Source organism: Ovis canadensis, chromosome 13, assembly GCF_042477335.2.
Source record: "Ovis canadensis isolate MfBH-ARS-UI-01 breed Bighorn chromosome 13, ARS-UI_OviCan_v2, whole genome shotgun sequence".
NCBI classification, from domain to species: Eukaryota; Metazoa; Chordata; class Mammalia; order Artiodactyla; family Bovidae; genus Ovis; species Ovis canadensis.
Window position 1 is genome coordinate 65,960,020 of NC_091257.1, and position 67,108 is coordinate 66,027,127.

General features: G+C 44.0%; 1 protein-coding gene across 1 annotated transcript; it reads left to right on the forward strand.

Annotated features, from left to right (window-relative positions):
• The first annotated feature begins 35,801 nt into the window (after positions 1 to 35,801).
• On the forward strand, positions 35,802 to 60,706 carry ADRA1D (adrenoceptor alpha 1D). Its single transcript, XM_069546576.1, has 2 exons — positions 35,802 to 37,903; positions 59,011 to 60,706. The coding sequence occupies exons 1-2, from the start codon at positions 36,799 to 36,801 to the stop codon at positions 59,598 to 59,600; spliced, it is 1,695 nt and encodes a 564-aa protein (XP_069402677.1). The 5' UTR covers positions 35,802 to 36,798; the 3' UTR covers positions 59,601 to 60,706.
• The last annotated feature ends 6,402 nt before the right edge of the window (positions 60,707 to 67,108 follow it).

Below are 67,108 nucleotides of genomic sequence, written 5' to 3' on the forward strand. Positions count from 1 at the left end.
AGCTCTTTGTGACCCCAAGAAACATAGCCCATCAGGCTCCTCTGTCCATGGGATTTTCCCAGCAAGAATACTGGAGAGGATTACCATGCCCCCTCCTCCAGGGTATCTTCCTGACCCAGGATCAAGCCCACATCTCCTGTATCTCCCGCATTGCAGGCAGATTCTTTACTGTTGAGGAATGGGGAAGCTCCCAACTCTAGACTTTGGCATCACACAAATAATTTCTGATAACTACTTATCTTTTAAAAGCTCTCTTATTTGACAATATCTCAGAAAATTCACATATGTGAACTTTTTGATGCAGCAATCTCAATTCTAGGAATCTATCCCAATGCTGAACTAGCAAAAATATAAAAATGTGTATGAATTAAGCTGGTAGCATTCTTTTATACAGTGAAAGACTAGAAACAATCTGCTGCTGCTAAGTCGCTTCAGTCATGTCTGACTCTATGCAACTCTATGGACAGCAGCCCACCAGGCTCCTCTGTCCACGGGATTCTCTAGGCAAGAATACTGGAGTGGGTTGCCATTTCCTTCTCCAAGAAACAATCTAAATATTAAAAAATACAGAAGTGGCTAAATTAGTTACAGCTAATCTATACAATGAATTAAAATGTCACTATAAAAGGCAACAAGCAAATCTCTATACACAATTAAAAAGTGATTTCCAAATACTTTCCATCCAAAAAAGAATCAAGGTATAACACAATGTACACAGTTTGCTGTGTATAAGAAAGGGAAGAGAAAGAAAGAGTGTACGTGTATGTGTATGTGTCTTAAAGGTAGGTTCTTAGTCAGTTTGAGTTGTTGTAATACCAAAACCATAGAATAGGTGGCTTAAGCTACAAACATGTATTTCTCATAGCTTTGGAGGCTGGGACATCTAAGATTAAGACACTGGCAAAGCTAGGGCTGGTGTGAGCCCACTTCCTGATTTGTAGACAGCTGCTTTCTTGCCTCTATTCTCACATGACTGAATGAGAGAGAAGAAGCAAGCTCTCTCATGTCTTTTCTTATAAGAACACTAATCCAAATGACCTTCTAAAGTTCTACCACCAACTATCACCACACTGGGGATTAGGGTTTTTCAACATATGAATTTTGGAGTAACAAAGCAAGAAAACAAGCCAAAAACTAATTTTAATGGCTAGTAACATAGGAAAAGAGAGAACTTGGGAAATGAAATTTTGAAATCATATAAATATTTCATTTTTAAATAAGTTATTAATTCAAAAAGAAAATATGCATTTCTATAAGCCAAAAGTAAACAAGTAAAAGTGAATGTTCACAGTGGCTTTATTTATTTTTTTAGGTCATAGGATTATAATTTTATTTTTTTATTTTACTTATATTTTGTGTTGAGGTATATCCTATTAACAATGTCATGATAATATCAGGTGAACAGTGAAGGGATTCAATCATTCATGTCCATGTATCAATTTCCTACCCCTCTCCCAAAACTCATGTTCCATCCAGACTGACACACAACACTGAGCAGTTTCTTGTGCTATACAGTGGGTCCTTGTTGGTTAAGAAACATAGTATTTTGATGATATAGACCTAGTAAGTGACATTCTAAAGACAAAATGAACCACAAAGAAATCTTAAACTATACACAGTGGTCTTTTTGTTGGCAGTAAAGTTGGTATCTTCATTTCTTATTGCTGCTTTAACAAATAACCACAGATTTAATTTTTAAAACAACACAAGTATATAATATTCTACTTTTGGAGGTCAGAAATATGAAATGAGTCTCACTGGATTAAACTCATTGGATTAAACTCAAGGTGTCAGCAGGTTTGTGTTCACTTTTGAAGGCTGTAGGAGAGAATCTGTTTTCTTATCTTTTTCAGTTCCCAGAAGCTGCCCATATTCCTTGGCCTTGTGGGCCCCTCCCATCTTCAAAGCCAGCAATATCCAGTCTAATTTTTCCTGCCCTCTCTCTGATTCCAATTCTTCTGCCTTCTTCATCTCCATTTAAATACTCATGTGACTCCATTGGGCTCACTTGAATAATCCAAGATACTCCCTTTTTTTTTCAGTTTTGTTGATTATCAAAGTTAATTCTCTGCAGACTTGATTTTGTCTTGCCATGTGATAAAACATATTTACAGGTTCTAGGGATTAGAAGTGGACATTTTTGCAGGGTCAATATCTGCCCACTAGCCCCCAAACATTCACAACTATTCCACATGAAAAATGTATTCATTCCATTGCAAGGTCCCTAACATCCCAATTCATTACAGCATCAAATCTAAAATCTCAACTGAGTATCATTAGTTCAAAAATCTCAAATCTCACCATCTGAATCAGGTGTAGGTAAGACTCTGGCTATCATCCATCTTAGACACCATTCCTCTCCATCTGTGAGTCTGTGAAACTCAAGAAACAAGCTATCTGCTCCCAAACAACAGTGGTGGGACAGGCTACTTGATTCAAAGAAGAATAAGATGGAAGGAAAAAAGGAGTCACTGGTCTCAAGTAAATTCAATATCCAGCCAAGCAAATTCCATTTAGAACTATGGTCAGGGAAGAACCCTCTCTAGCTCAAGGCTCAACCCTTGGAGTCATGATCACTTTCTTCTATGAAAGGTCTCAGATTTGCAGCGGAACAGTTTTATCAGCTTGATTCTTTCTGATAGAATTTTAGGAGTCCAGCAGCCTTTTTTCATTTTCTTTTTGCTGTTGTTGTTGCTCCATTTGAGCCAGTCTGATAGTGTTTCTGCTGGCATAAGCTCTCAAGAGCCTTGTGAATTTCCTCAAGGATTCACTCCATTAGACAAGAGGCTCCCCTACAGAAATTTCCTGAATGATCTCACCTCTATTCCTGGCTTCTGTTGAGACAGCTGAGGGATCCATGAGTCATGCAACTTCAAGAACTCTCTGTAAGATCAGAAACTCTGAACTTTGAGCTTTTCAAGGCACTAACAAAAGTTGCTGATCTATAGTCTTCGATTTCTCTCTAGACTGTGATTTCCTGACATTGAATCTCCTAATTTTAGGTTCTTTTGCCATCTGGATAAGCTGAAAACTTCCCAAATCATTAAGTTCTGGTTCCTTTTCACTTAACAATTATTTCCTCAACCTATATCTTTCTTCAGTATTTTCTATAAGAAGCAAAAAGAAATCAGACCACACATTTAGCACCTGGCTTGGAAACTCAGCTAAATATCTAAATTCATCATTTGCAAGTTTTGTTTTCCATGTAACTGCAGAACACAATTCAGTAAGCTTTTAGCTAATCCCCTTTCCAATGGTTTCCAATAATATATTTCTCATTTCCATCTGAGCTCTCACCAGCAGTACTTTTTTAATATAAATTTATTTATTTTAATTGGAGGTTAATTACTTTACAATATTGTATTGGTTTTGCCATACATCAACATGTATCTGCCACAGGTATACACGTGTTCCCCATCCTGAACTCCCCTCCCTCCTTCCTCTCCATACCATCCCTCTGGGTCGCCAGTCCAGGTTCAAAGCAGTACTTTTAATATACATGTTTCTATCAACATTCTGTTCATGGAGACACTACACTGGGAAAGATCCTAAGTGTTCTTCTTACTAGCTGCAAGTAATAAATCCTTCCTTCTCAAACAAAAACAGAAAAACACAAAAACTTCTGGTCATGATGATTTATATATCCTATAAGGCTTCCCTGGTGTCTCAATAGTAAAGAATCCACATGCCAATGCAGTTGACACAGGTTCAATCCCTGGGTCAGAAAGATCCCCTGGAGAAGGAAATGGCAGACTACTCCAGTATTCTTGCCTGGAAAATAGCATGGACAAGAGGAGCCTGGTGGGCTACAGTCCATGGGTTTGCAAAAGAGTTGGATACAACTTAGCAACTATGCAACAAAAAAGGCAGCTGAGGTTTCCTCTACCATGCTTCTCACTTTCTTTTGAGTTATCACTGACAAAGCTTTTAACATCCATATTTCTACTAACAATCTATTCAACAATCTAGGTTTTTTCCTAGATTAATGCTCCTAAAAATTCCTCCAACCTCCAGTCACTACCCAAATTCAAAAACCAATTTTTTGAGTTCAAAAACATTCAAAATATTTTCTTCCTATTGCTACTATAACAAATTATCACAGATTTAGTGGCTTAAAACAATGCAAATTTATAATCTTAAATTTTGGAAGTGATATGTCCAAAATTAAGCTAGGCTTCAACAGTATGTGAGCTGAGAATTTCCAGATATTCAAGCTGGATTTAGAAAAGACAAAGGAACCTGAGAACAAATTTCCAACATCGACTGGATCATAGAAAAAGCAAAAGAATTACAGAAAAACATCTACTTCTGCTTCATTGACTATGCTAAATAAAGCCTTTGACTGTGTGGATCAAAACAAACTGTGGAAAATTCTTAAAGAGATGGGGATATATGGCAAAAACTACCACAGCACTGTAAAGCAATTAGCTTCCAATTAAAATAAATAAATAAATTTTTTAAAGAGATAGGAATACCAGACCACCTGACCTGCCTCCTGCAAAACCTGTATTCAGGTTAAGAGGCAACAGTTAGGACTGGACATGGAACAATGGACTGGTTCCAAACTGGGAAAGGAGTATGTCAAGGCTGTATATCGTCACCCTGCTTATTTAACTTATATGCAGAGTACATCATGAGAAATGTGCACTGGATGAAACGCAACCTGGAATCAAGATTGCTGGGAGAAATGTCAGTAACCTCAGATACCCAGATACCATCACCCTTACACCAGAAAGTGAAGAGGAACTATAGAGCCTCTGGCTAAAGGTGAGAGAGGAGAGTGGAAAATCTGATTTAAAACTCGACATTGAAAAAAACAAAGATCATGGCATCCAGTTCCATCACTTCATGGCAAATAGACAGGGAAACAATGAAAACAGTGACAGACTTTATTTTCTTGCATTCCAGAACCACTGCAGATGGTGACTGCAGCCATGAGATTAAAAGATGCTTGTTCTTCAGAAGAAAAACTATGACAAACCTAGGCAGCCTATTAAAAAGCAGAGACATCACTTTGCCAACCAAGATCGGCAAGGTCCACATGCATAGTCAAAGCTATGGTTTTTCCAGTAGTCATGTATGGATGTGAGAGTTAGATCTTAAAGAAGGCTGAGCACTGAAGAATTGATACTTCTGAACTGTGGTGTTGGAGAAGACTCTTGAGAGTTCCTTGGATTACACAGAAATCAAACCAGTCAGTCTTAAAGGAAATCGATCCTGAATATTCACTGGAAGGACTGATGCTGATGCTGAAGCTGAATCTCCAATACTTTGGCCACCTAATGCAAAGAGCTGACTCACTGGAAAAAACCCTGATGCTGGAAAAGATTGAAGGCATGAGAAAAGGGGATGACAGAGGATGAAATTGTTGGATGGCACCACTGACTCAGTAGACATGAGTTTGAGCAAGCTCTGGGAGATGGTGAAGGACAGGGAAGCCTGAAGTGCTGCAGTCCTTGGGGTCACAAAGAGTCGGACACGATTGAATACTGAATAACAATGAATGTCCAAAATGGACCTCACTGGAAATTAATCAGAGTTTATTATTAAGGGTATTTATTCAAAGAGAACAAGTGAATCCCATTAAGAACAGTGAGCCCTGATGCAATTTAACCTACCTTCAATCCATTCCCCACTCTCCAGCTCCACAATAGTCTTAAAAAATAACACCCCACATTCTCAGTGTAAAGTAGCTGCCTGACTGTCAAGAGGAGCACAACAAAGCTAGAGCTCTTTCAAAACTACAGTCCTAAAGAATTGTCATAATTTTATTGGTTTGATGATTTCTTAGAAGATCTGCAGGCTTGCAAGGCTGTCTGTATTTGATCTGACTCAGTGGTTGCCAAATAAGAAAAACAATTAAAAACAAAATGCTTATTCATGCTGTCTTTGGTGGTGGATAGCAGTTGGAGCAAACATTAGACTAGCCAAAAATTTTAAAAGGAAAACCTTAAGAGTGAGATATCTATGAGGACCTGGAAATTTTCTGACATATTCCTGGGAATCTAGAAAACAATTTGCATGTAGAGGACTGTGCACATGCTCAGAAAAGGCTTGAGAAGACCCTTGGGAAGACCTCTCATCTCTGGCTAACTTGAAGGAACTACACAAGCTAGTGAAGGCAAAAGAAGGAGGGAGGGGTATTGCCTGGCTTAGTGTTAAGTTTGTGCCCTAACATGAACACATATCCTTTTGGCAAAGACTAGAAGGCTTATCTAAGAAATTCTCCATTCATTAACTGACAACTAAGCCACTAAGCAGAGATTTCAGTAGCCACACATGACAAACAACACAGACTTTACAGAATTAGTTCAGAAAAGTCATTAAACAAACAACATTTACAACATTTACAACAAAAACTAACTCTGAAGGGGAAGAGAGGGAAGAATTTAATTTCCTAACTTGCCATATTGTATTTTTAAATGTACAGATTTCAGCAAAAATTTAGGAAACATACAAAAAAAAAAAAAACCTAGAGTATGTACTATACACAGAAAAAAAGGGCAATCAATAGAAATTGCCTGAGAAACCCAGATGACAAACTAACTGGACAAAGATTTTAAATCAGCTACTTTAAATAGAATGGAGTAACATTCATCTACAAACAGGAATGAAGTACTGAAATATACTGAAACATAGATGAATCTTGAAAATATTAAGCAAGGTAAAAGAAGCTGGCCACAAAAGACATATACTATTCCATTTATATGAAATGTTCAGAATAAGCAAGGCTACAGATATAAAAAGTAGACTAGTGATTGCCTAGGAGTGCAGAGGGTAAGTGTGAGGGAATGGCTCACACTGTGAGGGTAAGTATAAGGGAGTGACTGCTTACGGGTAGGAATTTTGTTCTTGTAGATGTGGGAGAGTAATTAATGACTTTGGTAATAATTGTTCACATCTATGAATCTAATAAAACACCCTGAATTATATTCTTTAAATGGGTGAATTATATGGCATATGAGCTACATCAATAACACTGTAATTTAAAAAAATAATAAAACTAGGCCTAAGCAAGAAGTGCAGCCAAAATGTGACCACAAAAGGGAAAATCATCCCTTTGCCAAATGCTGCTTGCCCAGCTTCTTCATACTCAAAGACTCTTGGGGGGGGGGGGGGGACAACAACAACTTATGTATCATATCTACTTTAACTTTGCTTTTGAATAAATTGATTAAAGGGTGACCACAATAACTGCTTGCTTCCATTCAGTTCAGCTGGCTTAAACTGTTACATGGAATTAAAATTGAGACCAGCTAATATTCATTTATTCATTACTTCAGTAAGTATTTGCTGGACATTTAGAAATTGCATGTAACCAGGAAGCATGTAGATTGGACAAGTTCATAGCCAAAAGAGTGGCTTCTACCTTGGATGGTCAGTGGATCAGTCATGATGAGTGGCCCAAGCCCAGAATGTAACCCAAGGATGAACTGAACCACCATGCTCTCGCCCTCAAGGAGCCTCGAGTCTAGTGGGAGAGACAACCATGACTATGTTACCAACCCAGGTGAGGACTCAAAGGAAAAGTGGCCATCCTGCAGGAGACCATAACCAAGGGGCCTCACTAGGACTGCCAATTGCGAAGGGCCAGTTGGCCACCATGGGATAAGAATGTGTTAACATTGTACTTCTTAAGCTGGGCAATTGCTACACAGGCGTGCTTACTTTATGAAAGTTCAGCAAGTTATTTACCTATGAGCTGTTCCTTTTTCTCTGCGTACATTATACTTTAATTAAAAGTTTACTTGACAAAATTTCATTATGTGGAGCTTTGAAGTTAAATACAGATACACAGATATCTACATCCCTGTGTTTCCACCAACTTCCTCTCTAGCTTCAACTCATGCCCTCAATCCTCATACTCTGTTCTAAGTTCAGAATTCCAAGATTTTCCTGACTGAGACTTTTCTACATGCTTTTTCATATGCCTGAAGTGCATTTGTCTGCTCTTCACAAACTTGATATTTCTGAAAATCCAATATCAGTTGAAATGCCACTCTCTCACCTATGTTTCCCAGTGCCCACCATGAGTGTCCATGGACCGTACAGACCTTGGACAACAAAGTGATGTCTCTGCTTTTTAATAGGCTGTCTAGGTTTGTCATAACTTTTCTTCTGAGGAGCAATCTTTTAAGGAGAAGGAAATGCATTAAACAACACAATGACAGGAACAAGGTCCCTATCATTCCTACCATCTCCTTACTCCTACCAATCTGGGAGGTTTGCAGAATCATAGCATCTGGATTCTTAACACAGTGGCACAAGGGCAGCTCTGGTTTACCAGAAGATATAATTATCAAAACATCTTTGTGTGCAGATGTGATGATGCTTTACTCACACAGTAGAGAAAGACTACACAGTGTAATTTTGCCCAGCCACACTGTTATCAAAGTCATGCCACTTCCTCCCCAACACTAGACTATACCTAAAATCATCCCCCAAATGTACCAGGTGCAGTTGGGGTTGTTATTGTTGTTCAGTCGCTCAGTCTGGACATTTGTTCATGCTGTTCAGTCTTCAACCATGTCCGACTCTTTGTGACCCCATCAACTGCAGCATTTCAGACTTCCCTGTCCTTCACCATCTCCCAGAGCTTGCTCAAACTCATGTCTACTGAGTCAGTGGTGCCATCCAACCATCTCATCCTCTGTCATCCCCTTCTCCTCCTGTCTTCAATCTTTCCCAGCATCAGGGTCTTTTCTAATGAGTCAGCTCTTCGCATCAGATGGCCAAAGTGTTGGAGCTTCAGTTTCAGCATCAGTCTTTCCAATGAATATTCAGGATTGATTTCCTTTAGGACTGACTGGTTTGCCCTCCTTGCAATCCAAGGGACTCTCAAAAGTCTTCTTCAACACTTCCAAACTTATTCTATGAGGCCACCATAACCCTAATACCAAAACCGGACAAAGATGCCACAAAAAAAGAAAGCTACAGGCCAATATCACTGATGAGCATAGATGCAAAAATCCTTAACAAAATTCTAGCAAACAGAATTCAACAACATATTAAAAAGATCATATACCATGACCAAGTGGGCTTTATCCCAGGGATGCAAGGATTCTTTAATATCCATAAATCAATTAATGTAATATACCACATTAACAAATTGGAAGATAAAAACCATATGATTATCTCAATAGATGCAGAGATAGCCTGTGACAAAATTCAACATCCATTTATGATTAAAAAGAAAAAACCTCCAGAAATCAGGCATAAAAGGAACATACCTCAACATAATAAAAACTATATATGACAAACCCACAGCAAACATTATCCTCAATGGTGAAAAATTGAAAGCATTTCCCTTAAAGTCAGGAACATGACAAGGGTGCCCACTCTCACCACTACTATTCAACATAGTTTTGGTAGTTTTAGCCACAGCCATCAGAGAAGAAAAGAAATAAAAGGAATCCAGACTGGGAAAAAAAGAAGTAAAACTCTCACTGTTTGCAGATGACATGATCCTCTACATAGAAAACTGTAAAGACTCCACCAGAAAATTACTAGAGCTAATCAATGACCATAGTAAAGTTGTAGGATATAAAATTAACACACAGAAATCCCCTGCATTCCTATACACTAACAATGAGAAAACAGACAGAGAAATTAAGGAAATAATTCCATGCACCATTGCAACAAAAAGAATAAAATACTTAGGAATAAATATACTTAAAGAAACAAAAGACCTATATATAGAAAACTATAAAACACTGATGAAAGAAATCAAAAAGGACACAAATAGATGGAGAAATATACCATGTTCATGGATTGTAAGAATCAATATAGTGAAATGAGTATAATACCCAAAGCAATCTATAGATTCAGTGCAATCCCTATCAAGCTACCAACAGTATTCTTCACAGAACTAGAACAAATAATTTCACAATTTGTATGGAAATACAAAAAACCTCAAATAGTCAAAGCAATCTTGAGAAGGAAGAATGGAACTGGAGGAATCAATCTGCCTGACTTCAGGCTATACTACAAAGCTACAGTCATCAAGACAGCATGGCACTGCCACAAAGACAGAAATATAGATCAATGGAACAAAATAGAAAGCCCTGAGAGAAATCCATGCACCTATGGACACCTTATCTTTGACAAAGGAGGCAAGAATATACAATGGAGAAAATACAATCTCTTTAACAACTGGGGCTGGGAAAACTGGTCAACCACTTGTAAAAGAATGAAACTAGAACACTTTCTAACACCATACACAAAAATAAACTCAAAATGGATTAAAGATCTAAATGTAAGACCAGGAACTATAAAACTCCTAGGGGAAAACATCGGCAAAACACTCTCTGACATAAATCACAGCAGGATCCTCTATGACCCACCTCCCAGTATAATGGAAATAAAAGCAAAAATAAACAAACGGGACCTAATTAAACATAAAAGCTTTTGCACAATGAAAGAAACTATAAGCAAAGTGAAAAGACAGCCTTCAGAATGGGAGAAAATAATAATAAATGAAGTAACTGACAGAGAATAAATCTCAAAAATATACAGGCAACTCCAGTGCAATTCCAGAAAAATAAATGACCCAATCAAAAAATGGGCCAAAGAACTAAACAGACATTTCTCCAAAGAAGACATACAGATGGCTAACAAACACATGAAAAGATCCTCAACATCACTCTTTATTACAGAAATGCAAATCAAAACCACAATGAGGTACCATCTTACGCCAGTCAGAATGGCTGCTATCAAAAAGTCTACAAACAATAAATGCTGGATAGGGTATGGAGAAAAGGGAACCCTCTTACACTGTTGGTGGGAATGCAAACTAGTACAGCCACTATGGAGAACAGTGTGGAGATTCCTTTAAAAACTGGAAATAGAACTGCCATATGACCCAGCAATCCCACTGCTGGGCATACACAATGAGGAAACTAGAATTGAAAGAGACTCGTGTACCCCAATGTTCATCACAGCACTGTTTATAATAGCCAGGACATGGAAGCAACCTAGATGTCTATCATCAGACGAATGGATAAGAAAGCTGTGGTACATACAAACAATGGAATATTACTCAGCCATTAAAAAGAATACATTTGAATCAGTTCTAATAAGGTGGATGAAACTGGAGCCTATTATACTGAGTGAAGTAAGTCAGAAAGAAACACATCAATACAGTATACTAACGCATATATGTGGAATTTAGAAAGATGGTAACAATAACCCTATATGCGAGACAGCAAAAGAGACACAGATGTATAGAAAAGTCTTTTGGACTCTGTGGGAGAGGGAGAGGGTGGGATGATTTGAGAGAATAGCATTGAAACATGTATACTATCATATCTGAAACAGATCGCCAGTGCAGGTTCGATGCATGAGACCGGATGCTCAGGGCTATTGCACTGGGATGACCCAGAGGGATGGAATGGGGAGGGAGGTGGGAGAGGGGTTCAGGATGGGAAATACATGTACACCCATGGCTGATTCATGTCAATGTATGGCAAAACCACTACAATATTGTAAAGTAATTAGTCTCCAATTAAAATAAATAATTTTTTAAAAAATAATAAAATTTTTTAAAAACCCACCACAGTTCAAAAGCATCAGTTCTTCAGTGCTCAGCCTTCTTTATGATCCAACTCTCACATCCATACATGACTACTGGAAAAACCATAGCTTTGACTATGCATACAGAACTTGGTCGGCAAAGTGATGTCTCTGCTTTTTAATAGGCTGTCCAGGTTTGTCATAGCTTTTCTTCTGAGGAACAAGCATCTTTTAATCTCATGGCTGCAGTCACCATCTGCAGTGGTTCTGGAACGCAAGAAAATAAAGTCTGTCACTGTTTTCATTGTTTCCCTGTCTATTTGCCATGTTGAGTTTTAAATCAGCTTTTCCACTCTCTTCTCTCACCTTTAGCCAGAGGCTCTTTAGTTCCTCTTCACTTTCTGGTATATTATGGGTGGTGGTATCTGGGTATCTGAGGTTATTGACATTTCTCCCAGCATTCTTGATTTCAGGTTGTGATTCATCCAGCACACATTTCTCATGATGTACTCTTCATGTAAGTTAAATAAGCAGGGTGACGATATACAACCTTGACATACTCCTTTCCCAATTTGGAACCAGTCCATTGTTCCATGTCCAGTTCTAACTGTTGCTTCTTGACATGAATACAGGTTTTGCAGGAGGCAGGTCAGGTGGTCTGATATTCCCATCTCTTTTTTTTTTTTCTTTTTTTTTTTTTTAATTTTAGTTTTTTATTTTTTAAATTTTAAAATCTTTAATTCTTACATGCATTCCCAAACATGAACCCCCCTCCCACCTCCCTCCCCACAACAACTCTCCGGGTCATCCCCATGCACCTCTTTAAGAATATTCTACAGTTGTTGCGATCTACTCAGTCAAAGACTTAAGCTTAGTCAATGAACAGAAGTAGATATTCTTCTGGAATACTCTTGCTTTTTGTATGATCCAACAGATGTTGGCAATTTGATCTCTGGTTCCTCTGCCTTTTCTAAATCCAGCTTGTACATCTGGAATTTCTCAGTTCACATACTATTGAAGCCTGGCTTGGAGAATTTTGAGCATTATTTTGCTAACATGTGAATTGAGTGCAATTGTGCAGTAGTTTGAACATTCTTTGGCATTGCCCTTCTTTAGGATTGGAATAAAAACTGACCTTTTCCAGTCCTGTGGCCACTGCTGAGCTTTCCAAATTTGCTTGCAAAATGAATGCAGTAGTTGGGAGAAGGTCTCTTAATGCCAAATGAGATATTGAGAAAGCAAGAAGAGCTTAAGTTAGAGCTGGTCAGAGATTGGGCCAGAATTACTGAGTCATCCATACATCACTAGCCTATCTTTTTTGGCCAGCCCCCTTACTCTGCTCTGACCACAGCCCAACACCTCTCCTGAGTACAATCCAACCCTCACTCCACCTACATCTGACCTTCAGCCTGCCTTCAGATGGATCACCTTATCTCAGCTACAAACAGTGTGGTCTTTGAATGTACATTTTATTTCTTTACCCAGACTGTGAACTTTCTTGGGCAAGACACTAATGTCTCCTCAGAGACTGAATATACAAATGGACAATGGCCAGACCATATGTGACAATAGAACTCTAATCCACAATCTGTAACAACCAGCCTAGTAAGCCAAACCCCTACAGCAATCATCCCAGAAGGGTCAGGAATAGGTCAGTTACTTCTAGCTTCCTTATTTGTTGCGTATGCTTCCAACTCAGGACCAACTAGAAAAGGGCAAGTATGTTCCCCAAACCAATCATAGAAGATGCTTAGCTTCTTGTCTGGACCCCTCCAGGGTCCTCATGCAAACAACCTCCAATTATAGCATACCTGAAATTTTCCCTTTCTTTTTCTGGCTGTAATTCTTCCCTACTCTCTGCCTGCCTTTGAGTCCCTGATAAATGCAAGTGATGGTGACTGACTCCCTTGCTAGAGCAGGCTCTGAATAAATGGCTTCTCTTTATTCTCATTTGGGTGATTTGGGGTAATTGACAAGATGGCATCAGTCAGGTTCTCTTGCCCCACACTCTCATGCCCTCTTGTCCCATGTTCTGTAAACAATGACTTTGCAGGGTTTTGTAACAGCTGAGATCACTCATAGCACTGTGCATGCACATCACAAGGTACTCACTTGGTCACAGGCAACTTTGTGCAGTACACCTATATGAGCTTCACCATGAAAGCCTTGGTTGTAGCTCCACTGGGGCTATACTGAAGCAGCCTCATGGTTGTTATATGAGGTTCTGTTACGTCTATGTCATGGAACATTATGGTTATGTCGTGGCTGCTGTGTCAGCCAGGAGAGAGGCTGTGTTATGGCTGCCATGCCAGCCAGGAAAGAATAAACATGTCTGCAGTTCCTACAGCTCCTCGAGTCTTCTTTCAGCCTCTTAGCTCATGCCTTGCCTAGCCTGGGTTCAGAAACAGTGAAGACAGTGTGAACAATGAGACAACTGGCCTCACAAACAGGATCAGCAATACAGGTGGTATGTTATTTCCAGTTTTCCTAGAGGTCCCAATGAGATACAGTCTGTACTACCCATCACTGCAGATCCCAGCCTTTGGCCAGATGCATTATCTATAGATAATAATATATGAGCCCCTTGTGACTTGCTGCTCATGGCTTGTCAAATCCATACCAACATGCTAAACCAGTGCTAGGTTTGAACTCTGCAGTACAAGCTTCCAGAAGACCAGAACCCTGCAGCTTCCAGAGCTTCTTCCTGCCTCCTCAAGACTCCAGCATCCCCAGCCAAGGCTCCACATGATGAGAGGACTCCTGCCACCCCTCTAGTCCAGGGGTCCCCACTATGGCAGCTCTGGAGGCCCACAGACCCTGCAGCCCTCCCATCCAGGAGCTCTCAGGCACCACATCCTGGAGCAACCCCAAGCCACCTCATCCCAGCCCCTGATGGAGGGAGATAAGTTGCTGGACCTCCCTTGGATGTTTTCATCAGGAGAGGGGGCAGCCACGGGTGATGAGGACCTCCATCCCATAGCCCTGGTTCAATGTCGATTTTCTGAAGGTATTCTGCAGCCACCCAGCCAAGACAAGAAGCTGAGGGCTCACTGGTTGCCTTGCCCCACACCCAGGAGAGCCAGTTGGATCATCCCTTTGGGAGTAGGACAGAATCCAACCAGAGCTTGTCATGGTCTTTTGAATGGACCCTCCCCACGGGGCCTTCAGGTCCAGTGGTGTGGTGGCCGGACTCCTCACCCCCTCCTCTATCACTGAAGCCACTGAGGCTGCTAAGGCTTCTGAGGCTGGAGATTGGGCTGTGTACATCAGAGAGGTAGGCATGTCCCAGCCTGTACAAGGGGCCATGTCAGCTCCAGAAGGCCTGCTTCCCAGGTGCAGATGGATGATCCATGAGTCTCCCCAACCCCAAATGGGATGGAGAGGGCTATCCTCAGGCCCCAACTGTCTCCCTTGAGCCCTTGCCAACAGCAGGGGACCCACTCAGACCAGCCTTGCTACAGGCAGAGGAGACGTAGGAGGTATGGGAGTCCTTGGCTGGACAGGAATCCCTGCTCCCTCTACCCACCAGGGAGGCCGCCCTGACCATCCTGGACCAGTCCTGGAGTAGCAGCAGCCAGCATCCCCTGACCAGCCTTTTGTCCTCTTTGTTGACACCTCTGACCCCAGGCAGGCACTGTCTGCCAAGGAGAAGGCCGTGACCCTGACCTAGGCTGAGACCACTCAACCCAGAACAGAAGTTCAAGACCCCTGTCAGGCATCCCCTGAGCCTGCAGGCCCTGAGAGCAGCTCCCAGCAGCTAGAGGACCTTCTGGCATAACCACCACTCAGTGCACAGCAGGAAGCCAGACCTGAGCTGGGCCGAACCTGCATTGCCTGCTCTGAGGCTTCTCAGATGGTGCTGGTGGTAAAGAATCTGCCTACCATTTCCAGAGATGCAAGAGATGCTGGTTTGATCCCTGGGTCAAGGAGATCATCTGGAGTAGGACATGGCAACTCACTCTAGTATGCCTGGAAAATTCCATGGAAAGAAGAGCTTGGCAGGCTACAGTCCATGGGGCTGGAAAGAGTTGGACACAATTAAGTGACTGAGCACATCCTTTGTATTCAATTCAGTTCAGTCACTCAGTCATGTCCAACTCTTTGTGACCCCATGGACTGTAGCACTCCAGCCATTCCTGTCCATCACCAACTCCTGGAGCTTATTCAAACTCATGTCCATCGAGTCAGTGATACCATCCATCCATCTCATCCTCTGTCATACCCTTCTCCTCCTACCTTCAATCTTTCCCAGCATCAGGGTCTTCTCAAATAAGTCAGTCCCTTGCATCAGGTGGCCAAAGTATTGGAGTTTCAGCTTCTGCATCAGTCCTTCTGATGATAATTCAGGACTGATTTCTTTCAGGATTAACTGGTTGCATCTCCTTGCACTCCAAGGGACTCTCAAGAGTCTTCTCCAACACCACAGTTCAAAAGCATCAATTCTTCAGCACTCAGCGTTCTTTATAGTCCAACTCTCATATCCATACATGACTACTGGAAAAACCATAGCTTTGACTCTATGGACCTTTGTGGGCAAAGTAATGTCTCTGCTTTTCAATATTCTACCTAGGTTGGTTATAGCTTTTCTTCCAAGGAGCAAGCATCTTTTAATTTCATGGCTGCAGTCACATCTGCAGTGATTTTGGAGCCCAAGAAAATAAAGTCTGTCACTGTTTCCATTGTTCCCCTATTTGCCATGGAATGACAAGACCAGATGCCATGATCTAAGTTTTTTGAATATTGAGTTTTAAGCCAACTTTTTCACTCTCCTCTTTCACTTTCATCAAGAGGCTCTTAAGTTCTTCTTCACTTTCAGCCATAAGGGTGGTGGTATCATCTGCATATCTGAGGTAATTGATATTTCTCCTGGCAATCTTGATTCCAGCTGTCCTTCATCCAGCCTGGCATTTCACATGATGTACTCTGCATATAAGTTAAATAATCAGGATGACAATATATAGTCTTGACTTACTCCTTTCCCAATTTGGAACCAGTCTGTTGTTCCATGTCCAGTTGTAATTGTTGCTTCTTGACTTGCATACAGATTTCTCAGGAGGCAGGTCAGGTGGTCTGGTATTCCCATATCTTTAAGAATTTTCCACAGTTTATTGTGATCCACACAGTCAAAGGCTTTGGCATAGTCAATAAAGCAGAAGTAGATGTTTTTCTGGAACTCTCTTGCCTTTTTGATGATCCAGCAGATGTTGGCAATTTGATCTCTGGTTCCTCTGCATTCTCTAAATCCAGCTTGAACATCCAGAAGTTCATGGTTCACATACAGTTGAAGCCTGGCTTGGAGAATTTTGAGTATTACTTTGCTAGCATGTGAGATGAGGGCAATTGTGTGGTAGTTTGAACATTCTTTGGCATTGCCTTTCTTTGGGATTAGAATGAAAACTGACCTTTTCCAGTCCTGTGGCCACTGCTGAGCTTTCCAAATTTGCTAGCATATTGAGTGCAGCACTTTCACAGCATCATCTTTTAGAATTTGAAATAGCTCAACTTGAATTCCATCACCTTCATTAGCTTTGTTCGTAGTGATGCTTCCTAAGGTCCACTTGACTTCGCACTCCAGGATGTCTGGCTCTAGGTGAGTGATCACATGACTGTGTTTATCTGGGTCATGAAGATCTTTTTTGTATCGTTCCTCTGTGTATTCTTGCCAGCTCTTCTTAATATCTTCTGTTTCTGTTATATCCATACCACTTCTGTTCTTTATCAAGCCCATCTTTGCATGAAATGTTCCCTTGGTATCCTTAATTTTCTTGAAAAGATCTCTAGTCTTTCCCATTCTGTTCTTTTCCTCTATTTCTTTGCACTGACTGCTGAGGAAGGCTTTCTTATCTCTCCTTGCTATTCTTTGGAACTCTGCATTCAGATGCTTATATCTTTCTTTTTTTCCTTTGCTTTTCACTTCTCTTCTCTTCACAGCTATTTGTAAGGCCTCCTCAGACAACCATCCTGCCTTTTTGCATTTCTTTTTCTTGAGGATGGTCTTGATCACTGCCTCCTGTACAATGTCATGAACTTCTGTCCATAGTTCTTCAGACACTCTGTCTATCAGATCTAATCCCTTGAATCTATTTGTCACTTCCACTGTATAATCACAAGGGATTTGATTCAGAATATAACTGGATGGTCTAGTGGTTTTCCCTACTTTCTTCAATTTAAGTTTGAATTTGGCAATAAGAAGTTCATGATCTGAGCCACAGTCAGCTCCCAGTCTTGTTTTTGCTGGCTGTATAGAGCTTCTCCATTTTTGGCTTCAAAGAATATAATCAATCTGATTTTGGTATTGACCATCTGGTGATGTCCATGTGTAGAGTCATCTCTTGTGTTGTTGGAAGAGGATGTTTGCTATGACCAGTGTGTTCTCTTGGCAAAACTCTGTTAGCCTTTGCCCTGCTTCATTTTGTAGTCCAAGACCAAATTTGCCTGTTACTCCAGGTATCTCTTGACTTTGTACTTTTGCATTCCAGGCCCCTGTGATGAAAACGACAGCTTTTTTGGGTCTTAGTTCTAAAGGTCTTGTAGGTCTTCATAGAACCATTCAATTTCAGTTTCTTCAGCATTACTGGCTGAGGCATAGACTTGGATTAGTCTGATATTGAGTAGTTTGCCTTGCAAATGAACAGAGATCATTCTGTCAGTTTTGAGACTGCACCCAAGTACTGCATTTCAGACTATGAGGGCTACTCCATGTCTTCTAAGGGATTCTTGCCCACAGTAGTAGATATAGTGGTCATCTGAATTAAATTCACCCACTCCAGTTCATTTCAGTTCATTGATTCCTAAAATGTCTATGTTCACTCTTGCCATCTCCTGTTTGACCACTTCTAATTTACCTTGATTTATGGACCTAACATTCAAGGTTCCTATGCAATATTGCTCTTTACAGCATTGGACTTTAACTTCCACCACCATTCACATCCACAACTGGGTATTTTTTTCACTTTGCCTCTATCTCTTCATTTTTTCTGGAGTTATTTCTCCACTCTTCTCCAGTAGCATATTGGGTACCTACCAACCTGGGGAGTTCATCTTTCAGTGTCCTATCTTTTTGCCTTTTCACACTGTTCATAGGGTTCTCAAGGTAGGAATACGGAAGTGGTTTGCCATTCCCTTCTCTAGTGGACCATGTTTGAGCAAACTCTGGGAGATAGGGAAGGGACAGGGAAACCTGGAGTCCTGGAGCCCATGGGGTGGCAAAGAGTCAGATACAACAGCGACTGAACATAAACAACAAGAGACACATGACCTAGGGCCAATTCCTCTGGGAGAGAGCATGACCCACCTCAGACTGTAACAACATCTGGTGGGTCTCTACTGCCTAAGGCACTCCCCAGTACATCTCAACTGAGGCTGCTATGCCCCTTCTTCTCCCCCACCTAACTGAGCAAGTAAGCCCTAATAAACCTTGGTCTATGCCCCCTCTTACTTTCCCGACTAAGGTCCGGCTAGTCAAGGCTATAGTTTTTCCTGTGGTCATGTATGGATGTGAGAGTTGGACTGTGGAAAAGGCTGAGCACCGAAGAACTGATGCTTTTGAACTGTGGTGTTGGAGAAGACTCTTGAGAGTCCCTTGGACTCCTTCAGTCCATTCTGAAGGAGATCAGCCCTGGGATTTCTTTGGAAATAATGATGCTAAAGCTGAAACTCCAGTACTTAGGCCACCTCATGCGAAGAGTTGACTCATTGAAAAAGACTCTGATGCTGGGAGGGATTGGGGGCAGGAGGAGAAGGGGACGACAGAGGATGAGATGGCTGGATGGCATCACGGACTCGATGGACGTGAGTCTGAGTGAACTCCAGGAGATGATGATGAACAGGGAGGCCTGGCGTGCTGCGATTCATGGGGTTGCAAAGAGTCGGACACGACTGAGCGACTGAACTGAACTGAACTGATGCCCCCTCTTGTCTGGGTGGGGAACAAACACCAGAGGGTGACCTACAAGCAGAGGCTGGACAAAACCAAAGTACCTATCTTGTGTATTTTAAAAGATAAATATATATATATATTTATATATTATTATTATTATATATTATTTATATATATATATATGACTGAAAAAAAAAAAGTAGAACACTTCTCTGTAACCAAAGAAGAGGAGTGTAATTAGCTCCTGCAACCACAGGTGCTACAGATGAAATCCCCACAATTAACCTGAGATTCTGGAGAGTAGGGACAATTGTGGACTTTGGGAGCAAGTGCAAGCTAAAGTAAGGCAAGGTCTGAATCTGAGCTGACCCCGCATTGCCCACAACAGATCCAGAGACATTCCTAGAGATATTGGAGGACTTTCTGAGTAGGCAGAGTGACTGGAGCACACTGTGTGGAGAGGGAAATGGAGGAATCACAAGGACATTATTCTGACTACCACTTTATATAGTTTTCCATTTTTTGTCCTTTTTTTTAATCTTGTTCTAATGTTTTCCTTTATTATTTCTTTAATTTTTATCTTTTATAATTAGTTTTTCCTTTTTTATACACCTCATTTTTAAATTCATTTTATTTCTTCCTGTTTTTACTGTACTGCTTAGCTACCAAGCATTTTTAATCACGTTTTTTATTTTGTATTTATGCTAGTCTAGTTTTTAGTACTCTATTTCACTTAGGGGTTTGTTTATTGGTTTGATTGCTCTCCTCTTTTTAGACTCCTGTTTTTATCTTTTTTTCCTCTTTTCTCTCCTTTCCTTTCTCTTTGTAAATGTGTGAGTCTCTTTGCATGTTCTTGGCTGTTGAGCATTGTTTCACCATTAATCTAGAAGTTTTGTCTTCTATGCTGTGTGCCTGTGAAGTCTTGGTGATTCAGGAAGGGGTTGGCTGAACCCCTGAGGTCAGAGAAATGAGTCCAAGACTTTGAACTACCAGAGAACTCCAACCCCATGGAATATTACTCTGCAAGAACTCTCCCAAAGGCCTCAACACCAAGATCAAGCACACTCAAAGATCAGCCAACTCCAGTGCTGGATGCCTCTCACCAAACCTTTAGCAAAACACAACCCTTCCCACTAGCAGAAAGGCTGTCCAAAGCCATACCAAGCCCATAGTCACCCCGAAACACTTCTGGATATGGCACTGCCCTTAAGAGAGACAAGATCCAGCCTCATCCACCAGAATACAGACACAAGTCCTCCCAACCAGGAAACCTTCACAAGGCACTGGTCAAAACCCAACCATGTGGGACAGACTCCATATTTAAGAGGAAATACAACCTTCTAGCCTGCAGAAAGGTGATCCCAAACACAGTAAATTAAACAAAATGAAAAGACAGAGAAATATGCAACAGATGAAGAAACATTATTAAAACCAACAAAACCAAACAAATGAAAAGGAAATAAGCAGTCTACCTGGACAAGAATTCAGAGTAATTATATAAAAGAGGATCCCAAATTTTGGAAATAAAATGGAGGCACAGGTAAAAAGACTGGAGGCATGGATTGAGAAGATACAAGAAATGCTTAACAAGGATCCAGAAGAATTAAATAATAGACAATCACCAATGAACAACACAATAAATGAGATTAAAAATACACTAGAGGGAACCAATAGCAGAATAATTAAGGCAGAAGAATGAATAAGTGAGCTGGAATGGTGGAAAAAAACTTAAGCAGAGCAGAATAACAAAAAAAGAATAAAATGAAATGAGGACAATCTCAGAGACTTCTGGGATAACATTAAGTGCACCAACGTTCAAATAATAGGGATCTCAGAAGAAGAGATAAACAAATGGTATGAGAAAATATATGAGGAGATTATACTCAAAAACTTCCCTAACATGGGAAAGGAAATAGCCACCCAAGTCTAGGAAGCCCAAAAAGTCCCATTTAGTATAGATCCAAGGAGAAACATGCCAAGACACATATTGATCAAACAAGATTAAACACAAAAACAAACACTGAAAACAGCAAGGGAACAGCAACAGATAACATACAAGGTGATACCCATAAGGCTAATAGCTGATCTTTCAACAGAAATTCTGCACCCCAGAAGGCAATGGCAGGATATACTTAAAATGATGAAAGGAAAAAAACTAAAATCAAGACTACTCATTCCAGCAAAGATCTCATTCAGATTTGAAGGATAAATCAAAAGCTTTCCAGACAAGCAAAAATTAAGAGAAGTCAGCACGACCAAAGGAGCTTTACAACAAATGCTAAAGGAATATCTCTAGACAGGAAACATTAGAGAAAGAAAAGGCCTACAAAAACAAATCCAAAACAACAAAATAAATGGTAACAAGACCATACATATCAATAATTACCTTATGTGTAAATGTACTAATGCTCCAATCAAAAGAATGAGATTGGCCAAATGGATACAAAAGCAAGACCTCTATTAATGCTGTCTACAAGAGGTCCATCCACCTCAGATATAGGGACACATATAGACTTAAAATGAGGGGCTGGAAAAAGATATTGCATGCAAATGGAAATCAAAAGAAAGAGGGAGTAGCAGTACTCACTTAAGATAAAATAGACTTTGAAATAAAGACAATTACAAGAGACAAGGAAGGACACTACATAATGATCAAGGGATCAATCTAAGATATAATAATTCTAAATATATATGCACCCACCATAGGAGCACCTCAATACATAAGGCTAATGCTAATGACTATTAAAGGGGAAACTGACAGTAACACAATAATAGTGGGGGACTTTAACACTCCTTCACACCAATAGACAGATCATCCAGACAGAAAATTAACGGGGATAAATGAGTTTCGAATGATACATTGGACCAGTTGGACCTAATTGATATCTATTGGACATTTCATTCAAAAACAGTAGACTTCACTTTTTTCTCAAGTGCACATGGAATATTCTCCAGGATAGATCACATCTTGGGTCACAAACCAAGCCTTGGTAACTTTTAAAACACTGAAATTATTTCAAGCATCTTTTCTGACCACAGTGCTATAAGAGTAGATATCAATTAAAGGAAAAAAATATATAAAAAGCACAAACACATGGAGGCTTCTCACACACAATATACTTCTAAATAACCAAGAGGTCACTGAAGAAATCAAAGAGGAAATCAAAAAATACCTATAAATAAATGACAATGAAAACATGACAATTCAAAACCTGTGAGATGCAGTAAAAGCAGTGCTGAGAAGGAAGTTTATAGCAATACAAGTCTACCTCAAGAAACAAGAGAGACATCAAATAAACAACCTAACTTTACACCTAAAGCAACTAGAAACATAAGAGCAAAAAAAAAAAAAACCCCAAAGTTAGTAGATGGAAAGAAATCATAAAGATCAAAGAAGAAATAAATGAAAAAGAAAAGGGGATAAGAGCAAAGATCAATAAAACTGACAGCTAGTTCTTTTAGAAGACAAACAAAATTGACAAACCATTGGCCAGATGCAGAAAAAGAAGAAAAAGACTCAAATCAATAAAATTAGAAATGAAAAAGAAATCACAACAGATAACACAGAAATACAAAGGATCATAAGAGATTACTACAAGCAATATATGCCAATAAAATGGACAACCTGGAAGAAATGGACATATTCTTGGAAAAGTATAACCTTCCAAAACTGAACAAGGAAGAAAAAAAAAAAAAAATATATATATATATATATATATATATATATGAACAGATGAATCACAAGCACAGAAATGGAAACTATAATCAAAAATCTTCCCAAAAACCAAAGCCCAGGGCCGGATGACTTCACAGGTGAGTTCTAAACTATTCCAGAAAATTGCAAGATAGGAAAACTCTAAAACTCATTCTACAAGGCCACCATCACCCTGATACCAAAACCAGACAAAGATGCCACACAAAAAAAGGAAAATTACAGGTTAATATCATGGATGAATATAGATGCAAAAATCCTTAACAAAGTGCTAAAAGACAGAATCCAACAACACAATTTAAAAGATCAAGTGGGCTTTACTCCAGAGATGCAAGGATTCTTCAATATACACAAATGAATAATGTGATATACCACATGAACAAATTGAAAGATAAAAACCATGTGATCATCTCCAGCTATGACAAACCTAGATAGCATATTAAAAAGCAAAGACATCACTTTGCCAACCGAGGTCCATATAGTCAAAGCTATGATTTTTCCAGTAGGCATGTACGGATGTGAGAGTTGTACCATAAAGAAGGCTGAGAACACAAAGAATTTATGCTTTTGAACTGTGATGTTGGAGAAGATTCTTGACAGTCCCTTCAACTGCAAGGAGATCAAACCAGTCAATCCCTAAGGAAATCAATCGTGAATATTCATCGGAGGGGCTAATGTTGAGGCTGAAACTCCAATCATTTGACCACCTGATGCAAAGAGCCAACTCACTGGAAATAACCCTAAGCCTGGGAAAGAGTGAAGACAGGAGGAGAAGGGATGACAGAAGATGAGACGGTTGGATGGCATCACTGACTCAATGGACATGAGTTTGATCAACCTCTGGGAGATAATGAAGAACAGAGAAGCCTGGCATGCAGTAGTCCGTGGGGTCGCAAAGAGTCAGACATGACTGAGCAACTGAACAAGAATAAATAGATGCAGAAAAAGCTTTTGACAAAATTCAACATCCATTTATGATAAAAAGAAAAAACTCTCCAGAAAGAAGGCATAAAAGGAACATACCTCAACATAATAAAGCTCATACATGGCAAACAGCAAACATTATTCTCAAAGAAGAAAAACTGAAAGCATCTCCTCTAAGAACAGGAATAAGACAAGGCTGCCCACTCTCTTCACTAATATTCAACATAGTTTTGGAAGTCCTAGTCACAGCAATCAGAGAAGAAAAAGAAATAAAAGGAATCCAGATTGGACAAGAAGTAAAACTCTCACTGTTTGCAGATGACATGATACTACACATAGAAAACCCTAAAGATGCCATTAAAAAATTACTAGAACTAATCAATGAATATAGTAAAGTCACAGGATGTAAAATTAATACACAGAAATCCCTTGCATTCCTGTACAATAACAATGAAAAATCAGAATGATAAATTAAGGAATAAATCCCATTCACCATTGCAACAAAAACAATAAAATACCTAGGAATAAACCAACCTAAAAAGACAAAGGACCTGTATGCAGAAAACTATAAGACACTGATGAAAGAAATCAAAGACGAGACAAACAGAGAGATATACTATGCTCTTGGATTGAAAGAATCAATAATGTGGAAATGACTCTTCTTCCCAAAGCAATCTACAGATTCAATGCAATCTCTATCAAACTACCAATGGTAATTTTCATAGAACTAGAACCAAAAATGTCATAATTTGTATGCAAACACAAAAGACTCCAAAGCCAAAGAAATCTTGAGAAAGAAGAATAGAACTAGAGGAATCAATCTTCTTGGTTACAGACTATACTACATAGATACTGTCATCAAGACAATATGGTAGTGACACAAAAACTGAAACACAGCCCAAGGGAACAAGATAGTAAGCCCTGAGATAAGCCCAAGCACCTATGGGCACCTTATCTTTAACAAAAAAGGCAAGACTATACAATGGAGCAACTAGTCTCTACAATCACTGGTGCAGGGAAAATTGGGTAGCTACATGTAAAAGAATGAAATTAGAAAACTTCTTATCACCATACCCAAATATAAACTCAAAACAGATTAAAGACCTAAATGTAAGAACAGAAACTATAAAACTCTTAGAGGAAAATATAGGCATAACACTCTTTGATATAAATCACAGCAAGATCCTCTATAATCCACATTCTGTAGTAATGGAAATGAAACAAAAATAAACAAATGGCACTAATTAAACTTAAAAGCTTTTGCACAGCAAAGGAAACTATAAACAAGGTGAAGACAACACTCTTTGAAGTGGGAAAATAATAGCAATGGGATGAAGTTTATAGCAATATAAACTATAAATATGAAAAAGAAATCAGAAAGAATGGGAGGAAATAATAGCAAAGGAAACAACTGACAAAGGATTAATTTCCATCTATACAAGCAACTTATGCAGCCCAATACCAGAAAAGCAAACAATCCAATCAAAAAGCGGGCAGAAGATCTAAACAGACATCTCTCCAAAGACATCTCTCATACAGATGGCTAACAAACTCATGAAAAGATGCTAAACATCACTCATTGTTTAAAAAAAAATGCAAATCAAAACTACAATGATGTATCACCTCACATAGGCCAGAATGGCCATCATAAAAAAAAAAATCTACAACCAATAAATGCTGGAGAGGGTGTGGAGAAATGAGAACCCTCTTGCACTGTCAGTGGGAATGTAAATTGATACAGCCACTACACAGGACAATATGGAGATTCCTTTAAAAACTAGGAATAAAACTACCATATGAACCAGCAGTCTCACTATTGGGCATATATCCTGAAGAAACCATATTTGAAAAAGTCACATGTACCCCAATGTTCATTGCAGCACTGTTTACAATAACTAGGACATGGAAGGAACCTAGATGTCCATTGACAGATGAATGGATAAAGAAGTTGTGGTATATATGTACAATGGAATATTACTCAGCCATAAAAAGGAATCCATTTGAATCAGCTCTCATGAGGTATATGGACCTAGAGCCTATTATACAACGCAAAGTAAATCAGAAAGAGAAATACAGATATTGTACATTAACACATGTATATGAAATTTTCAAGGATGGTACTGATGAATCTATTTGCAGACCAGCAATGGAGATGCAGACCTAGAGAACAGACTTGTAGACACTTTTGAGGAAGGAGAGGTTGGGATGAATTGGGAAAGTAGTACTGAAACATACTTTAACATATGTAAAATTCCAGTGGGAATTTACTGTATGACACAGGGAACTCAAACTCGGTGCTCTGTGACAACCTAGAGGGGTGGGATGGGGTGGGAGGTGGGAGGGAGGTTTCAGAGGGAGGGGACACAAGTATACCTGTGGCTGATTCACACTGATGTATGGCAGAAACCAACACAATATTGTAAAGCAATTATCCTACAATTAAAAAAAAATAAAAAGAAATTCAAGGCAACTAAAATAGTTCAAACAATTTTCGAAAAGAAGGATAAAATGGGAAAATTTAAAAAAAAAGAGAGAGAGAGAGAGTGAGACTAGTCTGGTCTCATGACTTGCTTGAATGCAGCTGAAGCTACATTCTTGGCCCCAGTGTTAAGAGGACTGACATCTGTTTTCTGCCTCTTGGGTACAGTCATTAAACTAAAGATATGTAGAAACACTCTGGTGGATAAAATGAAATTTTTGGTCTTTTCAGCCCCAACTGACTTCCCAATTGAAGATGACCTCATTTGGCCTGTACAATGTAGGAAAAAATGCCGTTTAGCTCAATCAATGCATAGAACTAAGAGAAATAATAAACTATTTTTATATCATTAAATAATTAGATAAAAAGAAACCACAGGCCTTAAATAATACATTATACTGAAAGGGCTTAATTGATATCTATAAAGAATATTTCATATGAATGCAACAGAATATACATTCTTTTCAAGTCCACATGGAACAGTCTCCTCCAGGTTAGATTACATGCTAGGCCAAAAACAATCCTTAGTATATTCAGAAAATTAAAATCATATCAAACATCTTTTCCAACCACAACACTATGAGATTAGAAATCAACTACAAGAAAAAACTGCAAAAAGCACAAACACGTGGAGACCAAACAATATGATACTAAACATTGAATGGATCGCTGAAGAAATTAAAAAGGAAATAAAATATACTTAGAAACAAATAAAAACAAAAATACAATGATCCAAAGCTTATGGGGTGCAGCAAAAGCAGTTCCAAGAGTAAAGTTTATAGCAATATAAACTATAATTTAAAAAAATAAATCAGAAGGAAAAAAAAGAAAAATTTCAGATAAGCAACCTGAATTTATACCTATAGAAACTAGAGAAAGAGAACAAATAAAACCCAAAGTTAATAGAAGGAAATAAATAGTAAAAATCAGAGCAGAAATAAATGAAATAGAAACTTTAAAGAAAAAAACAGTAGAAAAGAGCAATGAAACTAAAAGCTGGTTTTTGTAAAGATAGACAAAAATTAATAAAACTTCAGCCAGACTTACCAAGAAAAGAAGTGAAAGGAATCAGATTAATAAAATTATTATAGAAATGAAAAAGGAGAAGTTACAACTGACACTACAGAAGTACAAAGGATCATAAGAAACTACTACAAACAACTCTACACCAATGAAATGGATGACCTAGAAGAAATCGACGAATTCTTACAAAGGTACAATCTCTCAAGACTGAACCAGGAAAAACCTAAAATATGAACAAACTGATTACCAGGAATGAAACTCAATCAAATTTTTAAAACTAAAGTAATTAACCTCCAATTGAAATAAATAAATCTATATTTTAAAAAACTAAAACAAAATAAAAACTACCAACAAACAAAAGACCAGGATCAGATATGGCTTCACAAGTGAAGTCTACCAAACATTTAGAGGACAGTTAACACCTATCCTTCTGAAACTATTTCCAAAAAATGCAGAGGAAGGAATACTTCTGAGCTTACTCTCTGAGACTACCATCACCCTGATACCAAAAGCATACCCCAAAATAAGAAAATTAGGGGCCAGTATCACTGATGATACTCATTGGAAGAGACCCTAATGCTGGGAAAGATTGAAGGCAGGAGGAGAAGGGGGCGACAGAGGATGAGACGGTTGGATGGCATCACTGACACAATGGACGTGAGTTTGAGTAGGCTCCAAGTTGGTGATGGACAGGGAAGCCTGGCGTGCTGCAGTCCTTCCATGGGGTCACAGAGTTGGACACAACTGAGCGACTGAACTGAACTGATCACTGATGAACATAGACACAAAAATCCTCAACAAAATACTAGCAAACCAAATCCAACAATATACTAAAATGTACACCACGATCAAGTGGGATTTAATCCAAGGATGCAAGAAGATTTTGATACCTACAAATCAATCAACATGATATACCACATTAACAAACTGAAGAGTAAAAACCATATGATCATGCCATCAGATGCATAAAAACATTTTGATAAAATGCAATATCCATTTATAATCAAAACTCTCCAGAAAACAGGTAAGAGCAAACATACTTCAACATAATAAAAGTCATATAAGGAATTCCCTGGTGGTCCAGTGGCTACAACTGCACTCCCAAAGCAGGGGGCTCAGGTTCTATCCCTGGTCAGGGGACTAGCTCCCACATACCCAGCTAAGACCTAGGGCAGTGAAATAAATAAAAATTTTTAAACCATATATATGACAAGGGGCTTCCCTGGTGGCTCAGTGGTATCAAATCTGCCTGCCAGTGCAGGAGATGCAGGTTCAATCTCTGGGTTGGGAAGATGCTCCGGAGAAGGAAATGGCAACCCACTCCAGTATTTCTGCCTGGGAAATCCCATTGTCAGGAGCTTGGCAGGCTACAGTCCATAGGGCTGCAAAAGAGTCAGACACAACTTAGTGACTAAACTACAACAACAATATATGACAAACCCATAGTAAACATCATATGCAATGATGAAAAGCTGAAAGCATTTCCTCTAATACCAGGACAAAGCAAGGATGTTCACTTTTGCCACTTTTATTCAACATAATTTTGGAAATTTAGCCACAGTAATCAGAGAAGAAAATAATAATAATAAAAGGAATCAATATTAGAAAAGATAAAGTAAAACTATCAGTTTGTATATGACATGATATTATACATAGAAAGTCCTAAAGATCCCACCAGAAACTACTAGAACTCATCAATAAATTCAGTAAAGTTACAGGATATAAAATTAGTATACAGAAATATGCTGCATTATTATATACTAACAATGTAGTATCATAAAGAGAAATTAAGGAAACAATCCCATTTACCATCACATCAAAAGAATAAAGTACCTAGGAATAAATCTACCCAAGGAGGCAAAATATCTTTACCCCAAAAACTGTAAGCTGCTGACAAAAGAAATTGAAGGTGACACAGATAGAAAGATATACCATCTTCTTGGATTAGAAGAATCACTATTGTTAAAATGACCATACTACCCAAGCAATCTATAGATTCTATGAAATTTCTATCAAATTGTGAATAGCATTTTTTTTGCAAACCTAGGACAAATAATTTTAAATTTGTATGCAAATGCAAAAGACTCTGAATAGCCAATAGCTTCAGAAAGAAGAATGGAGCTGGAGGAATCAGGCTCCCTGAATTCAGACTATACTACAAAGCTACAGTAATCAAGACAATAAGCCATCAACAAAAAGAGAAGACAACATACTGAATAGGAGAAATATTTGCAAATAATATGACTGATAACGAATTATTATTAAACATATATAAACAACTCATACAACTCAACATCAAACAAACAAAACAAACAATTCAATCAAAAATGGGTAGAAGAACTGAACGGATATTTTACCAAAGAGGAAATTCATATGGCCAACAGGCACATGAAAGGATGCTCAACATAGCGGATCATCAGGGAAATGCAAATCAAAACCAGAAGGAGATAGCCCTCAATCTGTCAAATAGCCCTCAACCTGGCTGTTATAAAAAAGAAAACAAACAACAAATGTTGATAAGGATGTTGGAGAAAAGGGAACCCTCACCCACTGATGATGGGAACAGAGATTGGTGCAGTCATTGTGGAAAACAGTATGGAGGTTTCTCAAAAAACTAAAAATAGAAATACCATATAACCCATAGCCAAAAAAAAAAAAAATGCTAGTTCAAAAAGATACATGGACCCCAATGTTCAAAGTAACATTATCTACAATTGCCAAGATATGGAAACAATTTCAGTCCATCTGATGAATGCCTAAAGAAGATGTGATGCATATACAATGGGTTGGCCAAAAAGTTCATTCAAGTTTTTAACATATATATCCAAGGTATTTTCCCCCTAAACATCCAACATATATTAACTATATGGATGGTTACCCTCATTCTTGTTGATGCTCCTCAGAAGGTTTCCTCCTGTGAGAAAGATATTCATGCCTTCCCTAGCAGACCAGGTTCCCTGGAATGTATGAAAACCCTCCCCAGTCATCTACTGCAAAAGGTTGGAACTCTGGGATAGACACACATACTCTAACCATCAGTGATACTCAGAGGTGCACAGTTCTCCGTGCTTTTGTGCATTTATTCATTTCTTCATTTGTTGATTCATACTTCACTATCTCTAGCTACCACTGGCAAAGAATGAAAGTACAAAACACGGCTCAAAGAGGAATAAATCAAAAGATACTGGGGACACAGAGGAGGACGTAAATGGGATTTTTGCAAACACTTAATCCTCATTCAGGACAGAGTTATTACCATTATTTTACACTTATAGGGAAATGAAGGATTAGAGAGATTAAGTGAATAACTTACAGAGGACAGAGGAAGAGGGAACTGCTAGAAGTCCATGGGATAAAGCATAGAGAACACTAAAGTGAGGAGAGCCAGCCTCACCTCCTAATTTTTCTCCTGGGACGCTTGGGATTTTTTTGTTTCCTCCATTCTTCCTTTTCTCCAGTGAATCATTATCAAGGGAAATCCTCCTTTCTTCACTGTTTTCTCCAGAGACTGAATGTTGGCCTGAAGAAAGGAAATGGAAAATGGCTTCATGCCATCTTATTTGTGAGTTAGAAGGTTGACGTCCCAGCAGCAGTGGTCTCAGCCTCCTTAACTGGGACTGGAGTCATACCTTGCCAGGCCTCTTGAGTTGATTATAGGTCACTTCCTCAAAATTGAGTGCCCTATATTGACTCTGTTTTAGGAATTCTCCCTTATTAGCATTTGCAGCTCCATTTGGGGATCAGGTTAGCCAAGTTTACGTGTAGAATTTTCTCACATTTCTTTTCATTACCACAGAATATCCCTATGGAACTTCTCCCCCACTATTCCCAGTTCCATATCCCACCATGGGTAATCAGATCTCAGGAATGGAGGAGATGGTAACCTTATAACCTCTATTCTTTGGCTGCAAATGGATGGACAAAGAATGTAAAGAAATGAGAAACACTTGTTCCTGGAGTTAGAGGACCAAGGCTGTAAAGGTGGGATATCAGGCACTAATACAGGAAACAAAGGGATTCCCCCTTGGTACTGAATGGACTCTACTAGAGAGGGGTTGCTTTATCTCCAGGAAGTTAAAGCAATGTTACCTGAGTTTCCATTGCCCACTTTAATTCTCATTTTGCATTCCCAGAGTGAACTGGAATTATCGTTGTGACCAGAATATTCTTAAATGGCATTCTTAACTTTAATGCTTTTTCAGTAAGCCATACTGGAAATATGCACCTTGAGACTGGTCTAGAAGAAATAGCCACATGAAAAGTGTCCAGTGGACCTGAGTAGAATACTAGCCAAGGGTTCAGATCGGTCAGTCCACCTACTCTTTTCACAATGTACCTCTTGGGCATTGCCTAGTTAGTGCTCAAATGGAGTCTTCCTGGGACCCCTGCTTTCCTGCAGCATAATATCCTGCAGGCTGAATGGTCATCAAATCCATTCCCTATTCTTGGGCACTTGGCTGACCCACATTTCTCCCTTGCATCCAAGTGGGGCCATAAGCTTAGACAAGATTCCTGTACTTGATTCCTAAAATATCTATATAATCCTCCACAAAAGGAATCCCTTTTTCCTTTGGGCAGGTGGATATAGACAATCTAGAAGAGGTCTCCAAGACCTTGGAGAATTCCAGGATTCTAAGAAATAGTGGAGTAACACACTGGAAGAAACCTGGATCCCATGGAGATCTGTCCAGGAGAGCTGCTGCCAACCAGGCACATTCATATTAGATGCTGAGTAAATGACAAAGTTTTACTTAGTTTTACAAACTAAGCTACTGAAGTTTGGGGGTTATCTATTACAACTTTTAACCTACTATAATCAATCTCTGCCCCACTCCAAGAGTTTTCCACCTTAGTGGGCCTTCCAACTTTCTTCAATATCCTGCTTCCCAGCTTACTTCCTCCCCTAAAGAAAATAAAAAGAAACAAAAGAATAGCTCTTATGCAAAAAACAACAACAAAAATAAATAAAACAACAACAAGAAAAAAACCAAAAGAGTATCTCTTAGGAGCAGAATCAAACACAGCTGCAAAGCAAACAGCCACACGAAGAGTCCCCAAAGCAGTAGGCTGCTTGCCAGGCTTCAGTGAGGAATAGCATTCCATTGGTGCCCAGAATCTACCATTCCCAGAATCTACCATTTCTACTATGAGGACAGATATAATCACTACCTCCCAACTCCACTGATTTTAGGTAAATATTAGCATAAACAGTCAAATAACAGGCCCCTAGTCCCCTGTAGCCTCTACTGACATATGAATGAAGATGGGAAGATGAATTACAAAGTATGAATCTCCTTTCTGCATAAATAATATATTTTCCCCACATACTCTGTAACCCACAAGCACTGAGAGATAGCCAGCACCAAACTCTACTGTCCTCATGGTGAAACAGTGTAGCACTAATCCCTTCCCTTCACTCAGTACCCTTATTGACCATGAAGGTGAAAGTGAAGTCGCTCAGTCGTGTCCGATTCTTTGCGACCCCATAGACTGTAACCTACTAGGCTTCTCCGTCCATGGGATTCTCCAGGCAAGAATACTGGAGTGGATTGCCATTTCCTTCTCCAAGGGATCTTCCCGACCCAGGGATCAAACCTGGGTCTTCCGCATTGGAGGCAGCTGCTTTAACCTCTGAGCCACCTTGTATTTGAGGTGAATGGCACTATTAGGTGGATCAGGAAGCCTTAGGTTTCGGGTCAGAGTTGTAGGTCAACTTGTAACCAGAGGTAGGGTCAGGCCATTGTAAGTTTAAAAGTCAGGCCAGAGCTAGAGATCCATTTGCAGCTGAAGAATAGAAGGGATGTCCATGTTGTTCATAGTAACTGATCCAGGAAGTGGCAACATTAGCCAAGTTTTCCAATAACATATGTGAATGTGCATGCTTTCAGCCTCCACTGCTACTCTGAGGCAGGGAAGAACTGGAAAATAGTTCCTCTGGGTTTTGAGGACATAATTGAAAAGAGTCTCAGGAGCCAGATACAAAACCCAAAGAAAACTTTTTGTCCATGGGAAAGCTCTCCTCTTAACTCTTTTGGGTAGCACTTTCTATAATTTGAAGGCAAACGCCAGGAAGTCAAGAGTTTTACTTTTGTTATTGCTGCTGTTGTTTGTCACTTAGTCATGTCTGACTATTTGCAACCCCATGGACTATAGCCAGAGTGAACATCCTTGCTTTGTCCCTGATATTAGAGGAAATTCTTTCAGCTTTTCATCATTGCAGATGATGTTTACTATGGGTCTGTCATATACTGTTGTTGTAATTGTTTAGCCACTAAGTTGTATCTGACTCTTTTACAACCCTATGGACTGTAGCCCGCCAGGCTCCTCTGTCCATGGGATTTCCCAGGCAAGAACACTGGAGTGGGTTGCCATTTCCTCCTCCAGGGGATCTTCCCAACCCAGGGATCAAATCCAGGTCTCCTGCATTGGCTGGTGGATTCTTTACTACGGAGCCACAGTGAAGTCCCCTTTTTCTTTACTCTCACTCTAAAGGGGTATCTTAAGGGAGAAGAGACAAACACAGGTGCTTAGTTTTCCTTCTTAAACTAGAAGTCATGCTGCTGAATCACAAAGGACCTCCAGGGTTTTGTGGTCTCCAGGGCTTACTGGTCCAGCAATTTGACCCCTTTCCAGATTTGAGCATAATAAACCAGTAGAGGAAAGTAACAATTTCATATCTCCTACCTTTCCCTGTTTCTTCCTCTAGAGCTCTAGAACCTCCAAAGCTCTCTTGCAGACCAAGATCTGAAAAGCAGCAAAACTGCCCTGTCTCCTTCCAGGAAACCTATCCCACAATTCCTCCTCAACCTACTGGCAAGTATACCTCCAGCCAGTCCTATGCTGTTACTCTAAACCAGAATTAGGCACAGATCTCTATGTGACACTTGTCAAGTAGCCCCCTATCACCCCAGTCCCAGCTTAGGTTTAACTATGTCTCCTATTCCCAATCATCCTTGAAAACTGACCAGAATCAGATAGACTCCACCAGTGTTACCCCCTGTCCTACACTGTGAGATGGCAGCCAGTTACAGACATAGAGCCTGCCACCCGATATTCCCGTGTGAGAAGCTCCTGGCCTCTCTTTCCAGAGTCCTCTGCCCCTCCCCTTCATAAAGAAAACCCAAACTCACAGTTGTGCTTTTGGTCAGCTGCCAAGTAATCCTTATAAGGCACCTTGCTTTCATTTCAACTCTCCACTATAAGTTCCCAAAGACCCAAGTAAAAGGTGAAAGATGTAATGGGAAGCTAATGACCTTGGAAAAGCTGTTTCTAACCCAAGACTAGAGCAGCTTTGGCTTCCTAGTCTGGGGAGGGGGGTTATTCATCTCATTTTTCCCATTTTTCTGCTTCTTCTCCAAAGTACCTTTCAATCTAAGACTCTCAGACATCACAGTCAGTGGGCACTGAGACTACGAGTTCTCTGGCCACTCCCAGATACCTCTCTAAACAGGTCCTCATCTCCCTGGCGTGGCTCAAGCCTTCCTCATCCTGCACTTACTCAGTGGCATTATTCTCCCTACAATTCCCTGCTCCCCTGCCACCCAGAATGTCCAGTCAGGCTTGACACATGACAGCAGCCTGGTTAGTATTTTTATGTCAGCCAAAGGAATGATCTCTTTTTTTTTTCTCCCTACCCAGTCTTGCTAGTCAACAAGAGTCTCCTCAAGCCCACTCCTCCACCTGTGTCCCAGGTTCATATCATCTCCACATTCCCTCTGCCCTCTGTCCTCCAGTTCAAATCCTGCCCTGCCTAGTCCCACTCAGCTAAGGAAGCAAGCACTGCTCTGGAGTGTGTGTGTGTCCATGCTAAGTTGCATCAGTCGTGTCCAACTCTTTGCGACCCCATAGACTATAGCCCACCAGGCTTCTCTGTCCATGGGATTCTCCAGCCAAGAACACTGGAGTGGGTTGCCATTTCCTTCTCCAGGGGATCTTCCCAACCCAAGGATCTTATGTCTCCTGCATTGGCAGACAGGCTCTTTACCACTAATGCCACCTGGGAAGCCCATAACTCTGGAGCCCTAACACATATTAACTCATTAAGCCTTCAGGCCAGTAGGTAGACACTACTCACCTTCATTTTACAGATGAGAAACTGAGACATAAAGAGGTCAAACAGCTAACATGGGGCGGAGCTTAGATTTGGAGCCAGACTGTCTGCCCCACCTCCTTTAACCATCCAGCCAAGTGGCCTTTCCCACCCTCCAGCTCTAAAACTCTCCCTCCCTAGAAGGAAGCCAGTTATTTAGTGTAACAATGGGAAGTTTTATGACATCGAATATGGAGTAAAGTAACAGTGCAGAAGTTGGTATATGCAGACTGATGTGTCCTGGGCAGGGTCAAAAGTGCTATAACCATATAAGTAGTCTCTTGTTCCTTCCCCATCACAGGCCCCTCAAAGCTTCAGACCTCCTCCCTGGCTCTCCACACCAAGACACTGGACGGAGGTGACTGAGATCCTCCCTTGTCCAGTACCCTGAGAGAAGAAAGGAGGTGCAGCAGATTCATCCAGGCTGTCCCTGGAGGTGACCCGCCGCAGCCCGGCGAGGTCCAGGCCGCAGTCTGCAGATCTCAGGCGCTTGGTGCTCTCTGACGCTCACCGGGGACCCCGGAATCGCACCTTCTACTCTCAGCGCACTTAAGGGCACCAGCAGTGACCGCGACGCTGGGGAAAAGGCGAGAGGAAGACGCAGCTGAGAGAAAAGGGTGAGGAGGCTCTGGAGGGACGCGGGAGAGGGCCGGGAGCGGATCCCGAAGAGAGAGGGCCGGCGAGGGCATCTGAGGCGCGGCAGGGGTGGCTGACGCGGGGTCGGAGTGTGAGCCAGCGCTGCCGCCCCTGGGGACCCCGGAACGCCAGCGGGCTCGGAGCACAGATCCCCTTCATCACTCAAGTGTGCCGCCGGGTCCCTCGGAGCCGGCCACCCCCTCCTCCTTCCTCGCGCTGCCCTGGCTCGGTCCCGCCCCCGGCGCTCAGGAGCGAGCGCCACAGCGGTCGCCGCCCTCCAGCCCGGCCGCCGCTTTGCCAGCTCGCCTGGGCACGCTGCGGGAGCGGCGCGCGTCGCCGGCCCAGGCTCCACTACGGTTCTACTACGCGGCCAGCCCACTCCGCTCGCTAGCAGCTGCGCTTCACGTAGAAGGAACAGGAGTAGGACCCTGACAAGACAGGCGCGTTGGGCTGGAGACGGAGCCCCGAGGCTATGCCCGCTGCCCCACGCTGTACCAGTCGCTCGTCGTGTGCCCAGGCCGGGCCCCCGACGGCCGCGCGTTGAGATGACTTTCCGCGATCTCCTGAGCTTCGGTTTCGAGGGACCCGGCTCGGACAGCAGCGCCAGGGGGACTGGTAGAGGGGGAGGCGCGGGCGGCGCTGCCGCCTCGGAGGGCCAGGCGGTGGACGGCGTGCCTGGGGCCGCGGGCGGCGGCGGCGGCGTGGTGGGCGCGGGCAGCAGCGAGGACAACCGGAGCTCCGCTGGAGAGCCCGGGAGCCCCGGCGCCGGCGGCGAGGTGAATGGCACAGCGGCCGTCGAGGGGCTGGTGGTGAGTGCTCAGGGAGTGGGCGTGGGCGTCTTCCTGGCAGCCTTCATCCTCACAGCTGTGGCGGGCAACGTGCTGGTCATCCTCTCGGTGGCCTGCAACCGCCACCTGCAAACGGTCACAAACTATTTCATTGTGAATTTGGCTGTGGCCGACCTGCTGCTGAGTGCCACAGTGCTCCCCTTCTCGGCCACCATGGAGGTTCTGGGCTTCTGGGCCTTTGGCCGGGCCTTCTGCGACGTCTGGGCCGCCGTGGACGTGCTGTGCTGCACGGCCTCCATCCTCAGCCTCTGCACCATCTCGGTGGACCGGTACGTGGGTGTACGCCATTCGCTGAAGTACCCCTCCATCATGACCGAGCGCAAGGCAGCAGCCATCCTGGCGCTGCTCTGGGCCGTAGCTCTCGTCGTGTCCGTGGGGCCACTGCTGGGATGGAAGGAGCCGGTGCCCCCTGACGAGAGCTTCTGCGGCATCACAGAGGAGGCAGGCTATGCTGTCTTCTCCTCCCTGTGCTCTTTCTACCTGCCTATGGCAGTCATCGTGGTCATGTACTGCCGCGTGTATGTGGTGGCGCGAAGCACCACGCGCAACTTGGAGGCGGGCGTCAAGCGCGAGCGCTGCAAGGCCTCAGAGGTGGTGCTGCGCATCCACTGTCGCGGCGCCAGCACTGGCTCAGCTGAGACCCACTGGAGGATGCACAGCACCAAGGGTCGCACGTTCCGCAGCTCACTGTCGGTGCGTCTGCTCAAGTTCTCCCGCGAGAAGAAGGCGGCCAAGACGCTGGCCATTGTCGTGGGCGTCTTTGTGCTCTGCTGGTTCCCCTTTTTCTTCGTCCTGCCACTGGGTGAGTGACCCCTCTCCCACCAACCTCTAACCTCCCTCACTGAGCCTGTGGCCGTCCCTTCCTGGCACCCAGACTTGGATGGCTCTTCCAACTGGAGAGTGACTGTCCGCCTGAACATGGAAGGTTTACTTAGTAACCTGCCTGGTCTCTTAGGTGCTTGTGCTGCTTTGTGGGAGAATAACAGGCTCTTCATGCTTGCAGGATTTTGTCAGGAACTCACTTTTCTGACCCACCTTCTTTACTGCTGTTAGAAGCCCTGGCCTGGTTTTAAGCTCCCGACTGTTCTAAATATAAAGGATCAATGGAAATCTGTGTAGGTGTCTTCTCATAGTAAGTGGTGAGCAGTGTATGTGCTTGTTTATATATCCCCCTCCCTGTACCCCCAGCTTTAAACACCAACACGCAGAAGTGGCACCCAGGGTGGGTTGGCCTGCATTCATTCTTGGGCAGCAATCCCAGGCCAGTCTATAATGAACAGCAGCAGACACCCAAAGCCACCTGCTTTCTCTCAACTGGTATTTGTGAATGCCCTGGTCTCTCACTTCTGAAATCTCTTGAAGGCGTGGGCAGGGGTTGGAGGTGGTAGCGGGGGGTGTAACAGGGGTCTTTGTAGGCTTGAAAAAGAGAAGGAAAGGACATGTTATCATATGGAAAGTTAATATTGTTCATTGTAGTTTCTTAAATTTACCGAGTCCTTCAGCACTTCCAGAAAACTTTGCTATTTCTTTCACAGGCTCTCCTGTAGTCCTGGGAGGTAGGCAGCTGTTCTGAGGAACTTCCTCCCATACCTTGAGGCCCCTCCTGGAAGCCCTGGGGCTGAGTCAATACAGGAAGGGGAAGGGGAACAGCATCTCTGGGGACACATTCATTACACTCATGGTTGTAACTTCAGCAAGCCCAAGCCAGAACCTCCCCTTTCTCAGGCCTTGCTCCTTCCATGCTCTGCAGCTGTGTCCAGAAAGGGACAGTAGCCCCCTCCTGCTCCCTTGCAGGCCCTCTCCTCACATCAGTTAGAGTGATCTTTATGCATTATAAATTAGAGTGTCATTCTCTACTAAAATCCCTCAATGCTTTTCTACTGTCTTGGAAACAAAATCCAAACTGTCCATCATAGCCTATGATAGAGTGACCTTCAAGTTTATTACTGTCCAGACCAAAATGAGCTCTTATGTATATTTATACTGAGACCACAGGTACGTACCAGGACTATGGTGGGTAAACCCAGACATGTTGTCCCCCGTCTGCAAGGAAGGATCTGAGAGATGAGTCACCTCCCCCCTGACCTCATGGCTTTGTTGCCCTGAACTTTGTTCACTGTGTATGCAGGCCCTTCCGACCCTCTTCTGGGTCCTTGATCATGCCAAGCTCATACCCTTATACTTGCTCTTCCCTTTGTCTGGTTTGCTTTCCCCAAATCCTCCTGGCTATCTCCCCATGTTTTAGGTCTCAGAATAAATGTTCCCACTTCATTAAGACCTTTCTTCTTTTTTCTCAGTTTTGCTTATCTTTCTCTGTATTTTCTCCCTTGGGCACAAGTTTCTCTTCTTTCATTAGCTCCTTAGCTGTAATCACATTTCTGTGTTGCTTGACTTGGGGTATGATTCCCCCTGCCACCACTGACCCAGAAGCTCTGTGAGGAAAGGCTATGTCAGTTATGTAATCACCAATGCCCAGTACAGTGCCTGGCACATGGGGAACAATGGAGGAGAATGGAATGGACAACAGGCTCTGGTGCCAGGCTCTTCTCTTTATTAGCTGTGTAACTGCTAGCAAATCCCTGAACCTCTCTGCCTCTGTTTTCTCATCTATAAACTAGGAATGGCAAAGATGATAATAATACGCACTTGTACTACTATGGTGATACTTGAGTGAGATATTATGTGTGAATATAACTGGCACATGGTGAGTGCAGTGTGGGCTGTTGCTTTTGTAGTAGAGGCTCAGTAAATACAAGATAAGGAATGAATAAATCACCAGCTTGAAAATCGTCTTGCCGGAGGCTGCTGTCAGGGAAGAGAGAGGGATGGGTGGAGCAGGAGGTGGCAAATAGGCAAGAGAAATTTGGTATGGCCCCCCTCTTAGAAACCCACATACCCAGGGTTTAGATTCCTCCCAAGCCTACCAACCAAACCCCAGCTGTGACCTGTTCCAGGTGCCCTCAGCCTCCTCCCTACCCCTTGGCTCATACTGGCCCCCTGTCAGGAATGATCAGGGTGCATATAGAATGCCACCTCCCTTTATGTTCCTTTAACTTCTTTTAAAATTTTTAGTTACAGAATAATGCGCAGATAAGGAGAAAATAATAGAAATGCCCACGTATCTGTAATCTCCCGTATTGAACAGATGATAACATTTTACCACATTTGCCTCAGATCACTTCCTCTCTCTCTTTTCAAAGAAACAGAACAACCACAACTAAGTTCCCTCCTCCTGTCCCTTCCTCTCTCCCCAGAGGTAAATCTAGTGTTTATCACTCCCACACATGCTTATACTCTTACCATAAACACCTGAATCCATAACAATAAACAATATTGTTCTGTGTGTCCTGCAGACTTATATAAGTTGTACCAGCTGTGCACATTCATCTCCAGTTTGCCTTTTTTACCCAATGTTTTGCCATTGAGATTTATCCATTCTGGTTATTTTAGCAACAATATAGTATTCTGTTTGAGTGTATTCCATGGTGTGTTGACAGTCTCCTGCTGAGTGTTCAGTTTTTCCAATTTTCCACCGTTACAATCAACACTGCAAAAGGCTACTATTTTTTGAGGTTGAGACCATGTCTGCCTCTTCTAGGAAGTCATCCCTAAATCTCCATGGCCTCTTCCCTTGGCATGCACTGCTCTTCCTCAATCCCTCATCTCTGCTGCTCCTCACACCTGGCATCTCGACCCAGGGACTATCCTTGCCTCTCCCTTCCTGCTAGTCTGCACTGGGCACCTCACCAAGTTTTGGAACAAAGCCCAGGGCCACTGATGAAGCCAAACTGAGTGGAACCTGGCAATAATGAGCAAGCAGGACTGAGGCCAAGCAAGGAAACAGAGTATTCTGATCTGCCATGATGTGGCTTAGAGGGCAGGACAACAGAAAGAACAGGAGGACAGAGCCTGCAGTACAAGCAGGAGTCGTCTGAGGGCTGTGCAGGAAGGAAAGGGCAAGCCTCCCCCTCTAGGAGCTCTGAGGCAGGCCTGGAAGAAGGGAGGAACAGGGAACATTCTGAGCAACAGCTTTTGGGGTGAATCTGGAATCCAAGGGTCTGCCACATTTTGGTAGGAAGTGGCAGTATGTGCTTGGGGAAGAAGGTGTTGGGAACTTAGATAAGGGGACCAAGGATGGATGTGTTTGCAAAAGTAGGGTGTGAGGGTACAGTCTCCAAGGAAGAGGATGGAGGGACAAAGAGATAAGAGGGGATGGGGAAGGAGGCTTAGGGAGCACCGACTTTGAATGAACCAGAGGATGCAGAAAAGGGGGAGCCAAGAGAAGTGGTACCTCCCTCCTTACTGGCTGTGGTTCTCACACCAGGTGTGAGGAGCAGCAAAGATGGGAGGATTGAAAAAGAGTATTGTATGCCAGCAAGGGCCACAGGTCAGGAAATGAAAGTACCCAGTAGGGCCACAACATGAGAGTTGTCAAGCAGACCCAGGGTGTTCTTTACCCACATCACCACACACAAAGCCAAGTGGAAGCAGGAGCCCCAGGCACAGCAGTGACATGGCCAGGGAGCAGCCCCAGAGAGTATCAAAAGCCTTAGGAAGTGGGCCCAGGGTTCCAGGGGGAAGTTGGCACAGAGGCCATCTATCACCTAAAATGTTTCAGTCAAGCTAGACCTGCAGCAGAGAGACATACAGCCAAGGTATGCTAAGCTGTGAGGCCACTGGGACCTAAGTGGCTGGGCAGAAAAGACTGAGACACAGACACAGGGCACCTAAAGTCCTGAGGGGCTCAGAGAGGGGCTAGGGGCCATTCCCCCCATGTGTGGGACAGGCCATCCCCTCTGTCTGTGACTTTATCTGAACAGTGACTACATTGGTGAATACATATGTAAAGTCATCGGTCTGTGTTCATAAAGTGTACACACTTTATAAATCTGACTGTCAGTATCTTATGCCTTAATGAGAGAGAAAGGGAGAGGAAGAGAGGTGGGAAGAGGCAGGAGGAGGCTGTGAGTTATCTGAGGAATTGGTGTCCAGGCTGGAAAGCACACTTTAGCAGCCAGGCACGGAGGGTAGAATCAGTGTTTGCATCTCAGAGTTTGGCCAAGTGCAGAGGGACCCATCTCCACAGGCTCCCTGAGGTGGTACAAGGTCCACAGACACACGGAGAGAGGCAGTGGGTGTACTGTGGCAAGTCTTCAGGAATAATATTACTGTGCCCTGGCCCAAAAGCCTGAAGAGACTGACATTGCATCTCCTATCTGTGCCTTTATGGCATCTGGCACATAGTAGGTCCTCAGTCAGCGAGTGTAGAGGGGAAAAGTGGCAGAATCCAGGGCTTCTTCACTTCCTGCCATGCCAAGGATCTGGGTGACAAAGCATAGCCCTCTATCTTTATTATTATCATTATCATTATCATTACTGTGGCAAGAATACTTAACATGAGAGCTACCCTTTTAACATTTCTAAACATGAATATTGTTAACTCTGGGTACAAGTTTGTACAGCAGATCTACAGAATTCATTCATCTTGCTTAACTAAAACTTTATGCCTATTAATTAGCAATTCCCCTTTTCCTCCCTCCCTCCAGCTCCCACCATTCCTCTTTGATTCTTTGAATTTTAGCTGTTTTAGGTACTTCATGGAAGTGGAATCATGCAGTCCTTCTGTGACTGGCTTATTTCACTTAGTATAACAGCCTCTATATAAAGTAGATCCCCCCTCTTGCTAACAATGCATTGGGGATGACCCCCTATTTATGTGACCCCAAAATTTTTAAATATAACAGCTAATATTTATTGCATGATTATTATGAACATGTAATGAGCTAGAGGTTTTATTTTCCGCTTTTAAAAATCATGGATAGTTTCAAATACATGAGTAGACAGTGTGATGGCCCCAGTACCTATGACCCAGCTTCAACATGTATCAACCCAAGGCTGATCTTGGTTCATTCCAGCTCCCACCCGCTTTCCACCACTGCTTATTATTTTGAAGGAAACCCAAGATACCTTATCAGTTTATCTGTAAATTCTTCAATATTTTTAGAATGACTTACAAAAAAAACTACAATCCATTATAATACATAAAAATACTTGTTTAATGGATACCAAATGTTTTTGTGTTCAAATGTAGCTGATTGCCTCATAAATTTTTAGTTTGTTTGAATTAGGGTCTCAAAATAGTACATATATTACATGCAGTTGATTTGCCTCCACAGCTTGTTTAATTGATAAGATTACCCTTTCCCCACCTTTTCTCTTTTAGCTTATTTGGTGAAGAAAGCAGACTGTTCATCCCAAAGGAGTTGCCCACAGTTTGGAGCTTGCATCCCTGTGTGCTCAGATGCTCAGTCATGTCCAGTTCTTTGTGATGGCTCCTTTGTCCATGGAATCTTCCAGGCAAGAATACTGGAGTGGGTAGCCATTCCCTTCTCCAGAGGATCTTCCCCATCCAGGAATCGAACTCAGGTCTCTTGCATTGCAGGCAGATTCTTTACTGTCTGAGCCACTAGGGAAGTCCTGCATCCCTATGGTGCCATTTAATGTGTCCTACTGTTCCCAGTACATCATATAAATTGGCTTAAGCAGATTCAAGCGCAGTGTCTTGAACAAGAATTCTTCTTTTGTAATGTTAAGATTGACCAGGGGTTTAGATGCAGTCAGCTTGATTCATTTACTATAAAATATCCCATCAACCTTTACCTGTTAGTTTTAGCAGCCATCGACCCATGGCCGGGAGCCATTGTGTCACTGGGACTTAAAGTGGTGATATCCAAATTCTGTCATTCCTTCTGCATTTGTAGACTAAAACTCTAAAAAGAATTCACCACTAGCTGTTTGGTCACTTGAAATAGAGGCTATACAAGAAAAGCAGGAGAGCTGCTCAATGCTCTCCATTAATAAAAAAGTCAATTTCCTAGCAATGTTTACAAAAGGGACCAAAAGATTTTTTAGTACTGTGATAAAGTAACTTTTAAATCTGTCACACATTATATATGTCACTGTTTGGGGGCTAACCAATAGGTGCCCTTTCAAGTTGACTCATGAGACCTATGGCATAACCCAGAGAGTCTTGAACTTTCTGGTCTGATGAGATGTTTCAGGCTCAGCTTGTACTTTTTTTGACCTGTCCCATTTCTCTAAAGAGGCCTGGTCTCTTTTAGTGGAAAATGATCGTTTAAAGACCACAGTTTGAGCTTTCAGATGTTCATTGATATTAAGCTGGCCACTGACTCAGTAGACAGAGCTAGGAGATACTTTTTTGGAGGGTGGGGGGAGGAAAATATACCACTGATGGAGGATAGACTCCTGTTATTGGGTGAATACAGATCCTTCCTCTGCCTAGGGTCTTGTCCTCTGCCCAACTCCTGCTGATATGTTTGTCCCAAGCATCTGATGAGCTGTTAATCACTCCACCTCATTCTTTAAAACTAGCATACAGGGGCCATGTACTTTCTCCCCCATGCTCCTCTCTACCCTGGTTATCATTGTGACTCCGCTGTACTGAGGCTGACCCATGCTGATACCCTGTGACTCTCCCTCCGCTTTTTCTCCCAGGGTCATGCCCTGGCCTATGTATACACCCTGATCTATAAGCCCCTAAATCCTCATCAAATCTCTGCCACTTGAGTCCACCTGCTCATTCTGCTTACTGACTCCAGCCTTGACCAAGCCTTCACCTCCCTGCCCTTCACCTTGTCTTTTGGTTAGTTAGGCCTCCATTTCCAACTGGCACCATAATCCATCACTTCACCCTCTCTTGCCATCTTTAACTTCCTTGCCTCCACCTACTTCTGTGAGCCCCAGACCCTGAATCAGGTCATTTCTCCATGTGATACACAGAGGTGTGCTGGCAAGTGTTTAAGACTGGCTCTGAAATGGGGGTTAATTTGTAACATCTGTCCATTTCCATGATGGAAATATTCCCACTATGGTCAGTTTCAAACTACTGAAGAGATAGCCAGCTTGCAAAGTTCCTGAAAATTTATCAATCAGCTCTTGTAAACCACAACAAACCAGTGTCTAAACCATGTCCAACTATTTGCGACCCTGTGGACTATAACCTCCCAGGCTCCTCCATCCATGGGATTCTCCAGGCAAGAATACTGGAGTGGGTTGCCATTTCCTTCTCCAGGGGATCTTCCCGACCCAGGGATTGAACCCGGGTCTCCCGCCTTGCAGGCAGACGCTTTAACCTCTGAGCCACTAGGGAAGCCCCATGTGTCTAAATAAGAACATGTTAAAAAAAAAAAGAAGAAAAGAAAAGAAAAATCCTACTTTCCATTGACAGGTCTTCTCCTCAGGGCAGTCCTCAGGATGTCCTTAAAGTCCTGCAGGTCCCTGTCAACTCTGAATCTCTCTCAACCCTCTTTCCTTCCCAAAGGATTTCCCTCTGTCAGTTATTGCTCATCCCTCCTTAATTCCACCTTTCCTCTGCCTGCTCATACAGCATGTATATGTGTTCACAGCTTCTTAAAAATGATTCATCTTCAACCTTGTAGCCCCTTCACCCTCACTCTCTCCCACTTTCTCACTGTAATCTTTCCTCTTTTTCACCTTCTTGAAATTTTCACCTTCTTGAATATTCCTTGCTACTTACTTCTTTAAAAAAAATGAAACATTCTGATATTAATCTTAATCCTAAATATCAGAGCTGAGTTTATAACCCAAGCACTCTGGCCCTTAGAGTCCTTGTTACTTCCTCCCTAGGTCAGAGAACAGAGGTCAGGCTGAAGCTAGGGTTAAGGATCAGTTGGGATCAGCCATGTTTTAAGCTTTAAATCTCACCAAATGCCTCAGTGCCTGCTTACACCCCTCAGGTTGAGTTCCAGGCTCCCTTCTGCCCCAGATACTGGCCATGAGGGCCCTGAGTATTGCCATAGGACATGACCACTTCCTGTCTGTCTTGATCCTCCCAAACCCCTAGAGCCCTTGGGCCTCATCCTCATGAGATAACCTCTGTGTTCCTGAGCCTACCTCTGACCCCACTTGAACTCTGCCCCATCCTGATCTATATGCCCACAAAAAGGTCTTCTTTAATACTAGAGTATTTGCCTGCCCTCCTTTGCAGATGATGACCCAGCAGAACATTGGTCTGGGCCCCTGAAAACCAGCATTGGGACCTAATAGGCAATGCACCATCTATTCAGTGCTGGGACTCCTGGACAGAGTGACTACTGTCTGGAAACCTTCTCTCCTCTGGCACAAGCACTGATCTGCTCCAACTTATGAACCATTTGTCAGTACGACCCAAGAACTAAAAGGTTCGTGCTCAGATTAGGGTCATGTTCAGCTTAGCACAGGGCCATTTGGCAGGGACTTCAGCCTTGGGCATTTGGAGCTTGGAGTGTGACTCCTCCAAGGCCACAGACCAGGAAATGAGTTAAAAAGTGACAAGAGTGAAATGAATGGGAGAGAGAGATGTTGGAGAGGTGAGAAGGGAAGGGAGAATAACTGAAGGGAAATGAGTGGGGTCCAGTGTAGGACACTGAATAGATCTATAACTCATCTCCCTGCCTTGGGCCCTACCAGGCATCCTCTGTGGCTCTAGGAACCGGCCCTCCCTGTCAATCCCTACAGCTGCAGAAGGGTATCCAAGGTTAGACCAGTAGTTCTAGGCCACCCCCACAGAGTTCAAGGATCCTGAGGCAGACATGGGACACAGAAGGACTTCTGATCTATTCTTTTCCTATCTCAAACCAGATACCCACCAGTTACCTGTCACCATGGAAAATTGTCAACACAGGGAATTCAAGAGATTTGGCTTGACACAGCTAGCCCCACAGTACCCTCAACTCCCTGTCTTCATCATCCATCTGAGATCTGGATCCTATTCAGGTTACCTCTTTCTGACAGCCTTCCATGGTTGTTTCTGCTTCAAAATGGCCTTATCTCTTAGCATCTCTGTCTCCCCTTCTCTGTTCCAGCAGTTCTAACTTCTTGGTTGTCCTCCAACTTGTCAGGTGCTCTGCTGCCTCGGGGCCTTTGCACATCCCCTTTCCTCTGTCTGGGATTTTCTTTCCTCAGGAAGATACACGACTCACTCCCTCAGAGAGTCTTCAGCTCTCAACTCAAGTGTGCCTTATGAGAGAGGCTGACCCTTTAAAATATAGCAAAGAGGCCCACTGCTTCCAGCCTCGCCTGGGGAAGGTGAAATTGAATTCTGGAGAGTAGAAGTACTGAGTGAGCAGCTGAAAGAACTGGAAGAGCGAAAGGGAGTCTAGGACTGGGAATTCCTTTTCTCCTAGGCAGTGTGTGTGTGTGTGTGTGTGTGTGTGTGTGTGTGCGCGCGCGCGCGCGTACGTGCGCTCAGTCATGTCTGGCTGCCAGGTTCCTCTGTCGACAGAATTTTCCAGGCAAGAGTACTGGAATGGGATGCTATTTCCTACTCCAGAGGATATTTCTAAACCAGGGATCGAACCCACATTACTTGCATCTCCTGCATTGTTAGGTGGATCCTCTACCACTGCACCACCTGGCAAGTCCCTCCTGGGAAGCAAGAGAGACCTGAATATCTGAGAGAACATGGAATTTTAACCCTTATATTTCATTCTGGCTAGAGAAAATGGCTGCCTGGGTTAGAAAAGTCACTAGTCGAGGAGGGAGTGGGAAAGGGGAAAGGCTGGGCTGCAGCCTGATAGTTCGTTGTTGGCTGCAAGCTATGAACAAGGCTGGTGGCTGAGAATTCTGACATTCTGCCAAGAACAAGTTCACTTCTGGTGATGCCAAAAGAATGCTGTTAATCACACATTCCCCTCTTGCCTTCAGCACTGTCACTCCTCAGCAAGGCTTGGCCAGATTGGCCAGCTCTAGCATCTCCTGGGCCTGGACATTTCTCTTACTTAAGAGAGGGGATTGACCTGTGATAAGGCTGCAGACTTTCCCACAAAGCTCACAGGCTGTCCTAGTTTCCCCAGTAATGTGCAGGCCAGGCTGGCCCAACCAAGCATGCCAGAGAGTGGGGATGCCTCTCCTGATCAGTGGATGTTCAGCAACCTGGATATTAGGTTAGATTCCTGATAGAGGCACAATACAGAGAATAGAGGAAGGCAGGTGGAAGCAAGCTCGACGGACACATGCGAGCACAAGGTCAAGGAGCAGAGAGAAGCAGCAAGAGCTGTGGTTGCAGTCATCTCCTGCTGCATCCTGACCACCTCGCCTCATAGGCAGGCCAATGTGTCCGTTCCCATGCTCCAGCCTGCCTGTTGAATGGAGAGAAATGAACATGAACATGCACATCTGTGCCCTGCCTTTGCCAGCAGTGGGCAGAAGAGTTAAAACAGTGACCAAGAGCTAATCCCTGGATTATAGATTTGGGACCAATCAAGAGAGCTTTGAAAACACATCCATGCAAAGAGTGTCTTGGGTCATGTCCTTGTACTCAGAGCCTGAGGCAGGGCTTCTTACGCAAGTGATGAACTGAGGGAAGCTCTCTGGTGGTATCTCGGAGGGAGGAAGGGAAGCAGGATAAGTCAGAAAGACCTAACCCCAAAATGTGGTCTCAAAGTCTGGCCTCGATCTGACCCCATGGGGAGCCCTGGAGCAACAAGGACAGCAGAGAATTGCACCACCTGGAGACAAGAAGGCTGGCCTGTTCCATCCCACTCAGTCTGTCACTGGCTGTGGACTGCCACCTTGGTGGGAAAGTATCATCTCCCAGTTGAAGCAGCTCGCATTGGTCAAGGGTAATTCTCCAAAGAAGGGGCAATTATAAGCTATTAGCAGCCAACATTCACAGCATCTGGGAGCTGGGGGCACCTGGACGGGGCACTAATAACATCAACTTCAAACCTTTAAGGTGACTTGAGCAGAGACTTGAAGGACAGGAAGGAGATGGCCAGGTAGCTTTCTGGGGCTCCTCCCAGCAACCCACTCCAGTATTCTTGCCTAGAGAATCCCAGGGTTGGGGGAGCCTGGTGGGCTGCCGTCTATGGGGTCGCACAGGGTCTGGCATGACTGAAGCGACTTAGCAGTAGCAGCAGCAGCAGCCTGAGATGCAGCAAGCAGGCAACAGCCCAGACTTTCTGAATGTTCTGGATGGTTATGGGTGCACAGGAGCTGAACTCAATGTGGTAGGCCCCACAGGCCACCCCAAAGGTCATAGGGAAGGCCAACAAATGCCACTTATGTGGAGGCAGAATCAAGGTGCTCAAGGCACACACACTCCAGAAACCACTGTCAGCTCGGCAGACCCTAGGAGTGGAATTAATCACAGAAATGCTCCTGGAGAGGCATTTCTATGCCCGAGTCTGAAGAACTGGAGAGACCCACTGTGGAGAAAAGAGGAAGGCCATCCTCCAGCCCAGGCCATCTGTATGAAAGACCAGAGGCAGGGATGGGCCTGCTGCTTGTGGAGTAGCTGCTGGGAGGTATTAAGTGATCCTTTGTGGAGCCTGACCTCCAGGACCCCTGGAGGACCAGGGGAAGTTTTTTCCCTTTTTTTTTTTTTTCTCTTGAAAAACAATTCTCTGATTTTTTTTCTTTTTTTTAATTTTTATTTTTACTTTATTTTGCTTTACAATACTGTATTGGTTTTGCCATACATTGACATGAATCAGCCACAGGTGTACATGAGTTCCCAATCCTGAACCCCCCCTCCCACCTCCCACCCCATGTCATCTCTCTGGATCAATCCCCATTACATGATGTCATGAGAAGACCAAGCACTTTAGGGCTAGATTGACTCAGGTTCAAATCCTGACCCTTCCACTTGTCCTCTGGAGGTAATTAGAATCTTTGCAAAGTAGGATGCTAATGCTATGAGAATTAAATGAGAAGTGCTGCATACAGGGCCCAGCATGCAGCCTGGTAGGTACTAAACACTCAGAAAGCAAGTATGAGCTCCCATGTCCTTCTTTGTCACTTTAGAGGCTACCTACATCTACCCAAAAAGCACTTACTCACTCACTTTACAACCCCTGCTCTGGATTAGGCACTTGTGTTAGAGGCTGGGATGAAAAGAATCCTACAGCTGCCATCAAGAAACCTAGAGTCTAGGAGAATAGACAGAGCAGTAACTAATTTTATTCCTTAAAATGCAGGCATGCATAAAGGGGCACCTAACTCAGGTTTGGTCAGGGAGGACACTTGATCTGGGCTGGAGGGATGGATGGGAGGAGGCAGAAATCACCTTGGGAGAAGTTTGAATCATGCAAGAATGCTGAAGGAATCCAGCCCCTGTGGGAAGACATGCTTGTGGCTTTGTGCAGCCAATTTGGGAAGGAGGTAAGATAAATTCAGCATGGGAGTCTAAAAAGACTTGAATGAAACACAAGACATTTTGGGTTTATTCCTCAGAGCCATAGGAAGCCACTAACGGTTTTCAGAAGGGAAAGGAGAGAAACTTTTTTCTTTTTTACAATAAGTCTCCAGCAGCTGTGTGCAGAGTAGAGGAGACAAGGGACCACTGGGGGCTGTCACAGCCAAGTAAATACAATGAGATGCCAGAGTAAGCAGAGGCTTCAGGAATGAGGTAAAGGGAGGGACCCCCCTAGAGAGAAAAATGAATGTACCAGACATGGCGACATAAAGGATAGAAAAGAGGGAATCATTCAGTAAACTCAGCAAGTGTTGGGCACCTACTGTGTGTTCAGTGTACTCATGAGGTCTTCTGGGCAATGGGAATGCATTGCCAAGAAAACAGACACTAGTCCTGCCCCCACAGACTCCTACTGCAGGGAGAAAGATGGTGGACAAAATGAAGAATAACTCAAATAATACAAGATAAGGTGATAAGGGCCACAGACATAGTTGAGGGAGATGAGGAGTATGGGGTGGGGGACACTGCCATTTTTTATTGAAGTTGATTTACAATATCATGTTATTTTTAGGTGTACAGCAAAGATTTTTGTCAGATAATTTTCCTTCATAGGTTATTATGATATACTAAATATAGTCCATTGTGCTATACAGTAACTTGCTTATCTATTTTATGTATGCTGCTGCTGCTGCTGCTAAGTCGCTTCAGTCGTGTCCGACTCTGTGCGACCCCATAGACAGCAGCCCACAAGGCTCCCCCGTCCCTGGAATTCTCTAGGCAAGAATATTGGAGTGGGTTGCCATTTCCTTCTCCAATGCATGAAAGTGAAAAGTCAAAGTGAAGTTACTCAGTCGTGTCCGACTCTTCGCGACCCCATGGACTGCAGCCCACCAGGCTCCTCTTCCATCCATGGGATTTTCCAGGCAAGAGTACTGGAATGGGGTGCCATTCCCTTCTCCAATTTTATGTATAGTAGTTTTTTATTTTTAATCTCACACTCCTAATTTATCCCTATCTCCTTCTCCCCTTTGGTAACTATAAGTTTGCTTTTCTATGTCTGTGAATCTGTTTCTGTTTTATACATAGATTCATTCATATCATTTTTTAGATTCCACATGAAAGTCAGGCAATGGCATCCCACTCCAGTATTCTTGCCTGGAGGATCCCATGGACGGAGGAGCCTGATGGGCTGCGGTCCATGAGGACGCTAGGAGTCAGACACGACTGAGTGACTTCACTTTCACTTCTCACTTTCATGTATTGGAGAAGGAAATGGCAACCTACTCCAGTGTTCTCACCTGGAGAATCCCAGGGACGGGGGAGCCTGGTGGGCTGCCATCTATGGGGTCACACAGAGTCGGACATGACTGAAGTGACTTAGCAGCAGCAGCCTGGAACTTCACTTAGTATGATAATCTCCAGGTCCATCCTGGAGGTTGCTGCAAGTGGCAGTATTTCATTCTTTTTATGGCTGAATAATATTCCACTGTTTGCACATGCCACGTTTTCTTCAACCAGTCATCTGTCGATGGACCCTTGGGTTGTTTCCAGGCACACTGCAATTTTAAATGGGAGGTCAGACAGACCTCACTGCAAAGATGAAGACAGGAGCCATGTGAATTTCTGGGGGACAGTAAATTCAAAGGCCCAAGGTGGGAATATGTCTTCCAAGAAGCAAAAGGAAGGCAGTGAGGCTGGAAGAGGGAGTAGGAGGGAGTGTCAGGGGGATTAGGGGACCGCATGTTGAGCTAGGTAGTCATAGATTTTTATGTGCGGGAGAATGGAAACCCTTAGAGGGTTTTGAGCCTAAGGAGTGACAAATCTGTTTATATTTTTAAGGGATTGTTCCAGCTACCAGGTTGAGGGTAGATTTCAGGCTGCAAGAGTACAAACAAGAGACAGTGGGGAGGCTGCTGAATTATTCAAGGAGCAAGATGATGGTGTCTCAGACAGGGTAGGAGGGCACAGGGTGGAAGGTAGTGGCTGAGTTTCAACTTCATCTCCTTCCGTTCTGCCCTCAATCACTCGATTTTATCCACACTAGCCTTGTCATTGCTCTGCAGACATACCAGGGCCACCTCAGTGCCTTTGCATTTGCTGTTTCCTCTGTCTGGAATGCTTTCCCTGAGCTGTCTACATGGCTTATTCATCTCTTACTCAAATGTCACATCCTTAGTAGGCCTTCTCTGGCCACTTTATCCAAAATTTATACTGCTACCCCCAGCCACATGCACACACACACACATAAACACACACTAGCTATCTTTGCTGCTTTTTCTAATTATCATGTCTTATTATATGACATGCTTGTATTTTCCTTGTTTATTGTATTTATTACTGGTCTTGCCTTATGAAATGTAAGCTTTATGAGGGCCAGATAAGTGTGAGATGCAAGTAGGCATCCAGTAGAGATGTCTGGGGAGAAGGCAATGGCACCCCACTCCAGTACTCTTGCCTGGAAAATCCCATGGATGGAGGAGCCTGGAAGGCTGCAGTCCATGGTGTCGCTGGGGGTCAGACACGACTGAGCAACTTCACTTTCACTTTTCACTTTCATGCATTGGAGAAGGAAATGGCAACCCATGCCAGTGTTCTTGCCTGGAGAATCCCAGGGACAGGGGAGCCTGGTGGGCCGCCATCTATGGGGTTGCACAGAGTCAGACATGACTGAAGCAACTTAGCAGCAGCAGCAGCAGAGATGTCTGGGAGGTAATTGGATTGATGAGTCTAGAATTTGGGAGAATAGACTGAGCTGGAGATAGAACTGTGGGAGTTGGCCAAAAGTCAGTGAACCTGGTTGAAACTGTGATGAGAATGCAAAAAGAGATTACAAGACTCTTCTTGCAAGGGCACTCCTACACAAAGCAGTGGGGACATGAAAAAAAAGGGGGCAAAGGCAATTGATATGGAATAGAAAATCCAAGAGAACAGTGCCCTAGAAGCCCCAGGTGAGATGAGAAGTGTCCAGGAGGGATGAGAGCAATATCCGCAGATAGAGGTCCAGGGTGGAGTAGGGCAGTAGGGCAAAGCAGTGGAGTGAAAAGCAGGTGGTGGAGAGGAGACAGCCTGTGTGGATAGAAAGGGTGAAGAGAATTAAGTAACAGCCAGAGAATCAGCAAAGAGGGTGCAGCTGTGGTAGAGGCAAGCTCACAAGTGACTGTTGGGTCAAGAGCTCCACAACACAAGTAGGGATGTGAACCTTGGGTGGGAAGAGAGACTCCTTTCTTAACAAGAAGGAAGAGAGGTGAAGAAGGTTTGAGTGAGTGTCCAACTTCTTTGTCTTGTTCTGTTATTTTCAAAGTTTAAAGTTTTTATTTTGTATTAGGATATATCCAATTAACAATGTTGTAGTAGTTTCAGATGAAGAGTGAAGGGACTCAGCCGTACCTATACATGTATTTCTTTGTCTTATTTTCTCTGCAAAACAGGAAGTAAGATCAGCTGCTCTGGAGAAGGTGTAGCAGCAGAAGACTGCTTGGCCTGTGGAGAGGGTTAAAAGCTCAAAGGTGGAGGAATCATGGGAGACTGGGTTGAGGATGGGCAGCAAGATTGCTGGAAGCCAGGACACAGAGCTGAGGTCGGAGACCCTAAGCATGTTCAGAGAGGGGGTGAATCTCTCCAGAGTTAGGATCTGGCTGAATAAATACAACCCAGTTCAGAAGGACGTGGGCATGCAAGGACTGAGGAAAGAACAGCCGGACTGCAAGAGAACAGAAGTCTCAGTTAAGCAGAGATAATAGGAGAAATCCAAGGGGCTGGCAGGTCAAAGTATAGATAACAAAGAGGGAGAGAGAGGGTAGAAAGCTGCAGTCAGCAGTGGAATATAAGTTGAAGTGAAGAAATGAAATGCTCAGCCTTATGTCTTAAAAGGATCTCCCCAGCTGCTGTGTGAAGAACAGGGGACTATGGGGCTCACAGGGACAGGAGCAGGGAGTAAGTATATGATGATAGTGCCAGGGTAATAACAGGGGATGGTGCACAGTGGGGGATTCAGGACCAACAGGAGTTGGGGATGGATGGGATTCACAGTGTGATAGAAAGAGAGGGGTCAGAATGTGTGGAGCACCTGTGATGTGCCAAGCATGGTGTTGGGAGCTCACCATTTAAGAATCAAATAGATGGGAAGCCAGTAGTTACCTGTAGTGCTCTTGGCACTTAGAAGTGAATAGATATACTCGGGGAGGAGGGAATACAACTAACTCTGCTGGGTTGGGAGAGGGTGGTGTGAGGAAGGCTTCCAGGAGGAGATGTCACTGGAGCCAGCACTACCAGGTGGAGGAAAGAGGAAGTGCATTCCAGGATGACTGTGCAAAAGTGCAGAGATAAGACTGGGGAGCCCGCTGTGGCCAGAGGGCAGCAAGGAGTCAGTGTGGCTATTTAGCTGATGTGCAGGAAGGTGGAAGAGAAATAGGAATCACAAGAGAAAGAACAAGGGAGTTGTGCTGGGTGCCTGGATGGCAGGATGCTGAGGGAGGGAGTCCCATGAGCACCTGTTTCCAGTGACAATTGCCAAGATGAGTTAGCACAGCTGGGTTATATGCATGCAAGAAACGCCGTGGACAGTGTGGGGAGTGGGAGAGGGAATCAGCTCAGGGCAGAGAAGGGGGCTGCCAGGAACAGAGAGACAGAGGCCTTGCATTAGAACCCCTGTGGACCCACTGGGGCTTTCCTGTCGCTGGGCTTCCAGGACTGGCAAAGGCTTGTGCTGGGCAGCTGGAGATGAGTGAGAAGGCAAGAGAGGCAAAATAAATGGTCAGCCTAAGAGGCCATAACTCAGAGTGGCTGGAGGAGGAGAAAGTTGGGAGTGGCTGAGAAGGGGCTTGTCAACAGATGCCCCCACACCCAGGCAGAACTGTAGGGATAATGCAAGTGAGCACTCCTGGGAGTCTCAGGACAGTTACCTACCTTGTCCATGGCAAAGGGGAGGGAAGTGTCCACACGCCCCCCTGTCCCCTGACCCAGGAATCCTTGAAAGAGGCTGTGGGCAGATGAGAGAAGGTTGGGGCAGGCAGGCAGCAAAGAGTAAGGCAGGGTGCAAGAAGGCATATGGGGTGGACGGCTGCACTCTGTGCAGAGGTAGGTGTGAAGCTCAGTGCTGCCATGTGAAGGGAGCAGAGTGAAATCTCTGGGGAGCTCCTGCCTGTGGAAGCTGGAGCCCAAGACATAGATGTCTGTATTTTACATGCAAGATGTCTGTGCACAAAGGGCAGACAGCAAATGAAACAAAATTGTGGAGGCTGCCATCAGTGCCCCACCCTGCCCCCCGTATATGGGTCACTTTCTACCCCAGCAGCTGCCTCCATCTCTTTGCCCTCGACTTTCTCTGACCAGCAAAATCCTCATTGTCCACCCACACAGAAGACAGGACTATGGAAAATTAACACCCTGAGGGAGCAGCCCAAACACTGACTGATGGGAATGGGAGTATAGATACCTCACCTCCCTCACCCCACTGGTGCGACAACTACAGTCCCCCAGAGCTCCCAGTGAGATTGCACCCTGGTGGCCCATGGCAGTGACTAACTGGTTAACTCTCCTTTCATTGGCTTCCTTCTCTTCCCTCTTTTTATCACATGTCACTACTGGTGTTTCATTCACCTTTCAAGTGAACAAGTTGTATTTGAATCCTTGTCTCAGGTCTGCTTCTGGGAGGACCAAAGTAAGACAGAAACCTCAGCAAGACACAGTAGGAAAAACGTGGGGCTGAAAGGCTGAGTTTGAACCCCAGCTCCTTTGTGTGTAAGGAATTCCGAGCTGGCAGCAAGCTTCCACATAGGTTGGTTAAGCATAAATTAGAATTCTAATTCTTAAAAACAAGGCCCAGGCCACACTACAGATATGCCATGTTCCCCACAAAATTCAAATCAAAACCACATTGATAACAAAGCCCCTTGGCTGGTTTTTGGCTTACTGCTGAAAGCATAGTCCCCTGATTTGTCATCCTGGGCTAAATATAAAAGAATTCTAGCCTGAGTCAGAAAGTTATTTTCAGCACTCGGTCTTACTTTGCAGCCATTGAAGGATGCTGTTCAGAAGGCTGTCTTTCTGGAGGCTGAGGTCAACCCTGGTGGCCCCTGGATTCCAGGGACAACTGCCCGATACTTCTCCCAAGGGAAATTATCTCCTAAACACATTCTGACTGATGCCCCAGCCTCCCCCAAACCCACCAAATCTCAGCTTCTGTTTCTGGCCACTATCCAGAGCTGAGAACGGAGTCCCTTCAGGACTGAGGTCTCCTCTCTCAAAAAGCCACAAAGATATGGAAGGGGGAGGTGAATAGACTCCAGTATTTAGTACAAACCCGCTAAGTCTTACACCCTGAAATTTATGATTCATCAAAAAATCCCTTTCAGAGAAACATTGCTATGTATATTTCACAGAAAAGGAAAGTGAAACTTAGATGGCCAAATAACTTGCTGAAGGCTGCATGACCAGAGTTTGAAAATCCTGTGCCACGCAGTACTACCTGACATTCCTCTTTCTCCGCCTCTTAGCACCAGGAATCTCACCAAGTGGGAGGTGGGTGATATACAAGAGCCCACAGGTCAAAGAGGGACCCATGGTGCCTCTGCTCCCTCAGTAAAGGCCCTTGCTCTTATTTCTTTGAGGACAAGAAAACAAAGCATGTTTCATGGATTTGTCAAGGACCACTCCCCTTGTTCTGCTCACCCTGGCAGACACCTAAGGCTTTTGCCTGGGATGGGACAGTCTTGCCACCTATCCTTGACCCCTGCTGCTATTGCTGTGGAGGATGATGAGGGTGACAAAGTGGCCTGTGCTTCCTGAATGATGTCTTTGCACTTTGTTAGTTGCCCTTGGAGGTATGACTCCTTAAGGTCCATGGTGGGGAAAGCAGGGGAGAGGTTTGTGGGGAAGAGGGTCTTTCTGGCACGACTCAGACTTCCAGTACCCCCACTCCCTCCTGTCAGGCACTCTGCTCCCTTTTAAAGCCATCCCAGAAGCCTTCCCTGACCACTTCCCACTTCCACTGGGACAGCTCCATTATCCTGCATTCTGGCAGCCCATGGGCATTGCATTTGTTCAGTTGCTAAGTCGTTTCTGACTCTTGGCAACCCCATGGACTGCAGCACACCAGATGTTTGCTCAAATTCATGTCCCCTGAGTGGCTGATGCTATCTAATCATCTCATCCTCTGCCACCTCCTTTTCCTTTTGCCTACAATCTTTCCCAGCATCAGGTCTTCCCCAGTGATGTTCTTCACATCAGGTGGCCAAAGCATTGGAGCTTCAGTTTCAGCATCAGTCCTTCCAATGAATATTCAGGACTGATTTCCTTTAGGATGGCCTGCTTTGATCTCTTTGCAGTCCAATGGGACTCTCAAGAGTCTTCTCCAACACCACAGTTGGAAAGCTTCTTTCGAAGCTTCTTCAGCACTCAGCCTTCTTTATGGTCCAACTCTCACATCCATACGTGACTACTGAAAAATATCATAGCTTTGACTATACTGACCTTTGTCAACAAAAGTGATGTCTCTGCTTCTTAATATGCTGTCTAGGTTTGTCATAGCTTTCCTTCCAAGGAGTGTCTTTTAATTTCATGGCTTCAGTCACTGTCCACAGTGATTTGGGCATTGTGTTTATTGAGGCTTAATTCTAGGTTCTATCTTTTGCCTGTTCAAAAATATCCGTATCTCCTAACTATCCACAAAATAAAAGTGTGACTTTCCAGCATTTAAGGCCCTTCACCATCTGTCCCAGATGAAGTTTTCTGAGCCTATCCTATTGGACATTCCCCTGCCCAAACTTGTTATCCTCTTGCCTACCTCTCCATTCCACTCCTGATAACCTCTACCCTTCCTCATCCTGCCTGGCTCCTATCTATCCTGAGACTTTGGAAGCCCCCCCACCCCAATATACTGGGCACCACCATCATCCCATCTTCTTTCTCATGATATTTGATCCACTTTGCTACTGAGAGAGCAGGACCTCAGGTATTTGAGGAGAGTCCAGGACAGTGCCTGGCATGGAGCAAGCCTTGGTCAACATTTGATTCAGGAGTCTTTACCCTTCTTATAAAGCTAGGGACTACTTGGGCATCTGACAAAGTGTATGGAGCCTTTATCAGAATTACTCTTTCAAATGCATAAAATAAAATACAAAGGATTACAGATGGAATCAGTTTCATTGATTTTTAATTGAAATTTGTGATTTAGTATTAAATGTACTTCCACATGAAGGCTTTAAATAACAGGATCCACTGGTGTGTTCTAGTGACCATTTCCAAATAGGGAGAAGCATAGACAATATTTCAAAACATCTCCACCAACTGCTAATATTATGTAGAAAACTGACAATATTGCACTGTTTTGTAGCTGCAGTTTGGAGCTACAAAACAGTGATTTCAATGTCATTTTGTCTAATTCTACTCAGGTTTGTTGCTTACACTTGCAGGAAATGCTTGATTTCAGGTAAATGTGAGTAAAACTGAAGATGGTTGTTTTTCTTCATCAACGTTCATGGATACTCTTGAATTATATCAGGAACCCATTGAGGAGAGATATCTTGATAGCCCCTAGCTGATGAATGGTCAGAGCCCAGGAAAGGTGCTGTGGGAGGGGGAGTAGTGTGGAGAGGGGCTGCCTGTGGAGAGGGGCTGCACCAGGGGCAGCCTGGGGCTCCCTGGGGCTCCCTCTTCCTGAGCATCTAACCAGCCTGGGTCTCTGCTTCCCACAGGCTCCCTGTTTCCACAGCTGAAGCCCTCAGAGGGCGTCTTCAAGGTTATCTTCTGGCTGGGCTACTTCAACAGTTGTGTGAATCCACTCATCTACCCCTGCTCCAGCAAGGAGTTCAAGCGTGCCTTCTTCCGCCTCCTGCGCTGCCAGTGCCATCATAGTCGCCAGCGCCGCCGCCCACTCTGGCGTATCTACAGTCGCAACTGGCAAGCTTCAAATGGCAGCCCACACCCAGACTGCACTCCTGGCCCAGGTGCCATACCCACCAGGGCCCCACAGGCCTTCACTGTGCCCTCAGCCCCTGGCTCCCTGGGCACACCCAAAGCACAGGCTCCAGCTGTCCCCTGTCGAAAGATGCCCTGCACCTTCCGTGAGTGGAGGCTTCTCCGGCCATTCCAGAGACCTGCTACCCAGCTGCATGCCAAAGTCTCCAGCCCATCGCAAAAGATCCACACCAGAGAGGCCATGTGCGCCCTGCACTCAGAGGTGGAAGTGGTGTTCTTAGGTGTCCCCCACAATGCAGCTGAGGGTACTACCTGCCAGGCTTATAAACTGGAGGACTACAGCCATCTCCAAGAGACTGATATTTAAGGACCTTGAGTTAGGCCAAGGAGTATGCTGGGGTGGTGGGAAGGGTATGGAGAAGGAGACTGTCTTTGTTCAAGAGGCTGGTAAGAATCAGAGACCCAGAAACTAATCAGCATCAGTTTTGGCAACTGCTCTCCAGCATCTGTGAGGAACTGAGATGGGTTGAGGGTTTTGAAAGTTATGGGCTCCCCATCCTGGACACAGACGCCCCCAGCTCCTCCTTTCAAGAGAGGGGCTACAGGCTCCTTAAGGCCATTTGCTTCCAATCCCTGCTTGAGAAACACTGCCCCGTCTATGCTGTGAACCCTGGGTAGGTGGCCCCAAGTATAGCCAGGCAGCCCTGTCCCTCCTCTTGGGGAGTAAAGGGCACAGAGGCCTTGCCTGGCTGTTCCCAATGCCTCCCCTCCAGGAAAGGTCACTTGGGCCAAGGATTCTCAATGGACACAATTTCTTCTTAGTGCAGACTGGAGAAATCCAGTGAGCCTGCCATTGCCACCGGCATGCTTTGGTGGCAGAATAAATGACTGTCCTACAAACCTGTTGTATAACCTGCAGGCCACTCTGCCCTACAGAGGCTCTGCCTTACCCCTCATTTTGTCTTCCAAAGGGCCTTACTGTTTACACTCTGTATATAGCTCCTTATGCCTGTGCCCATCACTTCTTGCTGGGATCTAGAACCATCAAATGGGGAGAGCTTTGTCATTTTTAGACATATTTATTGGTCAGGGTACTTCTATTTTCTCCAAACTGTGCAAACTGTTCCTCTTTAGCTTACAACCCATAAAGAACTCCTTTTTGTACTAAAGGCCCACAATAGGATAAATTGAGTTATCCTGTGATCTGTGTTCACTTTTTAGTTTCAGCCTAACTGTCTCTTTAACTGATGGCTACTCTCCTTTGGGACTGATGACCAATCAGCATGACCGAAAGATTGGGAATTTTGTTGGCTCTTAAAACTCACATAATTAGTCTTTGAAAGCAAACAAAGTTTAATTTTTTCAGTCTCACCAGATGCATCTGTGATGCTCTCAGGGCCTCAGTCTGGAAGGTGGCCATCAGTAAAATGGGTGAAACATTACTTTACATGAAAAAATAAACAACCCCAAGTAGACGTGTGTACATGGTGAGTGAGAAAACACCTACCTGGAACTGTGCTTATTAGCGCTGATGGTTCAACAAACCATCCAAAATTTGTTATATTCCCAAAAGGCTATAGGTAGTTCAGTCTTCAGCTAGATAATACCAACCACACATATCCAACCAGCAAAGGAATGATGATGGTAGCCCAGTGGACCTTTGGAAGGAGAACTGCTAGATAACACCCTGGGGTGTCTGGAGTGGAGGTGTTCTGAAACAGGAAGAACCAACTGCTGGGGCCAACATGGACCAGTATTTTCAACCAGAAGCTTCCTGTAGTAGGGAGATAGTCTGTTGAAAAGGTCACCACAAATTCAAACTCCTCATCCCAATATTACAAAGTAAAAAGACAGCCAATATCATCTGGGCTCAGGAGCAGAAATTTCGCCCTGTGGATCTAGCAAGTACTGGACTTTCAGGCCTGGCATCCCCCAAGGCACAGGAGGAGCAGTTAAAGGCAGATACTGGGAGCATGTTGCATACATCAAAGAGGGCCCCATCTTGCAGCACACTGGCTGCCCTAACGCTGGGAACACTGGCACAGCCCCCAGAATCTTCTCACAGAGGTGGGGTCATCTGTCAAAGCAAGAAGGCAGACCCTTATGTCATTGTATTGAACGTTGGGCTTCCAAGCAGGAGAGTTCAACAGCAGGGGAGGGTCTCTTAGAGGGTTCCCACATGCCAAGGCAGTTGAGCCCACAGGAGGTCCATAGTGGGGACAAGGGATAAATGTGGAGAGATAGCTTTCATCGGAAGGATTTAAGTGGTGGGGGAGGGGGGCAGGGGTTGCTCCCTGTCCTGGATGACAGTGGATATAGAGACAGGTGGGGTCAGCAGCTTGCCCAGTACTTTCTGTAGGCTTGATGACCAATCAGCAAAACATATCTGACCTTTAAGCCTCAGCTTCAGTCTCCTGCACATGGGGCCCTCAGCACAAAGCTGGCAGCCTCTTATGCCCTCCATACCAGGGAACAAGCCTTCAGGAGAGGGGGGTGGGGCTACAGAGTCCCTAGAGAGGCTGTACCACAGCAAGGGCATCCAGTGACCCAGTTCTAAACATCAATAAAGCACTGAGTTGCTGACTTTGTTCTCAGGACATGGCAAAGAGTCCTGGAATAGCCAAGAGGAATGGAGGGAGTAGTAACAGCCTTTCTACAGGAAGGAGCCTCTTGCAAGTGGTTTTGGGACATCTGGAAGAAGTGCATTCACTGCACCACTTTCTGGGTCTTCAGGTGCCCCAGCCCAGTCCACAACTGAGGGAGTAGAGAAGACTCTCTCAGTGCCCATGAAAATGGGACTAAGTGTTCCTTTACACAATCCTCAAGAGATAGAGTGAAGCCTGAAGGAGTCATGAGTCAGAAGGATGCTCCTGTGAGATTTGACAGAGACAGAAGCAAGCCTCCAAGGGCACTGATATTTGCCCAATTCCACCACCCACCCCACCCCCGCCCCCTGCCAATTCCTTAGAAAGCTGCATTCCCGCTTCCAAGGTCCCAGCTCCAATCCATCCTCCCTTTCCAGCTGGGCTCTAGCCACCCATCTTGCTTTCTTCCCACAGTCTCCAGGACCTCTGTCCCAGCATCGCCCAGGCCTGCTTTTGCAATTCACCTGGGGCCTTTCATTTCCCCAGTCTCCTCCCTGTCTGTCTCTGCCACAGTCCACACTGGTGGTCACTCCCTGTTTCCTGAAATATTCCTCCCTCTGCCTGATCCACACCCCTGGGATCTTCTGGTCCCCTGACCACATTCTCTCCACTCTCTCTCTGCCTCCTGTGCAGGTGCCTCTATGGTCTTCAGTGTCCCCAAGGTTCTTTTCTTATCTCAACTTGCCACCCAATCTCAGCCACTCCAAATCATCATAATGACCACTTGTACATAAATGGGTCCCAAATATCTGTCTCTAGCTCCAAATGTGTGTGATCACCCTCCCCTGGATAACCTCAGACACCTCAAATACAAGCCCTCCAGCCTCCTCCAAAGTCATGTCCTCTACTTCCTGCAGGCATGACAAACCCACTGATGCTGAAGCTTCAGGCTCTCAGGCTCTGGGCCTGCCTGCCCTTTCTGCTTGCCATTATCTTCCCAAGACCTCTTTCCAAGACCCCTGGCTCAGAATTAAGCCCTGAGTGGCCCTCAGCCTCTCTGGTAGTTCACATCAAGGTCATCCAGGCTTAGGGTTCACCAATAGAATCCATATCTACATCCACTATGAGAAATTGGACTGTCTGACCCCAGACTACTCAAGACTAGGTGTGAGCATTCATTAAATCCTGGATCGATGGAGTTGCCCCATTACCCTTTACTGCCACACTGCTCCAGTGCCCACCTGATGGCTGACCAACATCACTGTCTTTGTAAGACCCTCCCTACAGCCAGTTCTACCAGTCCTCAAGGAGCTAGAGCCTGCCTGCATCCTTCTCCAGCCAGAGAGCCAGCTACACCCTGTTCTTCTGAAGAAAGAAGTCTCCCGCTCCACATGCCCTGCTGCCCAGGCCCCTCCTGGAGCCCCACTCTGCAAGCCGCTCACATCACCACCACGAGCACTACAAGCCAGTCCCTTAGTCCCTCTGGTTCCAGGCGCTGACAGGTCCTGGGGAAAGTTTTTGGACCTCAGTGACTTGTCAGAACTCAACTCCTCTGTGCCCTCCTGACCCCGTTTCTATTCCCATCCTGTCATACCCCCAGGGGGTTACATGTTCACTGTCCACTTGGAAAAGAATTTCCTTTTTTTTCTTCTTCTTGCAGCTCCAATGAAGCACAAAACCAGATGCTTATAAAGGCTAAACCCGTCCCATAGCCTCTCAGCTCAGAATAGCTCTCTAGAGAGCCCAGTAGATCCAGGTGGTGCTGGGGATGGTAAGAGGGGCTGCACTCGGCTCTCCTGAAGGTCTAGGCTCTCACTTCTTCCCTTCCCCATCCAACACTTTGAGGGAGCAGGGAAACAAAGAAACTGTTGAACAAGACCCTGGCCTACATTCTCAAATTGCTCTTGTCTAGAGAAAAATGAAGCAGGAATTGCAGGGTGAGCTTGGAACCAAGAAGAAATATAGGAACTGGGACCACAACAGGCTGAGCTTTTAGGGCCAGGAGCTAGAAGGAAGGACACATTGGAAGAGGACTTCACCCACAACATTTGTGGATATTCCTTCCAGGAGTTTGACATTCATGTGACTTCATCATACTGTTCGCATCCACCTTCTTCTGTCCTGCCAGAAACCATAGGACTCTCAGCTTCCATTCCAGAGACAAGCCACAGAGGCTATGGTTCACTGGCCAGCCTATGGATTGACTAATTAGAAGTCAGGTCTGAACATCTGGGCAGGCAGATAGGCATGAGATGAAGCATGTAGTACAAAACACAGCTGCCTGGGTACCAGTGTCTGTGAGTAGAGTAATTCTCCTGGATGGGGGAGGGGTGAAGCAGATAACAAAGGACATAAGCACCCTGGATATGTTGAAAATGCAGCTGCAAGTAATAAGGAAGCTGCTTAAACACTGGTTATTGTTTTTCTCACTTCACAACAGATGAAGTAGGTAGTTTCTGGTATTGTCAGTCACATACCCAAGCCCTTTCTATCTTTGCTTCACAATCTTTGCTGTGTTGGTTTTTATCCTCCTTGTCACTTCACCATAATCAATGGTACCATAGTTCACATTCATATTCAAGGCAGAGAAAAAAGAGAAGGGTCTGGGCTATGGCATCTGCCTCCTTTCATCAACATAATAAAAGTTTTCCCCAAACCACCCTTCCCCAGCTTACCTCCAGAAGCGGATGTCATGACCACCCTGCAAGGGAGACGGGTAACATAAAAAACAAGACGGAGTGATAGGTCTGCAAAGTGGTCTACAAAGTGATAGGTCTACAAATTTAGCCTACCACCTGAGTCTGTATAAAGACTATGAACTAAGAATGGGTTTTACATTTTTAAATGGCTGAGGGTGAAAAAGGTCAAGAGATTATTTCGTGAGAGGTGTATTATATGAAAGTCACCCCTTGGCCCACAAAGCCTAAATTTAAAAAAAAAAAAATTGTCAAAAAGTTTGTTGATCCTGCTTTAGGGCAACGTGAATCATTGCCTCCCATGGAAACTGCTGCTACTCTGAAAAAAAATCACAATTCTGGCAGCAGGAGGAAGCAATGGATATCATGCAGGCAGCGCTCAGTGACTGTCACATAGGCCAGTCACCGCACTACAAGCCTTTGCCAGCGATCTAATCTGCAGTAGCATGAGCTAAGAGCGCCCCCTCTCATCAGGAAGCTAACCAAGGGGGTTTTTTAGGAAGCCCTCTACCTCAAGGAAATGGCAACCCACTCCAGCGTTCTTGCCTGGAGAATCCCAGGGACAGGGGCGCCTGCTCGGCTGCCGTCTCTGGGGTCACACAGAGTCGGACACGACTGAACCGAGTTAGCAGCAGCAGCAGCAGCAGCTACCTCAAGAAGAGTTTCCCAAACTGACCAAAGGTGTGGAATTTTGAAAAAGTAAAAGGGGACACAATGAAATATCTGTCTGGCTATGCCTCAAAAGGCTCAATCAGTTATTATTTGCTCAATGAAATTACCCTCAGCCAAGGGGCTGGTCCTTGGTATTACAGGTGTAGAAAGTGAGTCTGGTCAGTGTCCCACAGTTACCAGTCCCATAGAAGCTACACAGATGGCCTACCTCACTAGGACATGAAGTTCATAAGCCCGAAGCCAATGTGCTCATTTTTAATGGAAACTATAACTTAACTACCACACAAGCCAGTGTTCTCATGATGATAAAAGAACTTAATGGGAAGCCAAACTGTGGTCTGAAAGATGCAGAGGTTCAGAGGCAGAGCCAGGAAGTTAAAGGGAAAATTCACTTATTTAGTACACTGGTATGGGGACTTGTTCCCAGGACAAGGTTCCATGTCCCGGTGCACTGTGCCTCTGATTCCCTCTCCATCCTCCCATCTCATGTTTCCCCATGTCAGCCTTTTGTCTTACTCTGTTCCTCAGGAGTGAGAGATAATAACATAAACAAAATATACAGGAAATGGTGATAAGCAAAAAATACGTAACAGGGAAAGGGAACAGGAAATGTTGAAGCTGTGGAACATTGTACTTCCAGATTGAGTACCCAGGGAAAGTCTCAGGTAAAGGTTAATGTGTGAGAAAAGACCTGAAGGTGGTAATGCTGTGAACCATGCAGATTGCTGGGAAAAGCATTTCTTGCAAATGGAACAGCAAGTGCACAGTCTTAGGAGAAGATGGTGTGTTCAGGTTAGTGTGTGCAGGGTAGATCAGGCAGATCAGGCAAAGTAGAGGAACAGAAAATGTGGCTGCCAAATGTAGTAGGGGATGAATGCCAAAGTGCACGGAGCCGTGTAAATAACACAGGACTCTGGCTTTCCCGCTGAGTGAAGCGGTGCCTTACAAGAGTTTGAGGAGAGAAGTGACAGGGTCTGACTTTGGGTGGACAGGGTTATTCTAGCTATTGTGTAAATCAAAAAAAAGAAAAGAAAGAAAAATCAGACTGAAAGCAGGGAGGCCAGTTGGAGAGCAGTGACAGCAACAATCTAAGCTGATGATGGCTTGGCCAGAGGAATGCAGGTGAAGGAGAAGAGGGAGATTCTGGATACTGTGGAGATGGCATTTCCATGGGCTACATCTGTGCTCAGCTTTCCTTTCCCAAGTTACCATCTATACCTGCCTGCCTTATTAGGAGCCCTTAACATCTCAGGAAAGGCTATTGTTAAATCAAAACCACTTCCAACTTAAAGTGACATCCTGTCAAGTCCTTAATGAAACCCTTCTCCTTAAAATACCAATAAATACTTAAAAATAGGATAGAAATTCAAGACATGTCTGAAATGTAAGGATATCAGCCAACCATTTGGCCAACAGTGGAAACTCTAAAGGTAAGGAAACAGAATTAAAGGGCTAGCCAGAGTTCTATCCCTTGTATCAAAAGCACCACTGGCTGAGAGTGAGTAAGGAAAAGGCTCTACCCTCTTCCACCAGAGCCCCTCACAGCCTACTCCTAACTCCAAGAAGAGCCTGCCCAGTCATGTAATCTCCAACCACTGTCCTACTGCCAAGAATTGCTTTCTGAGAGGCTAAGAATACAGTCTATGATCACCCATCATCCTGATTCCCTGCAGGAACCTTCTGCCTTTAGCGAAGACTTCAATACTGTCCAGGCTTGTGGGTCTGGTTCAGAAAGGACATTGAGAGTGGAGGGAAACATTGTAATTTCTCAAGTTCTCCATTTGCCAGAAAAGGAGTCACAGCAACTCTGAATTTTCAGAACAATGAGCTGAGAACAAGGCAGTGGTTAGATCTTTCCTCAGTCAGATAGGACAGAACTAAAAAGAGCTGTTGTCTCTTCCAGCTCCTTGAGCCAGAGTCAA

What these genes read in the sequence shown, in the direction of transcription:
- ADRA1D (XM_069546576.1), top strand. Translation starts at nt 36,799, where the DNA reads ATGACTTTCCGCGATCTCCTGAGCTTCGGTTTCGAGGGACCCGGCTCG. An exon ending in TTTCTTCGTCCTGCCACTGG is followed by an intron (nt 37,904 to 59,010) that starts GTGAGTGACCCC and finishes TGCTTCCCACAG; the next exon opens with GCTCCCTGTTTCCACAGCTG.